General features: G+C 46.0%; 2 long non-coding RNA genes across 2 annotated transcripts; both read right to left on the minus strand.

Annotated features, from left to right (window-relative positions):
• Positions 1-10,115: 10,115 nt before the first annotated feature.
• Positions 10,116-12,858, minus strand: LOC130855969 (uncharacterized). The gene is made up of 3 exons (XR_009054403.1): positions 12,741-12,858; positions 12,298-12,450; positions 10,116-11,291 (listed from the first exon to the last, which is right to left on the minus strand). It is a non-coding gene; the product is annotated as an uncharacterized LOC130855969 (long non-coding RNA).
• An 8,510-nt stretch (positions 12,859-21,368) lies between these two features.
• Positions 21,369-32,859, minus strand: LOC130855868 (uncharacterized). Its single transcript, XR_009054384.1, has 3 exons — positions 32,749-32,859; positions 32,073-32,170; positions 21,369-21,670 (listed from the first exon to the last, which is right to left on the minus strand). It is a non-coding gene; the product is annotated as an uncharacterized LOC130855868 (long non-coding RNA).
• Between the last annotated feature and the right edge of the window lie 39,230 nt (positions 32,860-72,089).

Raw genomic sequence — 72,089 nt, forward strand, 5'->3', positions numbered from 1 at the left:
CTGCTCAGAGAAAATCTTCCCACTCACCCTAGGTAACAGGCTTCCTCCAACCACTGTCCGACCCCTTGAGATGATTCTGCCCCTCGTGGCTCTTCTCACTCTGTGGCTTGACTGGTCGTTTCTCTTCCTCACGGGAATGTGAACCCCATGGGGGCGGGGGTGGGGGTAGGACTGGGTTTGGGTTTGTCCTCTACTACATCCCAGCGCTTCTGGAATAGTGCCTGATACTTCATCGGCACTCAGTAAATCCACTTGGAAATAATAAATGAATGGATTGAATGAATGAATAACTGTGCATCAGGGTTGCCTGCAGGTCAGAACATGGGGCTGGCAAAGGGTGGCGCGGCGGTGAAGGCAATTAGCCTCTCGGCAAGCAGGGAACGTCGGCAGCTCGGGGCCTCGCCCCTCCTGGGCCCCCAGAGTTCCCAGGACCCACGGAGAGGTTTTTAAATCCAGCTGACTTCCTCAGTGCCGTGCTTTGGGATTTCATTGCACTCACATTTTCCAGGTGCTTACTTTTAGGGAGGATGGTGATAAACTTTTCAGCCGTTGCTTTAGTTGCTTTATGGACGGGTGGGGAAGTATTCACAGTCTCCAGTACAGGACAATATATACCAACAGACATGACGTCACTTGGTTTTAAAAAGGTGTTTGAGCTGGAAAATGCTTCCAAAAGTATTTTAGGGAGGGTTCATAAATGACTTATAACATTTATGTATGTGGGCTATTATCTAAAAAATACAGTCATATATGAAATACTATTGAAGGTAAGACTTTATGGGCTAGCATTATACTTCCAGATTTCTAGGGCTTTAAAAAATAAATATGCTGATATAAGTCTATCAGCTTTAAAGGAAAAGTCCCTTTTTCTATGACACCTCGTTTGCATATTTAGGAGGTGTAATTCAAACACACAGTTTCCTGGAGAGGTTTAAGTTATCTATTCAATTGCTGGCTCTACCAAAAATGTACAGGTTAAATACCATATCAGCCTTGATTTTAACTGATTTGCCAAACCCAAAAGCTCTTGTTTTCCCTTCTGAATAGTATTTCTCCAAAACTTTAGAAAAAATAGGTAAGAAGTCAGATAATCCATGACCCTAACAAGCACGTGTTTCCGATGCCAATGAATATTCCATGAAGAAGTTCCACTAATCAATTAAGTTTGGGAAACACTGAGTTACTGAAAATTTTCAATAGGACTTGCAAGAGTCTTTAAAATGTTAATATATGCGTGACTCTCCTGGGACAAAAATCAGACATCATGTTTCCCCAAAAGTATTTGATCAGAGAATCCTTCATTCACAGATTGCCATTTAACTCCTTATGGAGCCAACATTCCTCAGAACACAGTTTGAGAAATGCTGGCCTGCAAAGGGCTACTAAGGACTCGTTGGATTTTTAGCAACTGTGATGTGTTTGTTTGTCTGTTGAGAATAGTGGAAGACAAGTGTAAGAGTCACCCAGTGATTTTTCTGAACTCATCAAAGACTTCTGCCCTTTGCTGAGCACATGAGAAATGAAGGAGATGGCATAGGGATGGTCTTGGTTTGGAGGATAGTTTGACAAATGTATGTATAGACGAAACTCCATTTTTGGCCATGATGGAGTAAACGGGTATTGGACAAGCCTTCCCACCATAAGTAATGATTCAACAGGATGAAATATATGAAGCAACTTTTTTCAGGTATTGAGCAATAGATAGCAGGACTGGGATCCTTGAGAGAAAAGAAACACATGAAGTGAACCCTACATGCAACCTGACCTTCCGCGTAGGGACAGTTAACAGGTCATAGTGCAAGGGGGTAGGGCACAAGCAGAGGAAGGAGAGCATGCTTAGCTGCCAGGCAGAGGCTGGAGTTGGGGGATGCTGAAACAGCTGGAATTTGCAGGTCACAGTACCAGTGAAGAGGTAGCTGTGCAGGAAGGGTGACAGCAATTTATATTGGGAATTCCCTCTGGCTTCTTGGTGGAGAGCAGGGCTATAAATGCACAGGACAAAACCCCACTAGGCCTATCAGAGACCATAGTCTTTGGGGATGAAATCTGAGTAGAGACACCAGAGGTCTTTAATGCTGAAAAACTTTGGCATTCCAGCCAAGCAGAGTGAAGAGATATCTTGGTGAGCACCTCACCACTCATGTGAAATTCCAGAAATCCCACACCTTCAGAGAAAGGACCATGTCAAAGAATAAGGATCATACTCAAAACACAAAACTGAACTAGACCCACCCTAACAAATCCTTAACACCAGCTTCCACAAGATTGAGATTTTATATATACATATGTTTTGATAGAGATTTATTTTAAGGAATTGGCTCTTGGCCCATGCAATTGTGGGGCTTGGCAAGTCCAAAATAAATAGAGCAGGCCAGCAGCCTGGAAATTCTGGTAGGAATTAATGCTGCAGTCCTGAAGTGGAATAGCTTCTTAAAGCCTTCAATTGATTGGATAAGGCCCACCCACATTATCAAGGGTGATCTCCTTTACTTAAAGTCAACACGTTGCAGATGTTAGCCACATCCACAAAATACCTTCACAGCAACACCTAGATTAATTTTAGATAAAATAACTGGGTACTGTAGTCTAGCCAAGTGGACAAATAAAACCAACCATCACACCATCACAACGCTGACAAAAATATTACAAGAAAGTGAAACTACAGATCAATATTCCTCGTAAATGTAGTGGCAAAAATGCTTAACAGGTATTGTCAAATCAAATCCAGCATTGTATATAAAAGGATAACACATTTTAACTAAGTGAGGCTTAACATTCAAAAAGCAATCAATTTAATTCACCACATCAGCAGAATCATAGAAAAAATACCATATGATCATCTCCAAAATGAAGAAAAGGCATTTGACTAAGTTTAATATCCATTTATGATTTTTAAAAAGTCTCAGCAAGCTAGGAATAAAATGTCTGATAAAGGACAGCCATGAGAAATGCACTTTAACGTCAACTTAATGGTAAATTACTGAACATGTTCTAAGATCAGGAGCGAGGCAAGGATGTCAGCTCTCACCTCTTCTGACCCGTGCAATAAGGTGGAATAAAAAGTATAAAGATTGGAAAGAAAGAAGTAAAACAATTTTTTTTTGTAAAGACATGGATATGTATATTAAAAAAACCCTAAAGGATCTGCAAAGCCACTAATAGAACTAATTATGGAATTGAGCAACATAATAAGCTACAAGATCAAATATATAGATATCAATTCCATTTTTGCATACTAACAACAATTAGAAGACAAATTTTTAAAACACTATTTACAATAGCATCAAAATACTTGAAACATTTAGGAATAAGTTTGACTAAATATGTACAAGACCTCTATATTAAAAATTACACAATGTTACTGAAAAAAAGGAAAAAAAAGTAGGAAGATATACCATGTTCATTAATTGAAAGGCTCAATGTTAAGCCTTTTCTCCCTCTTCCAAATTTGATCTACAGATTCAGCATAATCCCAATCAAATTCTTGGTGAACTTTTTTTGAATAAATTGACAAGTTGATTCTAAAATTTATATAAAAATGTAAAGGACTAGAGTGGCCAAAATCATCTTTAAAAAGAAGAGAAAGTTTAGAAAACCCACAATGTCTGATTTCAAGATGTATTAAAAATCTATAACAATCAAAGCAAAGTAGTGTTGGCATGAAGAAAAACAAAACACAGAGAATCCAGAAATAGAGCCACACATACAGTGAACTGATCTATGACAAATGCATTACAGCAATTGAATGGAGAATGGAAAGTCTTCATCAAATGGTGCTGGAACTACTGGATAAATGCCTGGAAAAAATAAACCTCAGCCCTTACCTCACACCATACACAAAAAAACTAATTTGAGATTAATTGTAGAGTTACATAATCACAAAAGCTAAAATTGTAGAGCTGCCACAAGAAAGCATAGAGAAAAGTCTTCACAGCCTTGGGTTAGGCAAAGATGTCTTAGATGGGACAGCAAAAGCACTAGTCATAAAGAAAAAAATTGAAAAATTGAATTCCATCAAAATAATAAAATTTTGTTCATCAACAAGATGCCATTAAGAAAATGAAAAATCCTTGGGGCGTCCTAGGTGGTGCAGTGGTTGAGAATCCACCTGCCAGTGCAGGGGACACAGGTTTGATCCCTGCTCCAGGAAGATCCCACATGCCGTGGAGCAACAAAGCCCGTGCGCCACAACCACTGAGCCTGTGCTTTAGAGCCTGTGAGCCACAACTATTGAGCCCATGTGTTGCAACTACTGAAACCCACATGCCTAGAGCCCGTGCTCTGCAACAAGGGAAGCCATGGCAATGAGGAGCCCGCGCACCACAACGAAGAGTAGCCCCCACTCACCACAACTAAAGAAAGCCTGTGCACAGCAAAAAAAGACCCAACACAGCCCCAAAAATAAATTAATGAATTTTTAAAAAAAGGAAGAAAAAAATGAAAAGTTCTAGACCAAGAGAAAATATTTGCTATACCTATATATTAGAAGAGGACTTTATTACAGAATATATAAAGAAATTAATAAAGAGAAAAGCCAATAAATAATGGGCAAAACACTTAAGCAGAAACATCAAGAAAGAAGATATGCAAATGATAATAATCATATGAAAAGGTGCTTGACATCACTAGTCCTTAGAAATACAAATTAAAACTGCAATGAGATTACCACTTTGTATCCGTTAGAACAGCTACTGGTAAAAAGACTGACAACACCGAATGTTGGTAAGGAGACTACTGAAACTTTCATACCTTGCTTCTGGAAGCATAAGATGGTACAACCACTTTAGAAAACTGGCAGTTTCTTAGTTTCCTATAAAGTTAAACATACACCTAACCTATGATTCAGCAATTCCACTCCTAGGTAATTGCCCAAGAGAAATAGGAACACATACCTACAAAAGATCTTATGCAAGAATGTTTACAGTAGCTTATTTTGTAACAGTTCATGAAACTGGAAACAACCCAAATGTCCATAAAGAGAAGAATAGGTCCACTGTGGTATCGTCATACCACGGAATACTACTTATACATGAAAGAGAATAAACTGATACACTCCATCAGCATCACAGGTGAATCTCAGAAACACTATTTTGAGTGAAGGATGTCATATAAAAAGAATTCCTACCATATGATATCATCTATATGGAATTCAAGAACAGGCAAAACTAATATACAGTAATAAAAATTAAAACAGTGATTCCCTGGGGGGTGGTTATTGACTAGAAGGGAGAAGGAAACTTCTGAGGTCTTGGACATATTGTACATCTTGATTGTTATGTGCTTAACAAGACGTGATACATCCAGTGGGACACTTAAGATCTGGGCAACTCCCTGCGTGTCCATTATAGCTCAATAAAGTGGGAAGCGGAAGTGAAAGAGAAGGAGAGAAAGAGATGGTGGAGGAAAACAAAACAAAATTAAATGATCCTTTACCTGAAAGCAAGCATGCACACAGAGACAAGGTAAACACATGTGAGGGCATGTTCATGGTGAACTGGGCCAGTGTTGCAGAGAGTATTATGTCGTATACTTTAGATCCATTTCAATAGATGTCTTCAAATCTCATTATGAGAAAGGGCTTTCCTCGACTCGTTTTCTTCTCTCTTGGGCTTTATTACCAAAATACCCACATGTGTTTGAAAAGAAAGGGAACAGAAACACTAATTCTGAATTTCACACTTATCAGAATCCAAGACAAATTGTTCATTGTTGACATTTTCAGATTTCATTTCCTGCTACTATTCTCTTTGGGAGAGGAAACTAGAAAGGAAATAGCTCTCCACTCCTCCCTGGCCTCCTGAGTCTGGCCACTTGATTTGAATCTAGTGTTTGACTGACAGCAGAAAAAAATTCTTTTCAAGAATAAAAAAGTTATTGTTTATATTCTTAGATCGCTCTTAAGTTGACTTGATATCACCTTCCATTATGACTGGCTAAGTGATATTCTCAACCATAGCATCTCACTCCCTTGAGAAAGTGCACTGGTCACATCAAAATGTAACCATATGGAAATGAATTTCCCCTTTTCACATCTCTGTTCATGGTTTCCATGGAAGACAGCTAATTACCTTTTTAATAGCCCTAATTGATGGGCTTACAGATCATATCCTTCAGTCCCCACTTGTGTGTGTGGTGGCGGTGGGGGTGGGGCGGCACTCCTTTTCTCTTGACCCCTGAGCTCCAGCTCTTCTCTATTGGAAGGAGGGTCGCTGGCTCCTGAAAGGACCGTGCCTTGTGTGTTTCTCTATTTGCAGGACTACCTGCAGCCCATTGTGGGCTGACCAGGAAGCCTCGCTTTGTCTTGGCCAATTGACACAGCTGCACACTCAGTAAATAGACTCAGATGTTGAGCTTTTGTTTGAAGGATCTTTTCAGATTAATGCAGAGAGAATTAGTTTTTAAAACTTAAGCCGGAGCCAGGATGAGTAGAATGGAGCTGGGAGCCATTGAATTCGCGTCCACAAAATGAGACCAACTGTCTTACGAGGGTGTTTATGCCCTGTTCCTTTGGGAGGAAACATGGAGGGGAGAGGGTCCCACTGAGACCCCTGTGAGCAGAAGATCTGACCAGTGATTATACCTGCTCCAGCCCATTCTCCAAGGGCAGGGAGCCCCACCCTTGTTAAGTAAATGCAATTGCTGCAAAATATGTGTCTACAATTGATTTGGGTTTTCTTATTTCCAGATCACAAGAGCTTCTGATAAATGGTATAAGCAGATCTGTGGCCCATGGCAAAGACAATTTTAACAGACTGGCAGACAGGACAACCGTCTGGACTCACATCCAGCACCCCAAATCCTTCAGTCCTCCCCTTTTAGACCACTCAATCTGTCCCTCACCCATGGGCTCATTCTGAGCCATTCCCCATTGGGACACAAGGATCAGGCATGGCTCCCAACTGATGGCCTCTTGAGATGGGACCATATCTTGGAGAACACCATTTCACTTAGCACAGCTTGTGTGATTAGAAACTGTTGTATTTCTTGCCTCTCTGAGACTTAAAGATTCATTTTTCTCAAACTACAAATTGGGTTGGTTGTTCCTCTTTGCTAGTAGTTCTAGATACTTGGGGAGGCAGATTGAGGTTGTGGAAAGAAATGTGGCTTTGACTCCCAGAGATCTGAATTCGAATCCCGCCTCTGCCACTTACTAGCTGCGGGCTCCTCGGTAAGTCACTGCTCTGAGCACAGGTGTCCTCGCCATGACAATTACAACATGACTACTTGTCTCATGGCGTGGTCAGGGATGGAAAGAGTTTTCTCCTGTATATGTGAATATTAGAAGCACTCTTCCTGAAGCATTACAGACTCCCCAACATGTTAGCTCTTCCTATCCAGGTCTCTGCTTTCCAAAGATTTTTTTAAAGGAATTTAAAAAGACAGCAAACGGAAGAAGCACCGAGTGAATTATGAAGCATGCACATATGAAGCAGTGTTCCTTCATTATACTAAGCATGCAATAAATACTATAGAGTGGCCGTTGGCGGCCACACCCAACTTTAACCTTGTCAAACATTTCCTTTACCTCCTCCAGCTCCAGTGGGTGGGTGACTGTCACCCCACTCATACCACTGCCTCCCTGCTCCCCACATGCACACTCACTAAGCTAAGAAAGAACTGCTGACAAAGCAGAGAGATTAATCAGAAGGATGCAGGCAGCCATCCCAGAGGAAAATAGGCATCAGCAACCCAAAAGGTGACAATTAGAGCTCGTGTGCTGCAACGACTGAGCCCATGCACTGCAACTACTGAGACTGTGCGCCACAACTACTGAAGCCCATGCACTTCAGCTACTGAAGCCTGCGTACTCTAGGGCCCGTGCTCTGCAACAAGAGAAGCCACCACAATGAGAAGCCTACCCACCTCAATGAAGAGTAGCCCCTACGCCCTACAAGTAGAGAAAGCCTACACACCACAACGAAGACCCAATGCAGCCAAAAAATTAAAAATAAATTAAAAAATAAGATAAAATTTAAAAAATGACTGTATTTTAAGAAAAGAAAGAAAAGGAAGGACGGAAGGAAGAAATAAAGGCTTCACAGAAAGTGTTAGCTAAACTGGGTCTTAGTGGAAAGCAGATGCCCACAAGAACCTACGTCTTAATAAAGAGATCCATGTCAGTTTCTAATGTACTCATAAGTTATAATAAAGATGACTTTATACATTAAAAAAAAGAAAAAACAAACCAAAGCAAACCAAAAAGGTGACAGTTTCACAAATGAATTATAGACAGGATGGTAAGTAACATATCTCCCAAAGGAAAATGGACTCTTCCTTGCTCCGGGCTATAGGGTTGAAAGAAAATGCTGTTTCTTCTTTACTTTATGGCGACACTAACCAATCTGGGTTCCCCATCACATGTTCTCCATAAAACACTTTAATGCTGAAGAGTCAAGATACCAGGCCAGCCCTGCCACCAGCTTGCTATGGGCTTATGGTCCCCCCCAAAATACCACAAGAGGATTGGACTACATAACCTTAAGGGCCCTTCCTGAACCAAGCACCTAGGACTCTAATTCCCCTGCAGCTTCCTGAAAGGAAGGATGTGAGGGCACAGCGTGGGTTTTGAACTAGTTCCAACAACCAGAAGAGTGCTTACAGGATGGGACTGCATTGTGGAAACCTACATCAACCCCTAGGTTAAGTCACATGTCAGGTTTTGACCAATAGGTCCCTTAGGCTCTAAGAAATGAATGCTGGAAAATAAGTCTGTGCTTTTGGGAAATCATAAGAGACTTTGTGGTTGATTGAGTTTTAAACTCAAAAATATACCCCATACTATACCCTAGTGGTACTTTCTTTTATGACTTAGAAAGTGAAAAAGAGAAACTTCTCACTCTGACAGAGGACTCTGCTGGGGGAATCAGAGGAAAATCATCTAGCTGAAGGCAAAACCCCCCACAGTTCATAGTGCTTTATGAACTGTCTCAGACTGTATAGCAAATTCCCTGCTGTAACAAATAGTCCCCAAAGTGTACAGTGGTTTCCACCCCGTGGGCACTGATTTCATTCTCATACGTAGGAGAGGTGGGACAGCTACCCTCCACCTATCATGTGAGTTTTTAAGCCGACTGAAGCTCTGCCACTTTTAACATTGGGTTTCAAAAGGTGCCCAGAGGGTCATCTTCACTCCAGGCAGCCAGACAGGGCAAAGAGCACGGAGCCGGCCCTCGTCACTCCCCACTCCCCACACTGTGTCCACCGCAAGGAGAGCTGGAAAAGGCAGATGCATGGCCAGGAAATACACAGCAACGTGGATTCTGGGGAATGCCAGCCTCTGCCACAGCCTGGTCCACTCCCGAGGGATGGATGAGGAAGAAAAGTAGCCAGAGGCCCAGGCAAGGCGAGGAGGGGAGGAAGGACGTGTCGGGCGCCTGGGAGCTGCACGCTGGGGGCAGTCAGACATGCGGCTGACTCAAAGCAGTTTCATTTTTGGTGAGCCGATTTCCCTCCCACGGCACAGAGCGGCCGGGAGCCCCCCCGGGGAAGGGGCTGCCCATCACTCCCTCTGCTTACGGGAAGGAGAGCGAAGGGATGCGACAAGACAAGACTGACTTTCCAGAGGCAGCCAGCCTGGCCTCCGAGGAGAAAGTCTGCGAGACCCCTGGCTTCCCCTGGCATTGCCCTTGGCCCCTGGCCCCTCCTCCTGTCCTGCTCTCAGCCCCTCTTTCGGGGCGGGCTCCAGTGGCCAGGCCCTCGGCTCGGTGCCCAGCCCGTGGGCCACTTGGGGCTCGAGTTACCGGTGGGAGCTAATTCAGGAGCCTGGCCCAGCCCTGTGGCTTTGATGGGATTTCATCACCCCGCCTGCGCGGCTTGGCTGGGGGCCTGGGAGAGCGGCAGTGCTGCCCCAGGCTATCTGCCTGTACCGAGCAGAGGCCCTCCTCGCTGAAGAGAGGAGGAGCTGGAGGTGAGGAGGTGAGGTTAGGGTCCACCCAGCCTGAGAATGGATCCTGTACCAATGGCATCTGCCTTCACCCAACTTTCCCAAGGGGCCGAGACACGATAAAGGACGGAGAGAATTAACACGGAACAACTTGTTAATGATTTTATTGCAGGTTAAATAAAATGCCTCAAATAAAACGACAGGAGACCTTCTTTAACCTTACCAGGCTGTAAATATGTATTAACTCAATTACTATCAGCAATTAAGGCCTAGTTTGGGAACAGTGGCCTGAGACAAAAAAGACATTATCATCCTGGGAATTGAATCCAGAATAAAAGGAATTTCTTCCACCTTAGCTAATGAGCAGCTGTATAGGGATGGAAATGAAGGCCTTTGCCTCGAATTGCTTTTGACCGGTTCATACCGTGCATACGGGGAGAGGAGAGAAGGTCCCCTTCACGGAAAGCTCTTGGAAGCACATTAGGGACGTTGTTACAATGCAAATGAGGAAGACCGTTGTGTTTGGGTGGTTTAGCGGTTTAGCAAAAGGAGTAACATTTCAATTAGTGGGGGAAGGAATGAGAACCTGCCTCAAAGAGGCTTCACTGGCAACTTGGCTTTCCCAGGGGGCTTTGAAGTTAGCATCGGAGGGGATGGTTTTCAGAGATGGTGGGGAACAGAGCTACTGCAGGGCCCCGGGCGGTGGGAGTGAGAGCACAGGTGGAGATGCTCAGGAGGCCCATCCCCAGTCCCAGGGCCAGCTCCTGTCTCCAAGGCGCCTGGACCCCTTCCCCAGCACTGCACCCAGCTCCCCTCTGGGAGCATCAGGACCCGTCCCTTTCTAAAGCAGTGCGTCTCCATGAAACCACCTCACTGCAGCCATAATCTCACCAGTGTGGAATTCCTTTTTTCTTCTCAAGAGTCCCTTTTGCTAGTTCTCTAAGTCCAGCTCAGCAGACTGGGGAATTCAGCTCCTAATTGCTGTGAGTTTAGGGGAGAGGATGCATAACATCTCATACAAGTGTGTGTTTTCTGTGTGTGCGTGCGTGCGTGTATGCGTGGGCATGTGTGCGCACGTGTGTGTGTGTGTGTGTGTGTGTTGAAGGACCACAGGGTCTGATGATTCAAGTATGATCTGACCTGAAGGCAAGGGATTGAACAGCTGACTGTTCAAGGAAGACGGCTCAGATTTCACAGGGGTCCAGACTTGCATCCTTCCAGGGTCTTCCTTTGCTGTTGCTGGAAGCTGCAGTCAGAGGAGTTCAGGAGTCACTCAAGTCTTCACACATCTTGACTGACTTGAGGTTATATTTCTCAATCCACTCATTTGCAGGATATGAAGAATTTTTTTTTAACATGGAATAACCCTCCAAAGGAGATATTACAGATAACATGCCAAGACAATTGTCTGAAATGAAATTTGGAAGAAAATTCAACTAACCCTGTGTTTTAGTTGAAAGATGGCCATCTGACCAGCGGTTTGGAGAGCCATCCAAACCAAGTCTCCTAAGTAATAGGCTGGTCTTTCTGAGCTTAAAAAAAAAAAAAACAGAAACAGAATGAAGAACTTCCTAGTGACCCTATGACTCCCTTGGTTCTCTGGATGCTGACTTTGGGGAGGGCAAACTCAACTCCCCACCACATAGGCATCCGTGGATGTGGACTGGACTGTGCTGGAGGTCTGAGCAACAAACCCTGAGCTGGAGGGTGCAATCACCCTCCATTTGAAGCAATCAGCCCCAAACACGCAGGCCCTTGCGCCAGGCTCTCTCCCGCTGTCCTTCCTTCTCCCGTGGGTGGGCTTTTCCGGGAACGCTGGCTCCTATCTCTGGAGCCTGTGGTTTGGGGAGCACCATCAGCCAACTACAGCAGGGCCTGCAGAGTTTACTTCGGCGCTAAAATAGGAACTGGACCCACCCTCTGAGTAACGCTCACCCCTCAGCAGGCCTCAGCGGTGGCCTGCTACTTTACAAGTGACCCTCTTCCCAACCCCTCGCCTTGGGTGCCTGTAGAGTGACCACTCCCCTCCGCAACCTCTTCCCTTGCTGCCCCTCCCAGAATCAGAACTGAAGCAAAATAAGGTATCTGTCTGCACCCTGCACGTTCTTGCATCCCTGGGCCAGCCGGGCCAGCCAGCGGCGCTGCGGCATGTCCAACCCTCGCCCCGCTATGAGGAGTCAGAACCAGGGACTCAGCACAGTGGTATCAGCTCCTGATAACTGCCATGAGTGGACAGCAGGTCCTACACCAGGAATGACCCGGCCACTCAGCAACACTAGGCTCTCCAGCCCCTGGAAGATATGACTGACTCCATGCTGGGACAATACAGAGTCCACGTGCAGGAAAGGACCCTAATAAAATCCTAACCAGTCTATGCACAAGAAACTCAGGTCAGGAGAGGCCAAGAGACCTACCCGGGTACCTGCAGGGAGTGAAGGGCAGAGTCAAGATCCAAACCCAGGTGGTGGGTCTGCGGCCAGTGCCCTCCTGCTCATAATGTTAAATCCCAGCTTCCACTTGCCAGCGGCTGTCCGCCTTGGCTGGTGTGGAAATCAGTTTGTAAAACCCTGCAAAGGAAGAGAGAGGGAGAGAAGTAGGCTGCAAGGCAAAAGGAAGCCAGCAAGCATCTGCCGTAGGTCTTCCTGTGACGGATTATCAAGACATCATTATACACTCCCGCCCAACTGAAGAAGCATTTTGCATACTTCCTCTTTATTTCTTCAAGCCCTTTTATTACAGTCAAAGCTGCTTCAGTGGAGCCTTGTTTAATGTTTAGGAGAAAATTCTCATGCTAGACCATTATTTCCAAAATGCACTTCTCAGTATCCAAAATATTTCTACACCCGACGTCACAAACCTGTAAGGGCGAAACGACAGGGTCCAGCATCCCTTGTATTATCTATGAAGTGGAAATGGGTCTCCCAGAGGTGAAGTACCTCATCCAACCCACACTCCTCACAAGCGGCTCGTTCAGACCCAGATCCCAAGTGTTCGGAGACTTGACAGCCAGCCCAGCCTCCAGCAGGAAACACCCCAGCTCCTGACAAGATCTTGTTCTGTGTTCATCCCCTTTAGGGAACAATGGAATCCACATTCCTCTGAAGCGGGAGTGTTTGGATCGACAACAGCCTCTACTGGTCGCCACCTCCCCTCCCACCCCCGCAGCTGGTATGCAGGCGGCAGAGACTATGAGAGGCCACAGCCCCAAGCCTACCCTCCCCCTAGAGTCCAGGGCACCAGCAGTGCCCCTCTGAGCTGCTCTCCTGGAACGACTCAGCAGACCTTTCAGTCTCCTATTTTAAAGGAACAGGACATGAGGAAACACAACAGTTGGGGGGGTGGGGGGGGGGTGGGCGTCGTATGGAGAGGAGGTAAAATCTTTTCATCAATTTTGCTGCTTGAGAGTTTCTTCCAGACAATATGAGGAAAGGAGTGAAGAACTAAAGGTGGAAAATATGAGCTCATACGGGGTGTTCACTCCCTAGACTAGAGCCTCGCCAGTAAAGTAGATAACAGAAAATATTTCAGAGAAGAGGCAGGCAGCAAACAAACCCCCAAAAGGATAAGGAAGGAGTACTTCCTCACAAATGTCTCCAAAAGCAAAAAAGGCAAAGGACATGAAATACGTGTTGCCTAGAGCTGACATAGGAGCAGGGAACTCACAGTCAAAATCTCCCGACACTAAAAAAAAAGCAAAAACAGTTTAAGAGAGAAATGAGTTCCTCTTGAACAATTCCACCTTTGTGTCTACCAAGCTCAAGCAGACTTTTCTGTAGAATACATGAAAATCTTCAGTTGGAAAATTGTGTGTGTGTGTGCTTGTGTGTGTGTCTACACGATGTGTAACAGCTTGTATCTTAGTTTGAACTCTTACCCATCTCTCATCTGGAAAATGGCAATGGCCTCAAAACTTGCCTCCCTGACCCTGGTCTTTTTTTTTTTTTTTTTTTAACTTTTTGTTTTTTTATTTTTTACAATAAATGCATATATTTAGAGTGTACAATTTGGTATCCCCATCTGCCAATTCATTCCCCACCACCCCCCCCCCGGCAACCCTCCCCGCTTTTCCCACTTGGTGTCCATATGTTTGTTCTCTACATCTGTGTCTCTATTTCTGCCTTGGAAACCGGTTGATTTGTACCATTTTTCTATAGTCCACATATATGTGTTAATATACGATATTTGTTTTTCTCTTTCTGACTCACTTCACTCTGTATAACAGTCTCTAGGTCCATCCATGTCTCTACAAATGTCCTAGTTTCATTGCTTTTTATAGCTGAGTAATATTCCATTGTATGTATGTACCACATCTTCTTTATCCATTCATCTGTTGATGGACATTTAGGTTGCTTCCATGTCCTGGCTGTTGTAAATAGTGCTGCAATGAACATTGGAGTGAATGTGTCTTTTTGAATTATGGTGTTCTCTGGGTATATGCCCAGGAGTGGGATTGCTGGGTCATATGGTAGTTCTATTTTTAGTTTTGCAAGGAACCTCCATACTGTTCTCCATAGTGGCTGTATCAATTTACATTCCCACCAGCAATGCAAGAGCGTTCCCTTTTCTCCACACCCTCTCCAGCATTTACTGTTTGTAGATTTTCTGATGATGCCCATTCTGACCGGTGTGAGGTGATACCTCATTGTAGTTTTGACTTGCATTTCTCTAATAATTAGTGATGTTGAGCAGCTTTTCATGTGCCTCTTGGCCATGCGTATGTCTTCCTTGGAGAAATGCCTATTTAGGTCTTCTGCCCATTTTTTTATTGGGTTGTTTGTTTTTTTGATATTGAGCTGGATAAACTGTTTATATATTTTGGAGATTAGTCCTTTGTCTGTTGATTCATTTGCAAATATTTTCTCCCATTCTAAGGGTTGTGTTTTCATCTTGCTTATAGTTTCCTTGGCTGTGCAGAAGCTTTGAAGTTTCATTAGGTCCCACTTATTTATTTTTGTTTTTATTTCCATTATTCTAGGGGGTGGATCAGAAAAGATCTTGCTGTTATTTACGTCAAAGAGTGTTCTTCCTATGTTTTCCTCTAGGAGTTTTATAGTGTTTGGCCTTACCTTTAGATCTTTAATCCATTTTGAGTTTATTTTTGTCTATGGTGTTAGGGAGTGTTCTAATCTCATTCTTTTACATGTAGCCGTCCAGTTTTCCCAACACCACTTATTGAAGAGGCTGCCTTTTCTCCATTGTATATCCTGGCCTCCTTTGTCCTCCTCATAGACAAAGTCCTCTCCTCCCTCTCCCATCTCAAGTCTCATCGTTTCCTGCCTCCCAATTTATGCTCCGGCAACACGGAGCTCTTCAGAGTTTCCTGCATCCTGCATGGTTTCTCTCCTCCACAGCTTCACTTACACTGGAACCTCCATCAGGAATGCCACCTGCCCCTCTGAGAATACAGAACACACCCTGCCTTCTTCTTGTTCTCCCACAATGTCCTGGGCACATCTGCATCTCACACTTAGAATGACCTGCTTTTGTGTCTTTGTCTGCATTATTCTTAAAAAAACAAACAAAACCTTTCCATTGAGGAATAATGTAAATCAAGAACTACCCAGATCTTACGTTTGCAACCTGTTGAATGTTTACACATTTTAACCTGCTCCCAGGGTAAGAAGTGGCCATTACATTTTTGAGGTCAGAGGCTGCGTTTTGATCACCTTTGTAACCCCAGCACAGAGCACAATGGCTGGCAGGCAGGTACTTAGCAAACAGTGGCTGAACGGACCAAAGAATGGTTCTCTCCCTGTCTCTTCATCTCTGTTTGACTCACCTTTTCTACCAACTCCCCTTAACTTGAGTTGCTCAACGGATAATTCGGGATTTCTTGCTCAGTCGTTGGGAGCCTGAATTCCACGTGATGACAGTTGTGAAGAAGTGTGGGCAGTTGGGAGGAGAGGGAGGGGGTCAGCTTGGATGCTGAGCGCCAAACCTGGATATGCAACTCGGTAAGATCCGAGGCCTGGGCGTGCGAGAAAATAAGTCTTTTCTCTTCATAGACGTCACACTGTAATCGCACCTGTGGAAGCTTACCATCCGTTAAGAACCAATGAAGAAAGCACACCTCAGCCTTTTTGCTTTCGATCAAGAAGAAGGACAAGTGGCATTTATTTCTTCCACCCTCAGCTTTCGGTGCCAGGCATCAGCATCACCTCAAGTCAACAGCTGCTTCCACACATCGAGGAGGGAAGAGTCTAGTCTACCTACACCCATGAAAGCAATTATGGGATGTGTAACACAGAGTGGGTGCTTCCTAAACGCTAATGTCGCCATCCACACACTTGTCTGTGACGCCCACAACAGGAAACAGGAAACCTACCGTTGACTTAGCACTTACCATGTGCCAGGTACCGGGCTAAGCAACCACGTGTAGATGTATCACCGCGTTTCTTCTTCACAGGTACTCTCTCACGTGGGTGATATGATCCCCATTTTACAGAGGAGAAAACGGAGCCACGAGAGTCGGTTTTGATCCCATATTTTAGATTCCAAAGCCTGTGATGATAACCTCTATGTTTAGTGCCAGGGCTAGCTCTGGTTCCCCTGTGTCCCTGCTACTGATAAGGACATCTACAGTGCCGAGATTGAGAACCTCTGATCTAGAAGACATCCCCGCATGAGCCTGTGAACCTGGGAATACCAGACGGGCTAGATTTGCCTCCAGGCGGGCCTGGTGAGCAGAGTCCATCCCGATGGCTTACTCCACAGAATACACCTCCCTGCTGGGAACCCAGGGTCAATGAATCCTTACGGCACAGTGCTGCAGCCTGAATTCTTCTTCTTTTTTTTTTTTAATTGAAGTAGAGTTGGTGTACCATGCTATATAAGTTAGAGGGGTACGATATAGTGGTTCACAATTTTTAAAGGTTGCACGCAGTCTAGAGTTATTATAAAATACTGGCCACACCCCCCACGTTGTCCAGTACATCCTTGAGCCTATCGTACATCCAACAGTTTGTCCCTCCCCCTCCCCCACCCCTCTCCTGCCCCTCCTTGCTTCCCTCTCCCCACTGGGAACCACTAGTTTGTCCTCTATCTGCGAGTCTGCTTCTTTCCTGTCATGTTCACTAGTTGTTGCATTTTTTTAGATTCCACATATATGTGAGATCATACAGTATTTGTCTCCCTCTGTCTGACTTATTTCACTTGGCATAACGCTGCTGAATATGGCAAAGTTTCATTCTCTTCTACGCCAGCCTAAATTCTTATGGTGGATTTTCTCCTGGGGAGTTAGAGCTTTATGTTCACCCAAGGCCTTGTTCTGAAAGAGATGTTGTGGTGGGGGGTCACAGTGCACGAGGACGGCAGCGTGGAAAATAGCCACTCTTTCCGCAAGCAGCCAAGAGAGACGGCTCCTTCTGACATGCAGGAGAACCGCTCCCCCAGGAAGCACGCCTGAAACCAAATGGGACTTCCTCAGCAAAACGCTTGACAGAAGAGAAAGCCTCCCTCTACCTGGCCTGAGTGCTCCTTGCAGAGGCAGGTCGTCCTCGGAACCTGCCCGGTACCCCTAAGGAGCCCCAGGAAGGGACATTCTGGCCCTCAGACCAATGACCGAGCCAGGGAGCCCAGCTCACACTCGCCAGCACCCAGGCCCACCCCTGGGCTTGAGGACAGACACGAAGCTCCCCCGTTCCCCACCACTCAGACGTCCCCTGTTTACATTCTGCTCTCTAGCCAGCCCTAATCCCTGGGCTCCGGATCTGCACTTAATCCTGTTTCTGTATATCTTCTAGATCAATACATGTTAATAATAGTTATCACTGCGGGTAAGAACATTGTTTGAGAAATTCTGAGCCCTTCAGCTTTGGTGCCAACAGGAGAAAATATGGAATAGGAAACCCAAACATTTACAAACATTCCAGAATGTTTAGTTCAGGCTGCCCGATGTAAATAAGAGAAAGCCCAGGAGATACTCGTTTTCTTGGAACGCACTTATTTTGCCCCAAATGAAGACTGGCTTAAAAAAAAAAAATCCAAGTCACCAGTCCCTGTGTCTTTCTTGCTTCTCGGGGCCATAAGATCTTTGGCATGTGGTTTGCTTCAACACTATTGTATTTCTTCTGTACTTTGAAACTGAGCCCCTCTCTTTGATGCATATTAGTAGGACGTGATTTCATGTCTCCCTAATGAACTTTCACTTGGAAAATACCCCAAACAAGGAAGATGCTAAAAGGGTAGCGATATTTGTTTAAAGCAAAGAGAAACCCACTCTTCTGCTTTCCCCCTGTCTGGTCCACCCCAGCCAAGAATCACAGATGGGATCATTTACAGTTTTACTTTCAAGCTCCCCAGCTCTTTGAGATAGTGTTTACTCGGTCAAAGTCTTCAGACCAGCCAGCATGAGCCTCCCAACAGCCCCATGTTGCTGGCTCTCAGATACTCTGATTGGGATTAAATCCGTGCTGATCTGTCAGAAAGTGATTGATGGAGAGGCTTCTCTGTGATGTTTGAGGTAAACTTGAGAGGACGGAAGAGTTCAGACACGGAGGCAATAACTTTCGGACACATCAGCCCTTGCCGGGAGGAGCCCAGGACAGCAGTCCCGTAGTAATTACTGGCTAAACGCAAGGAAAATGCACTTAAAATGGCAGATAACTTGGTGCCACCGTCTCCTTTAGTGGCGGTGTTATTATTATTCTCATTTTTAACAACTGAAAATATTCTGTGGGGAACAGTTTTCTAAAATCCAGTCGACATTAATTTTCAAAGTAAAAGTGAGAACAGATCTCAAAGCCATCAGACATGCCCAGGTTGATTTTCTCATTTTTTTCTCTCAATGAGTGTTTCCTTAGGGAGAGATGAGTTATAATAATTAGTATTTTTGCGAACACAGTTGTGTGAAGCGGGACACTGTAGCAGAAACCAAATACAATCGTCTAGGGTACCAGTTTCTCAGGGTGGCCAGTAGAAAAAGGAGTGGATTGGACCTCTGGAAACCTGCCGTCTTCTCTTTGCTTCATCACTTGCTGGTTTTGAAGGCTTGGGCAGGTCTTTGCCTTTTGATTCTGCTTCCTCGTCTACAAAATGGGGACACCCAGGTTCTGTCCTTCACAGATTTGTTCTGGGCATCGAACAAAGCCATGAAGGTGACAGCACCGTGGGATCCCTGATACATGACTGGTTCTCACCATCCACCCTTGGTGTGTGAGCTTTAGAAGCAGAAATTCCTTCCTTGGACAATGTCACCCACAGGTTGTCATTTATAAATTCCCAGCTCTGGAATCCAAGATTTCTCACCCCTGTGCTTTTGCTTGTTTTGTTGGGTCAGCCTGGAATGCTCACCTCCCATTTCGCTCTTCTGTGTTTCCCAGATGCCCTCCTATCTCAAGGCTCAATTCAAATGTTGACTCCCCATACAACTTCTCTGATTCTCCCCACCCAAGAAAAAAGACCACGCCCCCCCTGAGTCCCTGCCACACTTTATCTCTTATAACTTTCAGCTGTCTTTGTCTTCATTCAGTCATTTCTGTAAGTCATCTGACCTCTTCCACCATTTCGCTTGAGTGTGGAGACTGTGGCAGTTGTACTTCAGGACAGAGACTAGCCTGGCGCCTTAGACCCAACAGGTACTCACTCTTTGTTTAAGAAGTGAGAACTGCCATGGTCACATTCTTTACCCAATTTTTATTTAAAAAGCAGCTACAGCTAGTCCTGCTTGGTGCTGGAACCATGTTCACATACAGAAACTCTTGTGTCTTCACTTAGCACTTACCAGGAAACTGTGCAAAGTAAGGACACATTCCAATAGGCACGTGTTTCAGTTAACTGATACTGTACAAAGCTAGAATTGCCTGCATACCCAAACAGTAACTATATAACATAAATGTGATCCACTAATCATGTGAAAAAGAATTCCAGCAAGTCGTGTACATTGAGGGCAGTCAGCCACATACGTTAAACCCAGAACTCATAGAGCATCTCGTATATCAGAGCTCTGGCAGAAAACAGCAATGTGTGTCCAGGCTCAGAGCGGGAGGGGCTTTAATGATGGAATGACCAAGTTGTTCTCATTTCAGAACCATTACAGTGGCTTCCTGAAGGCTGTTTGTAGAAGTCATTTCTGGGGACAGGAGGCAATCTGAAATGTATAGCTTAGATGGTGAGACTTGGTCATCTCTGGCATATGTTAATAGCTTCAGGAACAATGAGACAATATTTAAAATCTGGAATCTCAGGAATGCCTTAAAACCCCTTAAAACTGAATAAACATCAACCTCCCTGGTTTCCTGTGGCTTCGCACGGTGAACACTGTGCTGGCACAGAGAAACTCACGAGACAATGCGTTTTCAGCCACTCAGGACCCATGAGGCTGCATAGCAAGTCTATTTCCTAAGCGAAACACACTGGGTTTCTGTACTCTACAAAAGAAAGGGACACAGGAAAACAGCTAGAAATGATGGGAGATGACGGTTAACACAAGTTGAAGCAACTTTAAAGAGAGCTGGGCTGTCTGATAATGCCGAGCTGTGACTGGGGGACGGAGCACGAGACCCAGAGTGAGGACCTCGAAGCCGTGCTTCTGGGTCAGCTGACGAGCTCCTGCAGGCTTCTGAGAAGTGGCTTCGCTGGCCTTGGTCCCCCGCACCTTCACTAAAAGTCAAGGGGAGGGCTCAGTCACATTCGAAGTCCACCAAAGACAAGATGCAATGGAATGAACGTACCGTGTGGAACCTGCAAACCAGCTCAGTTTCCCAGCTGGTGTCCCCATCGGGCTGGACAACCTCTCTGAGGTTCATTCTTGCAGTCAAGTGAGAAGTCGTGGGGGGGCGTCAGGAGCTCCGAGTGATGCTCCCAGAGCATTTCTTCAAGGCTGCCACCCCTCTCTTCATTTCCGAACTCCTGGGCCCTGTGAACATGACCTTATTTAGAAGTAGGGTCTTTGCAGATATCATCAACTTAAGTCTCTCTTCTCAGAAAGCCCTTCCCTAGTCATCTTTTCCAGCCTCATCTTAACTTAAGGTGGACCCTAATCCAATGTGACTGGTGTCCTTATAAGAAGAGGAGAGGGCCATGTGAAGACAGGGAGAACGACAGGTGTGACAGAGACAGAGACGGGGGTGTTGCAGGGCGAGCCAAGGATAGCCGGCCACCACCAGAAGCTCGGAAGGACCAAGGAAGGCATGAACCCAGAACCTTGGGAGCATAGCCCGTGATTTCAACCTTATAGCCTCTAGAACTGGGAGAGAATGAAGTCCGCTGTGGAAGCCGCCAGCCTGTGGTACGTTGTGCGGCGGCCACAGGAGACTGATGCTCTGTGCTCCTCTTCTCTGCTCCATGTATACTTGCTAAAACACTCACCCCAAACTCCAGAACGAAACTCCCCCTGCGATAAGGTTTATACATCTATGTTTTATTTCTAAAGCGGTTTGTCATCATTTTAGCAGCTTCTCCTGAAATCTCCCAAACTGCTTACAATCCATCTTTGGGGTTGGTGCTTCCGGAACCACTGTAAGCAAGGGGTCTGTCTGGTCTTCCTGGGAAATAAACATTCTTGAATCAGAGGAAGAGGAAGCAGCATTCTGCAGAAGGGACGGGCTGTGACAGCTCCGTTCACCAACGGAAACTCAATCTACCCTGCCTGGTGTCTGTGCCAAGCGGTGAGCACCTTGAGTGCATGGCATGAGCCGGGAACAGGAGTCCAGGACTCCGGGACTGGTTCCTGCTCTCACTACTCACGAGTCCTCCCAGACGGTCTTCATCTGTAAGATGGGTGTCCCCCCAGGGTGGTCCTGGGCCACACTGACAAGACGGTGGACGTGCAGGGAAAATCGCGCAGTCCTGTGCAAAGAGAAGGCGGTGAAATCATCACTCGTGTCCTCTACCAGTTGTCAGCGCCTGGTGCAGGGGGGCGGGGGTGGGGTGAGGTGGGCAGGGATCCTCCAAGCGGACCAGGAAGACTGGATCAAAGTGTCCAGCTGGTAAAAGAAGAGTCAGCTGCAGGGCCTGATCCTCTGGTATTAGCTGCCCAGGGGGAGAGCAGTGAGATGAGCTCTCCCGGTGGGTAATAAAATGAGTCTACGGAGGGAGGAAGCAGGATGTATAAAGCCCAGGAGCCTGATCTGTTTCTGAGATCAAACAGAGCAGCATTGTACAGGGGTGTGGAGCTGATGTCAGCGTCTAGAATGCTGGTCGGAATCGCCCTGGTTACGCAGCTGGACCGGAATAAGGCAAGTCTGTATCTGAACTCATTAATTTTTACAACCAACCGAACTGTTCTGCCTTTTTTGGGGGGGTGGGGGGGTGGGAAGGCGTTGGGGGAGGTGGTGCAGGGGGAGAACAAGGGAAGGAAGGGAAAAGGGAGGGGTTAGTATGTATGGAACGAGGAGCTTCCCACCAGCAGACACTGTCTCATTATCCCCAGCAAAGCCCAGCTTCACCCCTCCTGCCCCTGGACCGTTAGGCAGAGCCTCTGCAGCAGGTCCTGCCCGCGGAGGGAGAGAAACGGCCAATGCAACGTAAGGATAATTAGAGTGGCACAAGCCGCTCCTTGGAGTTCACGTTATGTCAATGTTTCCATTATATGCCTCACTTTTGGGGGGTTTATAACGCAGCTATAAAAACTCACGCCAGCTGAGAATTTGGCAGGCCAGGTCGCAGCAAAAGAGGGACTGTTTTTTAATTCAATTCAGCTGCTCGTAACTTGGGGCGGGAGAGTACACTGTACATAACTCAAAAGGGCTGGCTGAAAGTATTGAGTACTGTACTGTTTTGCTGTCTGATCACCCCTCCTTCTCCTGTCATTCCTTCGCACTATCTCAAAAGGAACAGCATTATATAAATGCACCCCAGAAGCTTCCTGAGCCAAGAATCTACCTGCCTCTCTCCAAGTGTCAGCTAATCTGGTTTTACTCCATTCCTGAGACGCACGAGGGTCCACCCCTTCCAACAAATGTGCAAACCATTTCACCCAGACCTCTACACAGGAGATGGTCGAGCCTCTGCAAGGGAGCTGTTTGGTACCACAGCTTTTCCAGACAAATCTCAACATTTGGGGCAGTCCTTTCCCATTGTCGTAACAAGACCTGACCTGGTCGATAAGTATTACCCGCATCTCATAGGTAGGCTTTTTGCCCTCTCAGGCACAGAGTGAAGAGAGCTTTCTGTACATTTTAGCCCATAGACTCCGATTCAGTCAAAGTACCCAAATCCTGCTGGACACTTAACATTCGTAGACCCCACGACCGCCACCACCACCATGAAGCCTTCTTTGATTCTCCTGCCAGAAGTCCTCTCTCTCACCTTTGGTCTCCTATTTGCTCTTTTCCTATAATATTTGTCATTTGATTGTTGTGCTATATTTCCGTTATTTTTGCACACTTTCTCTCTTTTACTTCTTGATGAGCCTCTTCTCACAGAGTCCTGAGTTTATTCATCTCTCCCTACCAAAGTGCCAAACTTAGGTGGACTCTGCTTGCTCAGTAAGTCTGGGTGGAATTATTCCTTAAATAATTAATAAGGACACTCAGAAGCCAGGTAGCTGATAGCAGAGGTACAGGTAAATCTCAGAATAGATAGGGACTTATCAATCTCTTCTTCCTTAATAGATGAGAAGACAGCACATCTAATTGATTCTTTCCAGAGTTATTGATAATAACACTTAGAACATGATAAGTCGGGGCCAAAGTGTTATTGATAATAACACTAAGAACATGATAAGTAAGGTCAAAATCTCCAACCAGGAAATAGTAATAAGATGCAAGCAATAGCATGTATGTACATATACACACAACTGTTAACATATAATAGTAATAAAAGTAAACCATGTGTACATGTTCTCATGAATATGTTAACAAGTACTTCTATGAACAATAAGTATATTTTATCAATATGCACCGGCTTTGCTCTCCGTGGTAACGCAATCCCCAGCCCCTAATGCCATGAAAGTGCCTTTATAAACCGAGGATCAATGCCTGTATGAATGGATGGCATTGTTATTGCTGGAGCACACATAGCATCCAATAAAGATTTGCCAAGTGAACGAAGAAACTACTCAAGGTAATTTAACGGAGCCAAATAATGCTATTTCTTCAAAAACTAAGAAAACGTTGTTAGCAGCGGTAGTTAATTTAAGTTCCATCATAAATACCCAGCTCTAATCTGAGATACTAATAAATGGGATTTCAGTCTTCCCTAGGGGTTCAGAGGGCTATGGGCCCATTGTCCCAACCAGGCAATGAGGAAACAGACCTACGTGTTAGTCTGACTGGGGGACTGGTCACTTCAATACATCTGCACTAAGCTTGACAGTTTGAGGCAGCAGAGCTGGGAGCGCCCAAGCATGATGAATGGGTGGGTGGGCTAAGAAGATATATCAAAGTCAGAGATGCGGACTGGTTTACACAGTAGTCTGGGTCCAATTGTGTTTTCTGCAATATTACTAGTATTGCTCCATACTTTTCATTTGATGAGAACTTCAAGGTCTTCAAAAATTTGGCAGTAAAACTGAAGCCTATGTCTAAAAGTTAGGACACAAAGCTAATTTGAACTGCTTCTTTCTGTAAGGAACAAAATCTGGACAAATGTAAGTTTGTCCATTACAAAAAAGATCAATTAAAGTTCAAAGGTTAGATATATTACATATATATGTAACCATGGGAGGAATTAATTATTTAAATAATTACTCAGAAGAATTTGAAGAATTTAAATAAATAACAATCGGAAGTCAGATGGCTGAGAGCAGAGGCACAGCAAAGCTCAGAACAGACAGGGAGTTATCAACTTCTTCCATAATAGAAGGGAAAACAGAATTTTATTTATCTATCTATTTATTTATTTTTATTTATTTATATTAGTAGGAAGACACAATTAGAATGGCTGAGCTATAGGTTAGTGGGAAAATGCAAAGAACTTTTAATCAATAAGCTTGAGCTGGAATCTAAGCTCTACCACTGTAGACTGTCACCTTCATTTTTCTGAACCTTGGTGTCTTCATCTATAAAATGAAGTCAACATTAACCATGCCCCGCACATCAGAGAACTAGAACAGATTGTATCAGTCAGGAGTGTTTTGGGCTGCAAGTAACAAAAGAATGGACTATGGTGGCTTCAACAAATGAAAGTGTGCTTTTCTCATATAAGAACAAGTTGAGGTAGGCAGTCCAGCCCGTGCAGCCCAGTGATGCCTCTGGGATCCAGGTCCTTCCTGTATCTCTGCCCTAACACCTTTGCCATGTTGGCTCTCTTCCTCTTGCTTGTCACCTCTCAGTCCCAACAGGGCTAGTGCAGCTGTCACAGTACGTACACATTCAGGAAGAAGGTGCAAGGGGCAGAAGCCCTTCTCTTTGTGTGTTCTCGTCAGTGGATTCACCCTTGCATCTCTTGAGACACTATGTGGTACGTTCAGATCAAACAATGGCCAAGGGAACTGAGGTTACTGGGATTGGTTTGGACCCACCGACTTCATCATCATCTTCTGGCCCTAAGGTAGAAACCTAATGCTGAAATCAAAGAATCTTTCTATGCTACCAGAACAAATCAGGGCTCTGTCAGCAGGGATGAGGCGATAGCTCTTGGGTCAGCAACGAACAGGGTCTGCGCCAGGGTAAAACAAATCGGGGTTCTCAAAGCGCGCTCCCCACATCAGTACCATCTGGGAATGTGTTAGAAAAGCAAATTCTCAGGCCCCACCCAGACCTACTGAATCAGCAGTGCTGGGGTGGGACCCAGCAGTCTGCAATTTAACACAGCCTGCAGGGGATTCTGGTGACTGCTCAGCTTTAAGAACCACTGGGATAAACTGAGAAAACACTTAGCAGCCAAGCTTGAGGACTCAGTGATCTTACCGAAATGGGTTCTTCATCAAAGCCTTCCTCTGGGAAGGGGGGATGGGAAGGAGAAAGAGAAGGCAGGGAAAGACAAGACGCTAACTCTTACTGGGTACCTACTAAAGATGCGCAGATGTTCTTGGTTCCTTCCCTTATCTCTTTTGTTTTTTATTTTTTCAATAAATGTATTTATTTATTTTTATTTTTGGCCACGTTGGGTCTTCGTTGCTGAGCGCGGGCTTTCTCTAGTTGCGGCAAGCAAGGGCTACTCTTTGTTGCCGTGCTCAGACTTCTCATTGTGTGGCTCCTCTTGTTGAGGCGCACGGGCTCTAGGCACGTGGGCTTCAGTGGGTGCGGCACGCAGGCTCAGTAGTTGTGGTTCTCGGGCTCTAGAGTGCAGGCTCAGTAGTTGTGATGCACAGGATTATTGCTCCGCGGCATGTGGGATCTTCCTGGACCAGGGCTCGAACCCGTGTCCCCCGCGTTGGCAGGCAGATTCTTAGCCACTGCGCCACCTGGGAAGTCCATCTCTTTTAACTTAATCTGCATAAACCCCATGTTTCCCAGATGAGAACACTGAGCGTCAGAAAGGTTAACTGGCTTGTCCACAGTTAATCTGATGAATGACACAGCTCAAATGCAAAATGTAGTCTGATTCCCAGATAGCGCACTTCCAATTGTTACACCAAAAAGGGAGCAATCCCAGTAAACTTAGAATGACTCAATTTATAAAAACATGACTTCAGTGGAAACTTATGGTTCCTCTGCTGGGCGTTCAGAGCCCTCTGCAGTTTTACTCTGATCTATCTTCCATCCTCACCTTCACTAAGCACCCCGCTTCCCCCACTCACATATGCACATCGTGGGTTAGAGCCACTCCTGACTCCTCCCCATCTCTTGGGCAGGCCCTGTCGCCTCAAGGCCTCAAGGAAACGCCTAGTCCCTAGAATGCCCTCCCTTCCCTTTTCTGCCTGTTGAACTTTATTCTTCTGTAAATAATTAAACTAAAAGTGGCCGTCTCAAAGTGTTCATGGTATAAGGCCTGAAACCAATGTGGCATTCCGTCATCGTCTATATAAAAAATGAAGGCAAGAACGCCTCGTTTTAATTCTTCCTCTACCAAGAGGCACCTCCAAGTTTTCCTTTCTAACCCAGCAGCCTTGGCTCCCATTTCTAGTTTCTCAGTCTGTTCTGTGATGAGATGATACATCCATCCCTGTCTCCCAACAAGCACGTGAACTCCCAAAGCCAAGGCGAGGTTGCCCTCATCTCACTCCCCTCCACAGGGTCTGACACTTAGCAAGGGCTCAAAAATGACATGCATAGACTTGAACTGTATAACATGAAATGTATATCTGCACGTCAAAGGACTGGACTTTTCAATTAGCTGATGAATCCTACCATTTGTAATCCACAAAAGCCTATCTCATACTCATGCTGTTGACGTAGGAGAAAAGCTTCCCTTTGGATCACTCTGGTGGATTTTACCTTACCCAGTGCTTAGCTAATCCAATTCTGAGAATACGACGTCACTGCTGGGTGTTGAAATGGAGCCATTTTGGGAAGCTGAGCGGAAAACCTCCCAGTAGGAGTTATTTACGCACCTGCTGGATTGCCTGTAATAAACGATACCGGCCAACTCACAGCGAGATCTCCTCGCACACCCTGTACTCTGACCATGCCCTCCATGCCTGAATTTCTTGGGTGACTTCCAAGAAGGTTTGGAAATTAAACATATTTTGCAGCCTCCAGAAAGTACCAAGGGAGAACTTTAAAAGTGACACCGGGCAGTAGATAATTATATATCTTCTGAGAAGTCTTTAAAAGAACACCTTTTTACAATAAATTTTGAGTGCTGGGGGGATGGATAGCGAGGGTTAGAAGGAGGGATCGGAGAGAAAATGTGAACATGGTTAGTAAAATCTGCCACTTTCTAAGCAGATAATATCACAGGTTAAAAGCAATCTTACAAATATCAAAAAGGCAGTAACAATATATGTAATTACTCTGTCACTCCCTTTTGTCTCCTCAGGTATTCTTCAGCATTTGCTGGACATTCATTTCAAATAACGAACCAACAAAGATTTACGGAATATCTTTCATACCATGGACCCAGCCTACGGGATGCAAAAAGAGAAAGAACGGCAAGAGCATGGCTGCCATTTCTTACAATTGTTTTTTTAGCTTTTAAGAACTTAAAAATGCTGTCAAATACTGTACTTGATCTCATTCAATCCAAGGTATTACTCTTGTTTTACAGATAAGTAAACTGAAGAGCATATGACCAGGATCACCTGGTTTACAAGGGACTGATTTGGGGACTCAAGTTCTCTTACATTCTATCCCTCTGCCCACAAAGACAAAGGTTGATTTTAATAAATTTATAGCATACAGCATATCCTCTCACAATATGAAAAATGTTAAAGAATGTCTTTTACAGCCTCCTGGGTTAAAAGGCATTGGAATTAATTATTTAACTTCTTGTACACCAGATCTCCTCTGAAAGGACCCAGAGAAGAATGAAAAAAGAAAAAGCTTGTGGAGAGGGAGGACAAGTACAGGAAAGTGTGCCTTCTGCAAGGCGGAAAGCCTGGGGCCATCCTGTTCAATGTGGTGCAGGTGGGACCAGAGGTAGGCAGACACTGAAGGCCATCTCCTAACTCTGCTTCCTGAGAAACAGCAGGAAACAGCTCCAGGAATTAAGCAGCAGAGACTGAGACCCCACCAAACCTGACTGCCCTCCCCACATCCAGAAGCAAAGATGAAAAACATCCTGCTTAGAGGAGGCAGAAATTTACAAGTGAGTTAAGGACACTTAAAAAGCAATAGCTGGGGACTTCCTAGGTGGTGCAGGGGTAAAGAATCTGCCTGCCAATGCAGGGGACACAGGTTCGAGCCCTGCCCTGGGAAGATTCCACATGCCACGGAGCAACAAAGCCCGTGTGCCACAACTGCTGAGCCTGCGCTCTAGAGCCTGTGAGCCACAACTACTGAGCCCATGTGCTGCAACTATTGAAGCCTACGCGCCTAGGGCCCGTGCTCCACAACAAGAGAAGCCACTACAATGAGGAGCCTGCGCACCACAACGAAGAGTAGCCCCCGCTCGCAGCAACTAGAGGAAGCCCGTGTGCAGCAACGAAGACCCAACACAGCCAAAAAATAAAAAGAAAGAAAGAAAAAATTTAAAAAAAAGCAATAACTGGACTTCCTAGGTGGTGCAGTGGTTAAGAATCGGCCTGCCAATGCAGGGGACACGGGTTCAAGCCCTGCTCTGCGAAGATCCCACATGCCACAGAGCAACTAAGCCCGTGAGCCACAACTATTGATCCCGTGTGCCACAACTATTGAAGCCCACGCACCTAGGGCCCGTGCTCCACAACAAGAGAAGCCACTACAATGAGGAGCCTGCGCACCACAATGAAGAGTAGCCCCCGCTCGCAGCAACTAGAGAAAGCCCGTGTGCAGCAACAAAGACCCAACACAGCCAATAAATAAATAAAATAAATAAATAAATTTATTTTTAAAAAGCAATAGCTAATTAAATTTTTCATTAAAAATAATGAGTAGAATGGACACAGCAAAAAGTCACAATCAGTGGTACAGAAGGGAAAGTCTGCCATGGAATGAGCAGGAAAAAGACAAAGTGATTGAAATTACAGGAGAAAAGAGAGAAAAAATTGTTGGATTTAAAGAACAGATAATACAGAAAATATAGATGAGATGTTCCTGGGAAAAACAAAAGAGAACAGAATAAATAAAACAAAATAACCAAAAATATAAAAGAAGAAAACTTTCCTGAGCTGATGTAACCAGAGGGATCAGAGTCAGCTGCCTGCAACAGAAATGAAGTTTAGAAACACTAAACTTCAAGGGAGTCTGGGCGATATGGGTTTTATTCCAAGGAGCTATGTGCCCATATGAAATCAAGGATTAAGTTACTAAGAAGGAAAATGCGCATTTGGGGGAACTACCAACCTCTGCCATACTGAATAAAACTACATATTTGCCGATCAAAAGAGCCCACTGAGTACGGGGCAAATTACCTCTAAGATTTCAACTACAAGCTACACTCAAGTTCGGGAACAATAGAAGAACTTTACAGTTATCAGGCAGATGGCCTCAGACAGCTATAACATTAAAGATCAGATGACAATAGAGAAATAGCTATAGTTTTGTGCGCAAAAGGTTGCCAGTTAAGACTTCTAAACTCAGCCAAGCTGTCATTCATGTCGGAAGGAACTATAAGAATATTTCCAGCTACTCAGAGACTCCTAAAGTACGAGGGTGAGTCAAAAATTATCCGCGCTCTGGCTGTAGAATTTATTTTAATTAACTTTTAGAAAAGACAAATATATCATTTTTCTACAGTCTCCTTGCTTTTCAATACACTTTGTCCATCTGTCAACAAGCTTTCATATTCCCTCATTAAACAATGTTTAGGCTGAGCTGCGACCCACAAATGCACCGCTATCTTCCTGTCTTCACGTGGACAGGCGTCCAGCTCCTTCTTGATGGCTAACACTTGTGCGACCATCCTTGAACTTCTCTACCCATTCGCACACACTTCTTCACGACAAAACACTTTCTCCATACTGTGCACAAAGTCTTAGATAAATAACGGCACCAGGTACACCCTCAGGCCACAAAAAACGAGTCACAGCACACTGCTCTCCTTTCGTGCAAATCACAAGTGGGGCAACCATTTTTGCTCGCTCCGCAGTTACAAATGAACTGATGTAACACGTTCACAGCTGCACGGCAATGAATGGGGAGACAGTAGCCTTGGATGGAAAGTGCTAATAAGACAGTGTGGCCAAAAGAAGTTTTAATATAACCGGAGTGCGGATAATTTTTGACTCACCCTTGTATATCACTCACATCCCTCTTTTAAAAAGTACTTAAGTTACATTGCAGCCAACTGAGAGATGAATTGAAATAAAGAATGGAGAAGTTCTAATGAAATGGAACTCAAGGTGATTACCAAAACCACTTAAATAAATCATCTAAATAATTTTAGTGTGATCATAAGAGTTTTTAAAATACAAAACAATAATTATTGAAAGAGAAAACAATGTTAAACAATAACATCTGTTATGTATTTGTCAAAATTCAATGAAAATACATGTAAGATTTGTGCATTTCGTTGTTTATAAATTTTACCTCAAAGGGATAAAAAAACTGCAAGTAAATATTAAATTCTAGTTAATATCCATGCTGAAATATTTAGAAAGAAGTATACTGATAGCTTCAATTTACTTTGAAATACATTTTTTAAAAAAGATAGATTGATGAGTGGACAGAAGGATGGATAGATACATGACAAAGCAAGCAAAGTAAAATGGCAAGAGTGGAAAGTAGATGCTAGGTATGTGGGTGTTCTCTGTAAAATCCTTTCAACTTTTCCGTATGTTTGCAAATTTTCATTAAACAAAGCACTGGAGAAAAAAAGTACTATCTGAGGCTAAAATCCCAGATTAAATGCACAGAATAGGAAATTGAGTAAAATAGGGAAGGGAGAAAGAAAACTGTGTTCATTTCCTAACCTCACATAGGAAAGAGTTGACGGGTAGCAAATTTAAAAATTATTAATTAGGAAAATATAGGTCCATATATTTTAAAATTTTTCAATGCAATCCAAATAGAATTTTGACATGGGACCTATACATTCTATCTCACTAGCAAAAAACAAAATGAACAAACAAAAAAGAAGGAAAATATAAACACCATAGCAAAAAATAATTTTAATTGAAGAGCAAGAACGTATTCTTAAAAAAAAAGAAACAAAAACAGAAAGCATAAGCAACTTGACTTATGTGAAATAAAAACTAACAGAATAACTATGATAAGAAATGTAAATGACTTAAACTCTCATATTTGAAAAACTAGACCTATTAATATGCTCCTCCAAGGTATATATCTAAAACAAAGGAAGAAAAGTATCAGATGATTAAAGAAAGATGAACTAGCAAATACATCACACACACAAATGCACAATCTATAAAGAAATCAAGATCACAATGTTTTTTATCCAAGTAGACTTTAAAGTGGAAAAACTTAAGTGAAATTTTGATAAATATTGACAAAGTGAACTGGAACATAACTGTCATGAACCAGGATATGCCGTCTAATGTAGAATACAAATATATAAAGTGAGAATTCTCAGACATTCGGGGGAAATTAGTAGAAATGTAATAGTAATAGGAGACTAAGATAATATCTTTGCCCGCTCATACATGTGTATGTAATACACATACAACAATATAAAAATCAAGAAGCACCCAGGCGTGTTTCAGTCAGTGCAAAGTCGATCAGGACAATAACTCTGCTTATCCTAGCAGGCTGTGTTTTTCCTACCGAAAGCATACTGCACGTGAACTTCTTGACATCACGTACCGTGGATTTACACATGTACTTACGTGGCTCATGCTATCCACAAATCCCATCTGCACGTGTGCTGCTCACCAACCATTCTCCTCCACACGTGAGATCCAACGAGGCCCGTGAGCTATAAAATCTAGAGAGGTTTCATGATTGATTTGGAGGAAAAAGAAATAGTATGAGCTCTAAGAACTGGAAAAGATTTCTTGAAGCTATTAATATCGAGATATTTCAAAGCAATGGGTCCTAGTAAGATCAGATGATAGAATACGGAGTTTTCGTATCTTCCAAGCCAGCTTTCATTCCCTAATGAATCACGCTTCCACAAACAGAAATGAGAAAGACAGGAAGAGCAGCAACGTCAAGGGAAAGTTGACGAGGGTCCGTGAGGACATTTTGAACTTGCTAGAATGACAAGATAGCCCACTGCAGAGGCTTTGCAGACTGACGAAAACACAGAACAGAACCTGGATTGGAAATCTGGATTGGAGAGCGACCATCCCAAAGGTGAGTGAAAGCCACACGATGCATGTTACTTAGGAAGAGGATATAGGATCAGTAAAGCCTGCTAAAGCCAGGCAATGATATACTTAAATCCAGACAGAGAAGTCTGTGCGTGACATGGTAGGGAATGTAAAGCCAGCCAAGGTTTTGGATCGGGGAGGTTGTTCGAGTAGGAAATTCCAGTTTCTAAGCCTATTTTCATCTCCCTACCTGTCTCTCAGCTGATGCTTCTTCTGCCCTATGGGTAACACAGAATGCATCTGCTCCCACTTCCACATGACAACAGAGAGAAAAGCAGAAATAACATTTAGCTTTTGTGTGGTTCACAGGACTCTCAGGAAAAGCCTTTGGAGAAGGCACAACTCACTCTGAGAAAACCACATTAATCATCAACCCAGGAAACTGGAACACTCTACAAAACCATTGCTATAAATTCAATATTTACACAAAATCTGGAGGTTGAAGTTCTTGTTCCTGCGGGGAAGGAAAACACGAAAAGCTGCCAGAAAGAGAACCCACTTGCTACCTAGACTGCCCAAATTCATCCTCAAGGGCAACATTCTCCTTTTACAGAGAAGGAAACAGTTGCCAAAAGATGACGTGTTGTGATCAATATCACGTCCATGTGCTTTACTCTTCCCAATGACTGTGCCCATTTGGAGTTGAGGACACCATAGCCCCAAGGGCACAATGACCTGCCCAATGTCACACAGCAAGTAAAGCTAAGTGTCAAACCCAGTCTGCCCTGCTACTCAACCACACAAACCACGCTGGACAGAGAGAAAGAGAGAAAATTATCTGTGTTGTGTCTAAGCAAACAAACCCATGCAAAGCTCATTTGGTCTGTTCTTTGAAAGATGAAAACCTGCAGGGATGGAGGAACCTGCATACACTCAACTGGGTTCGGGGTGAAGTCACCGGGACCCTCTCTACAATTTCCACAAAAAAATAAATAAATAATAGCATCTGCGAGCTTCCTGCAGGGGTGCTACCCAGGGGCCTTACTACAGCCTGGTTTGGCTGGAGCCCAGCCCAGATTTCCTGGATCAGGATCTCAAGGCAGGGCCCTGAGACATGAATTCCTAACAAGCCTCCCCAGCGGATCTTATACAAACTGAAGAACAAGAGCCAGTGCGGTTTACATTCTTGACCAAACAACACTGGAAGAGTGAAACCAGATCTTGTCCCCAAGCCTGGGGTCAGACCAAACAGGGATCATTGTGCTACCTTCAGTCCCAGGTCCCCATGGACCCTTCTGGCTGCTGCTCACTGTTCAGCTCAGCCCAGCCCAGAATCAGTTCTCCTGAAGGATGTCCCTCTGCCATTTTAATTTCCAAAACCTGTCATATAAGCAGCTCTTCTCTCCTAATGAGGTAATTGGTGCCACAGTACCATCAGGAACGTGGCCCTGGTGTGCAGCTCAATTAAGAAAAGTGTATTAAATGATTTATTTACATTTCGTTATTTAGCTGCAGCTCTAGTTCCAGACTTGCTAAGTAATAAAATGCTCTTAATGAGCCAGAGTACGGGGCTCATTTAATTCTATACTGTAGCTTTCTGAGTAATTGATGCACCGTTCTTCCTTACCCCATTGTCCAATTTTTCTTCTCCTGATGCTGAATACAGAAAGAGAGACAGAGACAGAGAGACGGAGAGAGGAAACCACTCAAGTGTCTTTAGGGAGAACCTAAAGATGGATTCTCAGCCAGGTTGTGATGTCCAGAATGAAACTGCAAAGTCTTATCTTTTAACGTAGGGAGTTCTACCCTCTGGAAGCCCTGGTCTGGCTGCAGTGCCCCCATCCTGTGCGTCCTGCTGTTCCCTGGAGGTGCCGAGCGGACATCTCAGTGGGGATCATCTCGCCTTGTTATGAAAAGTGCCGTCCACGCCCCATGGACCAGCAGCAGCAGCCAGAGAGCTCTTTGGAAATGCTGACTTCCATGTTCCACCCCAAAGCTACTGACCCAGAATCTGGATTCAACAAGACCCTCAAAGGGTCCTTACGCACTTTGAAATTTGAGAAGCACTGGTCTAGATCTTTCCAGTAAAAACCAGAACTTCCCAGGCCTCCCTCAGAGAGATCCACCCACTAGAAACCAGCCCACACCCACCCTAGTGGGCAGCATCGCTCTTTTCTTAAACGTGGGACTGTACTCATGGGAGAAAAGCCTTTTTTTTTTTTTTTAAAGAAAAAACAAAACAAAGAAACCAAAAAAGACCATGAAAGAGTTCCTGGACTTGAGAAGTTCAAAGCCCATATTTCATCTTACTCCCATAACCACTGATCTGTCCGGCATCACGCCCAAGGGCTGCAGCTTCGCTCTGCCAAGCCACAGCTGAACGAAAAGCCAGAAGGAAAACACTCTCTCTGACACAGGAGAGCCAGGAACGCCAATACAGAGAAGAACCTTCTCACCTCACAGAACCACAGAGGGTGGGAGCAGGAAGGGGTCTTAGAAGTCATTTCCCACCCTTTCATCTTGGAGAACAAGAAACTGAGGCCCATGGGGGACAAGTGATTTGTTCAAGCATCCCAGGTCGGGTCCATTCTTGCAGAGCTGGGAGGGATCGGGCCGGGTTTCTTGTCTTGGGTTCTCTTTCCATGGTACCAGGGAGCCCTTGGGAAATCTGTGCAAGGATTATCTCCAGGTCAGCTTGCAAAACCCATTTCACAGATTTGCACAACATGGAACTGTATTCTTCTAAAGCAAATGTAGCACTACTCGGCTGTAACCACTGCTGTGGAGAGGTAACCCTGAGGACCAGTCTGGTTGCTGGTCTCAGGATACTAGGCAGAAAGTGAGAACTAAGTAGAGCCATTCTCAAAAACTTGAACTGAATTCAACATCAGATTAGGAAATGGAACCAACTTTCTTTCTACTTTTCCTTTTTTTTTTTTTTTTTCCACTTATTCTCCCCCCACCACCCTTCTCACACCCTAGTCTGCCTCTGGCAATCACCAAGCTGTTCTCTGTTTCTGTGCATTTGGTTTTTTAAGATTCCACACATAAGTGAGATCATGCAGTATTTGCCTTTCTCTGTCTGACTGACCTCACTTCACTCTCTTGTTCCTAACAAGCTGCTGCATTACCCCTTTGGCACTTTCACAAGTACCTGTGTGAAAAAACTGGTACCACCAGCTCGGTGGAATATCTCCACAACTGACTGATGGCTTGGTTGTTCAAAGTCGCCATTTTTTTTCTTCAAATGCACACAAAACCAACCTGAGAACCAAGACATATAATAACATAAACGTCTCTTAAAATCCAAGTCTCGGCCAGGGACCCCATAACCTAGCGGACCCCAAGAAACTCAGATCCCAACGACCAAGTCACATCAGTGCAAAAATGCACGTGAGAAAAACCTGTGGTGAGGAGGGTGCTTCCAAAAATCCAGCGGAATCAACCTCAATCCTCTAACCCCTCTTTCTCCATGACCTCCGGAGGCCAAACCACCTCCCAGTCTCAGTCTCTCCTCCTGTCCAGCGAATGCCTAAACGGTCAAACAGCCTCACGCTTACTCTGTCCCTGAAAGTGAGATTTCTAAATCCGGGGCTCCTGGAATCCAACCCCTCTTCTTTTGTGAGCTTTCTTTTTCTTTTCTTTTCTTTTTTTTTTTCTTGGTCTTTCTCTTCTTTGCATTTGGTCCTGAGCACCCTGCCATTTTCCTAACATGGAGCAAAGGGGGGACAAGGAGGAGAAGCCGAGGCCCCGTCGCCGCAGGGTTGTGAGTGACTGCTGTGTTTCCATGGCTCGCCTTCCACTGTTCTCCGTGACCCCTGCAGACTCCCCTTATGAGTGAGTGTCCCGGAATGTCTCTTTATTAGGTGTCTGGAGAAGTAAAGCTGTCCTGATGCCAGCGCCCCCACACTGAGGACTTTATTAGTTTTTTAATTTTCTGTCTGGGTGCTCCCGCGGCATCAAACTTTCCACCGCTGTTAGGAGCTATTAAGTAAGTAGCCTCGTCGGCCCCGCCCCCACCCCCACCCCGCTTCTTAATAACGGGAGATATTTCTGGACATGCTACACGGAGCCTTTAAAAGAAAGATACTTTGTCTCGCGCATGGGAAATTGTTGGGGGTCCGGGTGGGGAGAGGATGCGCTGGTGGAAGAAAAGCGCCTTGTCTTAGCCGCATCGTGGCTTAGAGCAGGGCTGTTGGGGAACTGACTCGGGAGGCGGGGAGCAGAAGTGAGAACACACTCTCAGCCCTTCTGCCCAGCGAGCGGGGGACCAGCGGGGAGCTCTGACTGCTTTTAGAGCTGACTTGGCATCCGGCCCAGAGCTTGGTGCCTGGTTCAAAGCGTCCCCTCCTGAGTGGACAGTCTAAGACCTGCAGAGAAGAATAAAACAGAACGACTTGCAAACTTTTGCCTTGTAGGCACACGGCTGCGGTCGTGGACAAGAGGCCAGGACGATTGCCCGTGTCCCCCCAGGAGGAGATCCTGATCCCCACGTATCGGCTCGCTCCCCACCCTGCCAGCGTCCCTGCGGTGCCCCCCAGCTGGCCGTCCACAGGACCCCCTGCGTGTAAATCCAGAAACAGGAGCACGTGCACTCCCACTGACTCACACACGCGCGCACACGTGCACAGTGATGCGTTCTTAGACCAAGCCAAGGGGCCCTTTCCCACCGCACCCGCGGGTCGGGAAGGTTAGGACCACTCGGTGGGCAGAGGACCGACTAAGGGGCTGGAAAGCCCAGAGAATTCTCAGCATCCCTCCCGGCTCCAGCCTGCCCGGCAATTTGCTTTCCCGTGGCCGCCTTTAAGCCTCCCTTTGAGGAGACCTTATTTGCAGGGTAAATGTGAAAGCCTAGAGAGAAGAAAACCCTTTGGTGATGCCCGCCTCAGGAACAATTTTGCCTCTGAGAGCAAGCTGGTATTTGGGGTTAATCCCTCTGTGGAAACACTGGGTTGAAAGCCCAGAGGAGGTCAGGGGTCTGATTACCGCTTCTGTTTACATATAAACTTCCTGGTCCTGAGAGACAATAGCAAGCGTGGGGGAGGGGAGAGGGGAAGAAAAGGAAGAAAAGGAGAATTTTTTTAATTAAATGGCCTTCTCTCTTAAAAATAAAGTCAACAAAATAAGGTGGAGCTTGTTGGAATCAAGGTTTGATTTTAATGTCTAGGTACAAATATTTCTTTAAATTTTTTCAGTCAGGATTTCCATAATAGGGTTGAAGTATCTTTGGAAATAAAATTTGAAATATAATACTGGTATATATACATATATTTATGGGCATAAGTATATTAAAAAAGAAAGTAAGCTTAGTCTGTTATCTCCTGAGAACCAGAGGGCCAGTTTCGTTATATTTTTGAGAGTGGCTCTGATTTGATTTTTGTTTAGTTTGGTTTGGTTTGGTTTGGTTTGGTCAAGGAAAGTCATGAAGACTCTACAACAGACAGATGAGCTGAAAACGATGGTATTTAGGGCAATTAAAAACTGCTATAAACACGCACAGACAAGAAAAGCCTAGATGACAGTATTAAAGCCAAATAACCTCATTCTTTCAAAAGAATTAAGGAGAAAAAAAATACTTCCTACACATGCTCAAAAGAAAGCAAAGCAAAACTCTGCAGTTCATAGGAGAAAGGGGGGTGGTGTGGGAAGAGGGAAAAAATGCCAAAATGGTCACCAAAAAAGAGAAGTTTATTTTTAAGATCCATAATTTGAGCAATTTTTTAAAGGATTAAATTTAAAGGCAAAATAGTTGCTTTTTTTTTTTAAAGAAGAGACAAGGGTTTAAGACTCTTTCCCAGACGACTTTAAACAAAATATCCATGAAGAAACCCTACTGCTTGGAACATTTACAACCAGATAAAAGTCAGGTATGTAGGATTTAAATCCAAAAACATCCTCTAATAAAAAAGTCCCAAATACTTGATCACTAGTTTCCTTCTGTATTTCTAACTGGTGAGATGTTTTGGAGGGTTTTGCAAATATTAAAGATGCTTCTTACTGTTTATCAAATAAAAAGGAAAGCATTTCTTCAACAAATCCTCACTTTGAGTCTCCACCTAAAGAATTTTGGAAAACCAGACTCTAACATTCTGAAAATGAATTTGTCAACAAAAATATTTTTCAAAACGTGAACAAAAGTTGAGATCAGATCTGATAGGCCAATAACTGCACCTTCAAAAGAAATGAGAAATTTTCTAATTCTTTCATTTTTCTCCATAAATTCTGTGATCTCCCTAATTCATCAGCTACTTGGTTCCTGCCTTGTGTGCTTGGCCTTTCTCCTTTTATTCCTCTCATCCCCTAAATGAGAATGCTTTCTTGATATTTTCTAATACAAATTCCCCCAGAGCATCTGACAGCAGGAAGGTGGCTGTTTCAGTAGCAGGAATAAAGAGGAGACAAGGGAAGGAGGAGGAAGAATTCCAATTCAAACAATTCAGAGACGGGCCAGCAGACGCAGAGTCCAAAAGTTCACGAGCTGAGGCGGTCCAGAAATGCCACGACTGGAGGCCCGCATTGTGAGGGGACACCTTACACAAAAGGTCTGCGTTTCTCAGGGGCCCTGCTTTTCCGTCACCCTCCCGTGCAGAACCGCTTTGGAGAAGGTGAGGCATTTCACCATGCTGAATAAAGGGGAAAGAATTCAGGACCCGCTGGCAAATATCAAAGGTTGTCAGAGAGCAAGTGGTGACTCAAAGGGTGACATCAGACTGTGTTATGGGCAGAGGCAGAAATAAGCCTAACAATAGCTGCCCTTTGGGCTCCAGAAGGCCAAGCGGCTGGGCTCTGGGCTCTGTAGTGGACGATGGCCAGGATGACCACATAATGCATCCCTCAAATGGAGAGCAAAAGTTGAGAGTCTGTCCGAATTACGCTGGGGCAATGCACGTGAAACAGACTTCTCTCGGCAAGCTGGAGCATTGCTGACCCTAATTAGAGTCCCTCCAAAATCTAGGAGGGATTTAGCTGCTAAGACCCCTCCCCATTTAGCTGCTCTCAGAATCTTCTCCACAAAGTTCAGCCCCCCGCAGAGCTCCTTTTCCCCAGAGGGAAAGCCTCTACAGTAACAAAGAAGAAGGCATGAGGAAATGCCTTGGCCAAATAAGTGCGGAAAATGGGCTGTTCATATCCTTACCCCCTCTGGGAGACTCACAATGTAAATAGTCATTCCTCGGGATTCACATGGGATCGGTTCCAGGACCCCTGTGGATACCAAATCCAGTGATGCTCAAGCCCTCCGTATAAAGTGGCACAGTACAATCCGTCCTCCACCAGCTACAGAGGGCCAATTGTATTAGCACATTAGAGATCCCGAGAAGGCCTGCCGTGCACTAAACCACTCAGCATTCTTCAACCCAGAGTCTTCCCAAAGGTTTTGGACCACCATGAGATCTTCTGTCCGCCGAACACCTAGAACATTCAGGCAAGCACTGCTCTAAACCTTGGGAGGCAGCGTGTAGAGGGAAGGGCTGGGATGCCAGGCCTCCTTCTCTGGGAGATGGAAGCTGGCAGAGTCCCTGGGAGCTGCCGGTGCTTCTGAGGATGTCAGGAGCACATGCTCAGCTGGATGAGGTCACACAAGAACGTCCCCTGGCGCAGCCAAAGGCCTGCAGAAACACGTCTGAAGGCACCCCACGCCGTAAGCAGGAAGCCTCTGAGTTCACATTAATGTAGGCAGGCCTCCCAGCCCACACAAGCCTTGTCCTCAGACAGCCACGGGGACGGCATTGGATGTTAAGGAAATGGTGAGTCCAACTCAGACTCAGCAGAGACACAGAGAACTTCTGTTCTCCCGTAAGCATCCCCTCCTGGGGAGCCCAGAGGCTACACCTCATCCATCCCGCCATGTCTCTGGCCTGTGTGTCTGGGGCGGAGTGCCGAGAGAACACGGGGGACGCAGCCCCAGTCAGGGGCTACTGTAAGCAAGAGGATGAGTTCTGGGAAGGCAGGTGATGGTGAGCACAGAGGCTGGCAAGCAAGCCAGCGGCGGCCTGAGCAGCAGGGAGGCACGGCCGCCGGACGCGGGCGAGGCGGGCAGGATGGACACGCAGCCCGGGAGGCGGAGGCTGCCGGCCCCAGGGACGTGCCACGGCTCTCACCTGGGTGATCACGCGACCCTCCGAGGCCACCTCCTTGTGGCCAGTCTCTCGCTTCGTCTGTTTGTCTTCCGTTTTGCAGCCGGACACGCACCCACTCACAGGGGCTTCTCAGAGCATCTCGCAGCGCGTTGGCGGGCAGGAAACTCCTCCAGAAAGGTCATGGTGCTTGGGGGTGGGGGGCAGAGATCAGTGACTCCCGTCACCAACATCCCAACGTCTTCCCCTGGTGCCCGAGGCCCTTCGTGAGCGGGCTCCCACGCACCTCGCCCGCCTCCCCCACACTCCGCTGCCACCTGCCTCCACGGCGTCTACTTACAGCCAGCTGCTCTTTGATCCCAAACATACCACTCTGCGCATAAGCCTTGCTTTTCCGGATGCTGCTCCTTGCCCATAAAATCCTTGTCTCCCCAGCAAAGTTTTCCTCGTGTACTTTAAGACCCACCTGAGGTTTCACCGTTTTACCTGAACAGCCTTCCCCGCTGCCCGCACGCCATCCCCATGCAAGCAGGATTCAAGCCCACATCACCTCGTTCGGCCCTCACCGTGCCCTAAGGGAGTCGCCTTGACTAGACTCTGAGTGCCCGAGGGCAGGAAGCTGCCACCCCGAGTCCTTTGTCCCTGTGCCTACCTCCACGCCTGCTGCAGAGCCAGTGCGCCGTTGATGTGGGGGCATGGGCCAGCACACGGAACTCTGTAGACTCGCCCTCAAGCCTCAGGCAGTGCTCCTCAGCCTTTAACATTGTAAACTTGAAAATAAAAAGCACCAGGGACTTCCCTGGTGGCGCCGTGGTTAAGCATCCACCTGCCAATGCAGGGGACACAGGAAGATCCCACACGCCGAGGAGCAGCTAAGTCCACATGCCACAACTACTGAAGCCTGCACGCCTAGAGCCCGTGCTCCACCACAAGAAAAGCCACGGCAATGAGGAGCCCACGCCCCACAACGAAGAGTAGCCCCCACTGGCTGCAACTAGGGAAAGCCCGTGTGCAGCAATGAAGACCCAACACAGCTGTACATACATACATACATAAATACATAAATAAATATACATAAATAAAAATTTTAAATAAATAAATAAAAGGCACCAGAAACATGCCTTTATGTTGGAATCTGAAAAGGATGATGAAAATGTGGGAATGGACCAGGACTTCACAAGTATGGCTGAGCAAAAGGATGTTTGCTGGAGAGTACCATCCTGTCAATTCCGTTCCCAAGAGAAATGGTAGTCTGAATAGCTAAAGCCCTTTTAAAGGGACATAAAACTCACCCACCTCAACCCCCACCCCAAATCCAAAGTCCTTCCAGGAGGCAGGTATAAAGGTTGGCACAGACAGTCACCGTCCGCTCCGAGTGGTTTCTGAGATGGAAGAAATAGGGGGCGAGGGAGGCAGCAAGGACGGAAGAGAGAAAAAAGAGAATCAAGGAGGAAGATGGTATCTGGCAGGTGAGAAGAGGACCAGAAGGCTTGACAAGGAAACAGAGCGTTGAGGAAGCCATAGTCCTGTCGGCGGAGAAGGAGCCTATGGCCCAGGGACCTAGAAAACAGAGGTGGGAGGTGAGGCGCGCTCACCGTCAGGAGGTAGAGCTGAACAAGCAAGCCTGCACTTCTGCAGTTCTCCGGTGCGTTTCCAGCCATAGAACTATGGCCCGAGACTTTGTAAAAATATCCCTAGAACATTCCACATGCTTCTCAAGGCAGAGGGTACTTGTTATGAACAAATCCACACAAATGCTGGCGCCAAGAGCCACAAACTGAGAATAAAGAAGGAACAGGAAACATGAAAACAGGGGCTCGGCAGAACGCAGAATGACAAACGCGGGCCATCCTCCCCTCCCAAGGGGCAGTGGAACTTTACAGCATCTCAAAGGCTTACTGTGAGGGGGAGAGTTCCAACAAAACAGTCCTAAAGGATATTCCTATCACGGAGAAAGCGCGGGAGCACTGCTGGGTGAACGTCACGCCGGTCGGGTCACAACTCCGCAAACTCGGTCCTTGAGATCACAGCCTCTAGGGCTTGCAGGGAGATCAGCTAGGTCAGCCCCACTGTGTCTCTGAGACATTTGCACGTGGGCTGCTTCACGAGGTCAGTCAGTTTCTGCTTCACCACGTTTAGGTAACTTGACTTACAGGAAGTTCTTGCTTATAATGAGCCAGGTTCTTCCCATGGAGAGCAGGGAACGAGGAGGAAACGTTGGGACCTAACAGAGTCGGCTACCCCTCCCCAGGATGGGTCCTCAGGTGCATGAATCAGGTATATGAAGGCGGGTCCTCAGGTGTACGAAGGCAAGCATTCCTTCACCAAGCGTCCCTTCACTGTCTGTGACACGAGTTTTATGTCACTCCCCTGAGGACGTGCTCTAGTTGAAACCGAGTGCAGAACCCCTGGAGGCCAGACCTCACTCCTGTCTACCATTGTGCAGCCATTAGTGAACTATTCTGGTGCAGCAGCAGCTATATCTTAATGCGCAAAGAACAAGGATGCCAGCCCCCCAAAAAATTAGCTGAAAAGTTTCTGCCGTTCCTGCCAAAAATCTGTGGTGAGGGTATCAGAGCCAACGTGGCTGCCGTTGGGCTAGCATCACCCCCCTTTCCTCCTCCCTCTCTTCCCGCCTCTCCTTTTTGGTCCTTATGTGCTGAGACTGAACCTTGTTGGGGCCTCCCCTCCCCCCTCCCAAAGACTCTTCACTCTGAGGGTGAATGTGCCCCTAAAATAAAAGAGTTCCCAAAAGTAGTGTGGAAGACTGAGAGGCACTAAGGAAACCTGCATTTCCCCCTTTGGTAAAATGAGAGCCCAACCCACTGAAGCTGGAAATGGAGGGAGGCTCCCAGACAGCACAGGGGTGGCTGATTCCACAGCCTCCAACACCCGGTTCCCAGGACTGTCCTTCTTCTTAGAGCTCCTCGCTGGCATCTCAGGTCAGGAATCTAGCCACTTCTCTTAGTAAAACCAAACCCCAGCCCTCCACGCCGGCCATGATCAGAGACTCAAAAAAGACAGGAGGATGACTCGGAGCCAGGGTGCTCAGATTCACCTGCAGGAGAAGTGGCTCCTTGCCTTCCGGCAGCACCGGCTGCTTGGTGACCATGTTCACATTCGTCACCCCCTCTGGGTCTCAGCCGAGTCCAGGGGTACAGGTAGGACAGGAGGTATTTTAATTTTCCAGGTGAGAAAACTGAGGCCTAGAGGAGAGAAAGTGATCTTCCCAAATATACAATAAATAAGAGAAAGAACTGATTCTAGAACCAAGGTCTCTAGTCTCTCTCTGATGGTCATGGATGCACTGACACACTAATAGGCTTAAAATGTCCCCGCCTTAAGCACTTCATGCATACAGCAGCAGCCCAGGGAAAAGTTCGAAAGGCTGACACTTTTGGGGGACCTAATAGGACTCAAATCAAAGAGCTTCCGTCCTGCAGCTCTAGCCCTCAACCCACGATGGTGCAGTGACATCCTTGGAGATAAACGCCATGTGTGTGGGGCCCAGGGAAACACACAGCCACACCCTGCGGCACTGCAGGCCCCGCTGACGTGGGGGAGCATTCCCATGGGTGACCACAGTCGGCTCCAGGCTGTTGCCCTGGGAGACCAGAGCATCAGCAAGCCAAGAGCTGCCCGCCCTGCCCAGCCTCTCCAGGGCAACAGCTTAGCCCCAAAGCTGGCAAGCGCCCACCACTTGGGTGTGACTCGGCTAGGCGCCTGGCCCTGCCAGCCCGTCCAGGTCTCAGTTCCTGGTAACACCCTCGTGCTTCACCCTCCTGCATATGGGAGAAGAGTCATCTGTCTGGCAGCAGCCCGGCTCAGCAGCTGATCGGAACAGGGAACAGCAGAAATCTTCACCAGACCAACCTCCTTCCATGAGGTTGTTCAAACATGAGTTTTAAAGCTACTATTTTAAAGGATTGAGCGCCAGGCTCATGTGATGTGTCTCTTTTCTAAATGAGCACATTTTCTGATTCACAACAGGAATACATGTGATGCTCTTCTAACTAGCAACCTGGAAAGACACTCCTGTAGATGTTATTCAGCGAGCATTTCCTAGGCGTGCAGTCACACAAACACACACGCAGTGAGGGGATGGCCATGCCAAGGTGCCGTGCAAAGCGGGATGTGAAAATACCAGAGTACCAACTACCTCAGTTCACCTATGTAATAGCTCTGTGACCCTGGACACGTTGCTGAACTGTGCCTCAGTTTTCTTGTCTGCAAAATGGGGATGCTAGCATCTAGCACACAGATTTATGTGAATTAAATAAGATGGTCACACCTAAAGCACTTAAAACAGTGCCCTGAATGTAATATGCCCTTGGTAAATGTTAGTCTTTATTGTAAGAATTGTTTTACTTAATCCTTTCAATAACCCAAAGAGATGGGGACTATTACTATCCTTATTAAGCAAGTCTCCCAAGGTCATACTGCTAATGAGAGGCAAACTCAGCTCCCTGAACAGGTTTATCTGGATCCAAGCCCCATGCTCTTATTTACTGCACTGAACAACACAAATGCCTCCCAAGAACTCATGGTCTAATACGGCGACACGAGGGAATTAGTATTTGTTTTGTACTATTTAAGTACCAGACACTTTGTTGGGGTTTTACATACATTAACCTAAGTAAACAAATAACCCTGGTTCAAATCAAAATGTGATTAGGGCCTCACCAAGTGCCGCTGAAAGTCAGAGGAGGGTGAGGGTCACATGGCCAGTCTCTCCAGGCCCCTCGACTCTCCTCTGCCCCATGACGTCTCTATGGCAACCTCCTGGCTCCCGGAAGTGGATCCTGCAGGCAGTCATAGCTTTTTTCCTTTGCACTCTTCTGATTTCAATAAATATCAATCTGTAAGAACAAGCTACTCATAAATCAGAGTTTATTCAGATTTCCCCAGCCACCCAGATTTCCAACAGTTTGGGATCAGCTGTGCTTTGGTTCCATCCTCAACAACCACTATGGGCTTAAAAAAAATTTTTTTTCACCTTAGGGGGACAACTCAATGGGCAAAATAAAGCATAACTCTAGGAACTGAATATAAATAATATTACTAAGGGTATTAAGTACTCAGAAGAGATAGATTTCAAGGAAAACTTTTTTCACTAAAACCTAAAAACATGGGTTTGAACAACCATATGTAATAGGAAGACTGGAGAACTCCATTTGAATGCTTCTTTATAAAAATTGGGGAAACAATAAAGTGTAAAGACGTTTGAAATGTTCTTTTTTGCATAATACAAACCTGCATGCTCAGCCTTATTCAATTTTGTTTCACATACAGGCATACACACAGGTGCTTACATACCAAAAGCAAGAAATGCAACAAAATATTAGCAGCGGTTACCTCGGGAACATGGGTCAATGGTAACTTTACTTCCTTCTTTAGACATTTCTGTATCTTGCAAGTTGTAGAGTGAGTCCCCTGCAAACAAACCTTCAAGCTGCGCACTTTCAAAGACGCGAACGTGCGTTCCATCGACGTCAGGTGTGAGTAAAACTGCACCTTGCCCTCTGTCTCCTGTTGCTGACAATCCTTCAGCTCTACCATCTCCCACCTCCTCTCCCTCCTCCAGTCAGTTTCTTCTTGCCTGTTCACTGTATGCCAGCTGTTGTACTGTACTACTGTACTTTTCAAGGCACTGGAATATTAAAAATGTTTTTCTTTATTTTTTGTGTTTGTTTTTTATGTATTATTTGTATGAAAAGTATTATAAATCTACTACAGTACAGTACTATATAGCCAGTTGTGTTAGTTGGTTACCTACGCTAACTTTGTTGGACTTGAACAAATTGGATTTACAAACTCATTTGTATGTAAGGGACTTTATATAGCGAATCTATGTTATTTTTATAATGTAGGAAGATACCAAAATGATTCTTTCAGTTTTAAATTTGTACAAGGGAAAACAGATACATTCATATTAGCAATTAGCATTTTAAACTTGTGAGACAATCTTAATCAACTATACTCGGAAAAGAACTAAGAAAAATCAAAAAATGAGTCAATGAATATAAGGAGAGAGTAGTATACAATTTATATTTATAAACTAACTCAAATTTTGCAACAAAGTACTAATGGTAAATCGACAACAGACTCTGTTTGGCTGTTTGCATGTATTACAAAAGGTATAATACATGCAAATTTATCTCTAATTTTAAGCAATAGTATTTAATCTTGAGGAAGGGGAGTCATGGATCCCATTTGAGAATCAGAGAAGAGCGGCTAACGATAAACCTTTCCCCATAATGAGGATAGAAACACACACACACACACACACACACACTCACACACCCACAAGGGTTGACACATACACTTCAAAGCTTACTGGTCCCTGAAGCTCATCTACCTCTCCCTGCCAGAGCCCATGAAACATAGGTCAAGAAACTCTGCTTCAAGAATTTTCCTTTCCCAATCTCCCCCAAGATTTTTATTAAGAATAATTTCAAGCAAAGAGAAAAGTTGAAAGAATAGAATAAGCATCCACATACCTCCCATCTAGACTTAGTAATTCTTAACATTTTTGTGATATTAGGTTTATCTATCCACATTTTCACTGGAACACTGGAAATTGTCAATATTAGTAACACACCCCCCCATAAATACTTCCGTATGTGCTCTTTAAGACTAAAGATGTTCTTCTTCATAACAAGTGTATAACACCAAGAATATTCACAATAATTCCATAGGATCTATTACCAAGAACCTTCGTAATATAACAAGCAATCACGAAGAAGGGAAAGTCCCAGGAGAGCGCAAAAACCTGGAGGTGATGACCTGTGACGACTGTGGAAATGCTGTCCCCAGAAGAGATATGAGTACCCCGTCTCTGTCTTGCTCCCCAGCAGGCCTCGAGGTCGCAGCTGCCCTCGCCCACCACACCAGGCCCAGGCAGATCACGTGGCCCCAAGCCTTGGAGAGAAGGAGGAAACCTCGGCGGAGCAGCTGCCTTGGCCGGTGGCCTCCCCCGCTGGGCCCACACGCTCTGACCCGGGCTGGGCAGCAGACACAAATGCTCCTCTTCTCCTTCTCCACCACAGAGAAAGCCAATGACCCACTTCATGGTGTCCTGCTCCTCACCTCCCAGCAGCAAAGCCACCAACAATCCCAACCAATTTGCAGGCTTCAGCTTTCCCTCATTTTCCTGCCCACTCCCCCAAACCTCCAGATAGCCAACAGGGTTGGCTGAATTCAGCCAGGCCCGAAGGATCTGGCTGGGCCAGTATTAATCCTCTCCATTCAGACTGGATTCCTAGATGCCAGAAAATTGTAGAGTTCAAAAGTTTAAAAAAAAAAAACACACACACTCCATCCCTGCTACACTCTAACCGCCACATCAACTCCCAGTACAAACTCGTGAGTTCCCCTCAGCCCTTGGAACACAGCTCTGTCTGTGGTTATTCTTCTGACGTTGTTATACAACCAGTGTCTGTCTCCCCACCCCCCGGACTGAGCGCCCTGAGAAAAACAACCTGTCCTTTTCAACTCTGTATCCTCTGTATAGTGGGTTGAATGGTGGCCCCCCAAAAGATAAGGCCATGTCCCAAGCTCATCAGTACCTATGAACACAACCTTATTTAGGAAAAAAGGGTCTTTGCAAATACAACTAAAGAGCTCCAGATGAGATCAGCCTGAATTATCCAGACAGGTGGACCCTAAGTCCAATGACACGTGTCCTTATAAGAAACACACAGAGGAGAGACCCTCCGAAGGAGGAGAAAACCACTGGAAGCAGAAGGAGAGACTGGAGTGATGCAGCCACAAGCCAAGGCATGCAAGGCCCACCAGAAGCTGGACCACACAGGAAAAATTCTCCTCCAGAGCCTTCGAAGGGAGTGCAGCTCTGACAATGCCTTGATTTCCATCTTTTGGCCTCCATAACTATGACGGAATAAATCCCTGCTGTTTGAAGCCCCCAGGTTATAGTAATTCGTTACAGCAGCCCTAGGGAACAAATATACCCTAGTAGCACTGTCCCTGATAGATAGTTTGAACAAAGCATATTTGTTGAAGAACTGAAAAAGCTGAGGGTGTGGCTTTATACCTTTTTTCACATCCTACAGACAAGGAAGCATCTCTGAAGGCCACTGCCTCCTGCTAACAAAGACCAAAGTATCGTTATCCGGGGGTCCACTGAACAATTTGTCCCTTTAATGAGATGTTTTAATCTCACTTTATATTCATTGTTCTGCCCTCCTTGATTTTACTGTAAGTGACTGAACTGACTTCTGATGTGTTGCCAGCACGCCATAAATTACGAGCCTCTTTCTTTAAGGCTGGAGAGGGGAGGAACTCTATTTCCCTGTTCAGTTATTTCAGGCAAGGGTGGGAGCAGGTTTTCTGTGCCAGCAGCATCCTGATTGTGATTCAGGATGTGCGGCCAAAGGCAAACAGTTCCTCTTCAAATTCAATCAAATCGGAAGGAGCAAAGGCCCAAACAAGAAAAGCCGGGTTCTCTTTGTGTGCACAGCCTAGGGGTCCTGGGAAGCTTGCGAGGGATGATGCCCTGTCTCAGGCTTAGTGCGACGGACCTTAAATGGTCCTCAGGAAACTTCTGCACACGTTCAGAGCAAGTTTCCCATCCCTCTGTACAGGCTCACCTTGTGGACAATCCGAAAACCCACTGCAGTGGAAGTTATCTGAAGGCTATAAGGAGGCAGGCTAACCAGAATTAAGACCTTTCTTTTTTATCTCTTTGTCTTGGAAAAAATTCTGCATGCAGCTTCCATGCTGTGGACTGCAGTTCATAAGAGCCAAAGGATGGCTGCTGTGGACATTCTGTTTGTTGATATGCGGTGCAACTCACAACGGTGGTGTTTCACTCAGTAAGTCATGACCCTTTCAAGGACTGAGAAATCCGTTTCTTGAGAGGTGAGAGCACTTTTGCTCAAATGAAACAGAAGAGAACAGGAAATATCAGCATGGGTCTTGCATAGTAAGGGTAAGCATTGTCCCACGAAACTGTGCTCCGTTTCATGGATATCTATACATCACTGGCTTGTCAGAGAAAAGGTACTCCTTGCTGTGAGTCATAAATCCAAAAAGGTATGAAAGCCACTGTCTTAAGGGATCCACTGCGCCAAACCAGAAAGCACTCTTTCCGCTCTTCCATGTCCCAGTTCTCGAGAGCACTGTTTGCAGGTATGATGGGAACTTGATTAAAGGACAACTCAGCACACACCTCATGACAGAGGAGCGTCCACTCCCCTGTTGCTGTGCCTTCCTCCTGTCCAAGTCCCACCATTCCCGAAGCCCAGCCCCCTGCTCTTGGGTCCTTATTTCTGCACCCGATAGAGCCTCAGCTGGCTCAGTTCCATCTTTGTGGGGCCAACTCTTCTTCCTCCATCATCCTAGAAACTCCACAGCTTTTCACAATTACTCTGAAACAGACTCAGACATGGAGCTCCTGAAGTCTCTGAGGAGGAAAAGAAACCACCTTGATTCCTTCTCTAACTAACCCCTTGTCTTTGTATACCAACGTGTCCAGTGTCCCCTTCTGCCACTTTGCCAGGAAGATGGTCACTCTGGCCTCCATGAAAGATTCTCTCTCATTCACGAACTCATTCATGGACTCTCCTAGCCCCATGGTCCAATACTTTGGCTGATGTTCCAACACTGTGCCCTCTTTCCTGCAGAGCCTGCCTCATGGATCTGCTACAGGCTTTCTGATCACACATAAGGACTGTAACTAGAGCTTTCTGATCACATGTAATTAAGAACTATAACTAACTAGGCTAGCCGAGTAGTGTAGACTAGAACTGGCATTTTGGCATCCGCAGGACTGGGTCCAAGTTTTGGCGTCGTTGCTTTCCTGGCCGTTGACCTTGAGCAAATTGCTTAACTTCTCTAAGGCTCATCTGTAAAATCAAGATAATACTAACACCTGTCTCAAGGGAGTTGTTGAAGCCTGGGGTTTTTTTGGTTTTTGTTTTTTGGGTTTTTTTTAAGATTGAAATTTCTGTGATGAATTCCTCTTGTGCATCTTGTGAATGGACTTCAAAAAAAGTCTTTATTCTTTCAATGCTTTCAGGAATCTACATTACCTAGGGAAAATGTAAAAAACAGACTTTCTGAAAAATATGTATCGTCTAACAAATCAAGCCATTCCTGACACCTTACAATTACAAAAAGTAAAAAGAAATGAACAAGGAAGGAAAGAAGGCAGAGAAAGAAAATTTTCCTTAGGGTCCAACTTCCTGCATCTGTACCACAGGGATCTTCTTGCACTAACACCAGACCAGGCTCATCTTTCTGCCGGCAGCATCCTCTGGTTTGCTGGGTCTGTAAATCTGTTTCAGCACAAAGGATCTACTTAATGGAAAGCAAGTGTGTTGAGGAAAAAACTGCACTCACATTTTCTTGTGCATTCTTTATGCAAAAATAAATGATTCAGTAACCCAAAGGAACCAAAGGAACTGCCCTTTGCATCTGGAATTGGTCTTTCCTCTAAGGTGGCCATGGATGACGTGGCATAAAAAAAATTCAGTTGATTTTATTTATTATTTTTTTTGAGGTACACCAAGTTCAATCATCTGTATTTATACACATATTCCCGTATTCCCTCCCTCCCTCGACTCCCCCCCACCCTCCCCATCCCAGTCCTCTAAGGCATCATCCATCCTTGAGTTGGACTCCCTTTGTTATACAGCAACTTCCCACTGGCTATCTATTTTACAGTTGGTAGTATATATATGTCTATGCTACTCTCTCACTTCGTCTCAGCTTCCCCTTCACCCCCCGCCCCCCCAAACCTCGAGTTCTCCAGTCCATTCTCTGTATCTGCGTCCTTGTTCTTGTCTTCTGACTTACTTCCCTCTGTATGACAGACTCTAGGTCTATCCACCTCATTACATATAGCTCCATCTCATTCCTTTTTATAGCTGAGTAGTATTCCATTGTATATATATGCCACATCTTCTTTATCCATTCATTTGTTGATGGGCATTTAGGTTGCTTGATTTTAAAATGGTTTTTAAAACCTTCAATAATGCATCTGTAGTGCATCAATAAGAAAAATACTTACACTCCATTTTTTAATGGCCAAAAAGATAAACAGATAATTCAGAGAAGAGATAACATTTCTCATAAATATATAAAAATGCTTAAGTTCACCAACGATCAAAGAAATGTGGAAAGGGGAAACTGAAGTTCATCTACGCTAATCAAATTTGTAAATGTTGAAAAAGACCATTAACATTAGTGTAGGACTAATAAACCAGGAATTCTTCTCTGCTAATGGGATAGAAAGGATAAATCTTTCTGACAGCAATCTGGTAATACAAACCAATAACTTCAGAAGTTCTAGGGGCTTCCCTGGTGGCACAGTGTTTGAGAATCCACCTGCCAATGCAGGGGAAATGGGTTAGAGCCCTGATCCAGGAAGACCTTCACATGCTGCAGAGCAACTAAGCCCATGCGCCACAACTACTGAGCCTGCGCTCTAGAGCCTGTGAGCCACAGCGACTGAGCCCGTGTGCCACAACTACTGAAGCTCACACGCCTAGAGCCCATGCTCCGCAGCAAGAGAAGCCACCGCAATGAGAAGCCCGCGCACCACAACAAAGAGTAGCCCCTGCTCGTTGCAACTAGAGAAAGCCCACGTGCAGCAATGAAGACCCAACACAGCCAATAAATAAATAAATAAATAAATAAATAAATAAATGTCCTGTAACCTTTGGATAGTAATTTAAATTCCATGAGTACATCGAAGGGAAATAATCAGAAATGTAGGCATGCAGATATGTAAATAGATGTACAAAAGATTCTCATCACAATACTTTTCATAACACTGAAAAACCTGACAGCAGCCTACGTGCCTAATAAGGAAACTGATAAATTAGATCATTCATCAATATAATGGGATATTATACAGTATCACTTTTTCAAAACTTGTAGTGGCATGGGAAAATGTGAAGCGTAAAACTTTGCATGTAGATGGTTCCTTATTAAATAGAGACATAGATAAAAGAAGGTTAAAATAAAACATACTCAAATATTAATAGAAGTTATCACTGGATGGTCGGATTATAAGTAAATTTATATTTTACATATTTCCAAACTTTTTAAACTGAGTATGTATAACTTTTATAATTATGTGTTTGACTCACTACTGTGTTATACCAGTGCTCTCGCGGGGGGGGAGCTGACTTAAGCAAGGACGTTTAGCTGTCAGCTCCAATGTGCTGGATGGTGGGAGGATGCACATATGGCAAGTGGTCCCACTCCTTAAGGGGTACCACACACACAGAGACGAACAATCTGGAAACGACGAATCCAGCAAAACAGGATTCGGATCAGAGCAAAATCTTCCATGTGGGCAGTACTTGGTAGACTATTTAATTCAACTTTAGTAACAGATAAACAGAACGAGCCAGTAAATGCTACTGGAATCCAATGGACAAGAATCCTGCGGCCTGCAGAAGAAGGGCTGGTGCTTGCACTGGAGCTCCAAGGAAAGGTAACTGTGCCAGCGTGGAGGGGGCAGGGGTGATCCGTGGGAGAGACTGGCATTCCTCATAGGCATCCCAGAGATAGGGCCCAGGCCCTCATTGGTCTGACAGTTTCCACCTGCTCATTACAGTCATGTCAGAGCCTCCCTAAGCATTCATCTTTTTCCTGGATCTGGAAGGAACAAATGGAGGCCCAGGGCTGCTGGGTCACCAGTCAGTGGCCGTCGCTGTACAAGGCAAGGCGATGGCCTCTGCCTGTCCACGCCTTGGTCGTGGTTTGACTGAGTGCGGGTTGGGGTGGATTCCGAGGAACCAGTCATCTGCACCGTACACTGCAGTGTGGCCAGCAACTTCCAACAGAGAGTCTTTCTTTTAATTTCCCACCAGCCTGTTTAGGGTTTATAGTTTACAGTTAAGGAAGTGCCTCACTGAAGCGAAAGAATCTGTTTAAGTTCAGAACTGGCTAGGGATAAAGCCAAGGCTTTAATGTCGTCCAGGGCTTTCCCCTTGTACTACAGGACTAAGTCGTGATAACGTTGCCGGAGAAATACTCAGAAAGCATTGACTATCTCTTCCCCTTTGCATGAAAACAAAGAAACCCTTGCAACCGTGGTCAGCATCTCCTCTGTTTCTTGAAGTCTTATGTGCATGCATCAGCACTGGGGGCCCCAGAAAGTAACACAAATAAAATGTGAAGTATGATAGTTGAAGAGTTCCAAAGGGAGTGATGGGAGTAGATTCTCTGTGTATGTTTTGTGGGCAGATAGAAATGCTTCCTGAGCGATTGCTCTTTGCTTCCATCAAATTCCCGTAGAGATCTGTGAACCCGAAAAGACTGAGAATTACTGAAAGATCATTGCAACAGAATCAGGGTGGGATTGTACGGACCCTAAATTCAGCTCTGAGCTTCCTGGTCACCAGGGGAAAATCAGCAAAGTAATAATAAGGCAAGCACTTTCTACTACAAAATAACTGTTTCACCACCAAACTATAAACACACACACACACAAACACACACACACGTTCTAAGACAAACCAAAAGCCGAAATAGAACTAGCCTCTCATGCTGTCAGTCTAGCAAGTTACAAGGCAAGGACTGGTTAGGAGTCGAAGGCAGTTCTTTTTAGTAGTGGTGCTTAATTGTTTAGGTGAAATTTAGGAATCTGTGGCAATACAAAGTCACAAAAATTCATAAGGCTGTCCAAGACATTGTAAATACTCAAAGATGGAAATCTTGAAGCCGGGGGGGGGGGGGGGGGGGGAAGAGACTTGCCCCAAGTATATTTAGAAAACTGTAGCTTAGCATCTACACCAACATGCTAGAGGTATTCATCAAGTGTTGCCCCCAAAAAGGTCCTACACGATCCCCTTTTACAAATAGAAATAGATTTCATATAAACATTCAAACAGTGCACTAGCTAGAAAGCTGAGGAAGAGTTTAATGGCTTCACCCAGGAAGGCTCTGTCTGCCAGGCTCTTTTTACTCTGTTGAGCTGCCTACTGTGCCTTCCTTCAGAACTAGTGCCGTGGGGAGGACCTGCCTCCTTCCCAGGTGTATTTTTCCACATCCAAAATTAACAGGATCCTAATAAGTAGAGTTTGTAAGTTGGGTTTTTGGTTTTTGAGGGGCTTGATGGGGTTTTTTTTGTTTGTGTGTCAGGTTTTTTGTTTTTTTTTTTTTAAACCCAGGCATTCTCTTTTCCTCATTTTGTTTAACCCTGGAGAAAAAAAAGTTAAAACACATTCCTGGAGAACCACAAAACCTCCCCTAAGGCCTACATCTCTCCTCTGCATTGGTCATTGGTCTGGCTGAATTCATTGGTTGGTTTAGAGTGAAGGGGCTCTTTCCTCTGGGCCCTTTGAAATAGCCATAAGTAACACTTCCGAGGGGTTTATGAGACAATGGTAGAGCAAAAGTCAGCAGACTATGTCCTGTGGGGGATTCGTTGCTGCAACAGAGACCATACGTCCCGCAAAGCCAAAAATAGGTACCAAGGGCCCCTTCCGGAGAGGGTTTGCCAGCCCCTCCACACCCTCTCACCTCCATCCCCAGCGCCCCCCGCCAAGAGGCAGCCTTGAGTTTTGACGGTCACGTGGGGCTTTGTGCAAACAAGGGTTTGCGGTTTCTTCTGGAATACTGCCCGTGAAGGACACCAACTTACCGAAGCTGGGGGGCGGGAGGAGGAGAACTGCAGGGACAAGGGTTTAGAAAGGGGACCAAAAAGAAAAAATGAGGCAAACAGAGAAACACTCCCCATGTCAGAGCACTCCCAACACATGAGACGCTGTGCCGGCCAGTCCTCCTGCCCTCCCCTCTCCTTCCCTGAACGCCCGGGGCAATTTCTGTGTCTGGTCCCAGGTCCCTCTGCAGTGACATCACATTGGTCGTTTGAGATCAGCCATGATCGGAGTACTTGCACCACAAGAATCAGCAGAGGCTACGAATCAGAACCCCCCCCCCCCCCCCCACCCCCGGCACCTGTGTCCCCTAGAGCTGAAGACTGAACGTTCCCCAGCATAAGCACGCATGCATCATTTCACATGAATGGCACTGGCCGTGCACTGTGGGGGATGCTGGGGGCTACGCCCAGCCCAGCCCCCACCCCGGCCCCCAGCGGAAGGAGCGTTGGCTGCTGACAGCTCGCAGCTAGGTCTCTCCGGGGACTGCCCAAGCCCAGGTCTGCGCCCTTCCCTGGGGCGCCCTCTGTGCAGCTACTGGGGTGAGAGAGCCAGATCCATCTCAACTCACAAAATTCCCAGCTCCAACATTCCCCCTGGGTTGAGCAGAGGCCTCTGTGGCAAGTGCCTCGGAAAGAGAGAAAGAGACAGAGACAGAGACAGAGAGACAGAGAGACAGAGACAGAGAGATGGCGAGGCCCGCCTACCCACCACCACATTCTCCCTCCTTCATCCTCTCCTGTCTTGGGTTACCTGCTTCAGCCCATTTTTTCATTTGCTTAAGGTTCTTTCTAGAGTATTTTTCTCAGATCATTGCCTGGATATCTGGGTGATACTTTTTTTTTTTTCTTACCCCGACCAGCAAGAAGTATTCTGGCTGGCTCTAGTGTTTTTTAGATGTCTTCAAGTTCCATCACTGTAAGTGAGAAACATGACACCCACCTCTTTTCTTTTCTTTTGTAATTAATGTTTTCCTCTTTGTATTGAAGGGGGCAAGAGGGTCTCTTTACACCTGCTGTTCAACAATTTTATCTGGATGGGCTTAGGTGTGTGGCTTTCAGTCCCAGTGACCCCATGAGTTCTTTTTAAACCAAAGACTCAGACCCACGTCTTTTTCACTCGGGGAACTTATCGTCTGTCATTTGTCTAATTATTCCCTCTTCTTCATCAGTTTATTTTTCTCCTCCCTCCGGAATTCCTCTTATTGACATCTTAGGTCTCCTGGGTCCAGCCTCCAAGTCTCTGATTTTGCCCGCATGATTTCCATCTCTGTATTTCTGCTCTAAGTTTAAGATGCTCTTGCATTTGATCTGTCGAGTCCATCTTCTGATTTAATTCACCCAGTTAGGAGTTTCATTAAAAATATATGCAGTTGCAGGAAGTCTTTGTTTTGTTTCCCTTTTGTACTGTGTTTGAAGGTCCTTGATACTTCTGCTCAGGCTGACAGTCTACCTGTTCGGTGGGTTCGTCTCCCTCTCTGCGTGCGGAGCCCTCCTAGGTGCAGTTATTTTATTTATTTTTTCTATCTGTTCTTTGAAGCTCAGGGCCAGCTCGGTGGATTCCTTAGATGACACTAGTCCTGTGAGTAGTTGCACACAGGGAGTCGGTCTCGATCACAGCTCCAGGAGAGAGTAAGCCTCTCAGTTCTGCTATCTCTCCAGGTTCAGCTTATCCTCAGCAGCCTGGGGGGGGGGGGGGGGGCATCATAAGTGCTAATATAGCCCAGGACCCACCTCAGTTAGAACCTCATCCCCAAGCTCTCCATCCACTGGCTCAAAGGAGAAAGCCCTGCCCTGGCTCCTTCCCCAAGTCTCTAACAGAGCCTCACCTGCCCTTGCTCCTCCAGGCCCCGCCCCCGTCATTCCCAGTGGTTGCCTCATCAGGAGAACATCAGGTTGGAGCTGAGAGTCAAGGGCAGCCAGGGCACCATCATGTGAAATCCTCCATCCCATGTCTTCGTATAAATGAAAGAGAAATTTGATCTGCTATCCCTGGCAAGTGCCTCATGTACTTCTAAGGCGATTGAACTCTTTGCTCTCCGTGGATTTCTTTGGGGAGGCCCTTCAAAGTTGTGTGCATTAATTAAATATTTTTGAATAGTTGGGTTTACTTTAAAATTGCACTCATTGGGAAAGTAACAATGAAAAATGCAGATTACAAAGTACGTATATATGTGTATGTGTGTATACATCTCCCTCGTCTACAGAAATATGAAATACATCCAGAAGAAAAGTTTGCATGGACAAACACTGTTATTGTCTCTAGGTGATGAATTTATAAATAATTTTCATTATCTTCTTTTTTCTTATTCCTATTGTCTAATATTTCTCGCTTAGGAAAGGTCAAAGAATTATTCTGTTCAGTTGTTAATTCAGCAAAATACATTATAAAATGTTGCTTGATGCTTACAGGCACTTTTAGAGAGCGTAAGCAGGGAGATGGCAAACAGTCCTCGGCCTCTCCACCTCCATGTCTGTCCAATGAGAGCCCGTTTTGAGAACTCCGTGCTCTCAGCAGACCCAGGCTATTAGTAACCTGCAGGGGCAAAGGAGAACCATATACACAAGCTTCTCATCCAGAGTCACCCAGGGTGGTCCCCACCTAGGATGCACTCAGGCCAGGAATGGGGTTCAGAAGCAAAGCTCAGCGACCCGATTCCCCTGGTCTTCCTGGCTGCCTGGTTCTGGCCCCAGTGGACTGGACAGTCTCTCAGAGCAGAACCATTTCCAGATAACTGTTGCAAGTCCAGTACCAGGACATTGCCTGGCACTTACTGACCACTCAGTAAACATTAGTTGAGTGAATGAGTCAATGATTGCCTGGTCTCTCAGCTCACTTGATGATACAGACAAGTTATTAGATGGCATTGCTTGCTTTGGGGCCATCTTTGGACTCACAACTCCATCTGAGCAAGGGACCAAAATTTGACATGTATAGGAAGATTTCAGCTCAACAAAAGGAGCTCACACTCCACTTTGTTTAGAGAGATTTCAGTTCCTGTTGGTTCATGCAGGAGACTTCTTTCAACGAGCTGAATTCCCTGTTGATGGACAAGACCTAAAAGGGGCTGGTCATCTCCTGTGAGGGGTGCTATAGAAGGATTCTGTGCTGGCTGTGAAGAGAGATCAGATGTCCTCTAAGTATCCTTCTAATTCAAACTCTACGACAAAATGCATTTCCTGGTTGGGAAACCTTATGCAAATTTGCCTCTTTCTTTCCCAAATATTCTTCAATCCTGAAGTCATGCCTGTGACTATTAAAACTCTCCTTTGAAGCAGCCAAATATGATTCAAGGGAAAGGTCTGGTGTGTCCTCATAGCCACCAGGAGACAGGCAGCTCTTAAGAAAGCCTCCTTTGAGCATCCTGGACTGGCCTGGGATCAGTGAAGGACAGTCTTATGGATTTGTCCCTGGTCCTTTCCACAGGTTTCTGATAGAACCAATCACCAGAAAGACAGTGCTGCTAAAATATCACAGGAGAGGTGATATTTTAAGTATTTAACAACAGATACAGCCTGGGCACCAGTCACTTAGGAATGATGTATCGCTGGAGACCGGGGCATGGAACAGGATCTGCAGGCTCTCTGCATTTAGTTTGCTGGATCTTGGGGAGGTCCTGGCGTGGGGGCTGGGCAGCCAGTGTGGCAGGGGAGCTCTTAGGAAGCCAAGAGTAGTAGCTACTTAGTAACTGGTACAGAGGCTTTCAATAGTGTAAGAAGCAGAATGGCCATGCCAGCTAGACATCAGCCCTGCTGACCCTCTGGTAAAGGCTGCAACCCCATTGCTCCAAGCCACATTTTATGGAGTTCTTTTATTAGTCTCTCATGTAACCCACAGCCGCATCGTAAAACCAAACACCCCTTTCTGTACATCAAGTCCACTGACTTCTTGAGCCCTGATTAGCACTGGGCTTTTCCCTCTGAGGGTTGTATTACAGTAACATTATAACCGACAGAAACGGAACCTTTGCTGGGAGTAGCCAAATCCTGCAGACTAACGAGCTTATGCTGTAGTCACAGTCTCACGACATGTCACCCTTTCTCTTTGCCAGCTTCCTATCAACCTCCCTCTGCATCTTTCCTCTCTACCCTTCCCCCTGCCTCCCCAGGGGTCCCCTCCCCTTCCCAAGCGCCTTTCATCTCTTTCAATGACATGCAGCCGTGAGGGCTTAAATGTTTGCCTGGAGTCACTGGACAGGGTAGCCCCAACTCACCTCTAAGAGTAAATTTAGCCTGCGGGTGAGGTCCCAGATGCAGAGGTTATCTTTAGCCTGGCAGAGCACGGGAGCCAGTCTGGGCCATGATGGGAAACAGCAGAGGCGGGGGGGCGGGGAGGAACGGAAACTAATCCTCACGAGTGGACGATAGCCAAGCTCAGGTGCACTCAGGTGGCGGAGGACAAAAAGGTGAAAAGTCACGGGATGCTTCCTGAAACATGAGGCTTTTCCGGGAACACCCTGGAATAACGGTCTCTTTCAGTCCACCCATGAACTAGGAACCGTTTTAATAGCAGAAAATATGGCCACATTACGGGCAGGCAGTATAAAACCACCAGCACACGTGTTCTTTAGAAAGAGCAACAAACTCAGCAGGATCGGCGGTTTTCAAGCTTTCCTATTCATATCTGTTTACTGCTTGTTCATTAATTTTGTTGCCTGCAGGTGCTAAAGGTTTAAGACATAAGAAAAATGTATGGAAAAAAATTTACACGAAGAAATCACATTACCTGAATTAGGGAAAAAGCCACTATTATTCGATTTTAAAGGTAGGACATCTCGGTCCACCTCAGGAATAAATACCAAGGGCTCGGCTTGGAAAGAGCTACGACTCTTGTCCCTGAACGATTCAAGAAAGACTGCAGACTTTCCCCTAGGGAGACTGAAATAACTTTCCTTCCTGTCATCCTGATGCAAGAAATCCTCCCTTTCCACTCTCTGACATCTTTCCTGCCGTCGTTCACATCCACAGCCTCCTGTTTGGTCTTCCTTTCAGGACAATTAGCAGAACCTTTCATCAAAACAGCTGAGCACTTGCTGGTTACTATTAGGGGAAATCCAGTCCCAGTTTGCACCTGAGCTGGAGTCTGACATGTCCGAGCACGTCTGACAACTGCATGAGGGACCGAGGGGCCTCCTGGGAGGGAGGGCGTTCTGGGACAAACAAAGGAGGCCTGAGGGGCCTCGGGTCGACCCCGAAGGACAGTCTTGTTCGCTGGAGGCCCTGCCTCCCGAGGATTCCTTGGCTAAACATGCTTTCGACTCAGATCTGAGTGTCATGAAGAGCCGCAGAACCATAAGGGAAAATGGAAAGACCATTTTGTTGGAGTTTCGCGGGACCAGAGTGCAGACAGTAGAGCCGTGGGGCCCCCTGACTGGAACATCACACGGAGGGGAGAGGGGCGAAGAACCTGCTTCCTCAGTCCCCAGGACTTTGGCGGCAGAGTGCCTAGGGACGGCCAGCAGGAGCAGGCCCCAGGGCTCCTAGGACAACTCAGAGGGGTTCCTTCCTTAGGGTATAATGCCACTAAGAAGTCACACTCAGGCAGTGAGGCCTGGGGCACTCAGCTTCCTTTACCAGGTACTTACATAATTGTCACCTTCTGTCCTTTTCTTCTCTAGATTAAAGGATGCCAGTTCTGTCAACCAGTCTATTGAGAGCATCTTTATTTTAACGTCATAAAGTGCAATCTGGTTCTCCTTATTTAACTAGAAGTTACCTTTTCACTTCTGTGACTCTCCCTCCTACCAGTGTATAACAGAATACAAATAGCAGGAGATTTATAAATACTTTATTTTTTTCTCTTTTTTAGGCTGCGTTGGGTCTTTGTTGCTGTGCGCGGGCTTTCTCTAGCTGTGGTGAGCTGGGGCTACTCTTCCTTGCGGTGCACCGGCTTCTCAGTGCCGTGGCTTCTCTTGTTGCAGAGCATGGGCTCTAGACGCGCGGCTTCAGTAGTTGTGGTGCACAGGCTTAGTTGCTCCTCGGCATCTGGGATCTTCCCAGACCAGGGATTGAACCCATGTCCCCTGCATTAGCAGGCGGATTCTTAACCACTGTGCCACCAGGGAAGTCCCAATTTATAAATACTTTAATAAGAATCTACCCAATAAATAATTTGCTGGTCTCCATCACTTACACTCCTCACGATCCCCCTTGATTGACAGCATACTGGCACTTGCTAAAGTGGCCTAACATTTCCAGCCCTGTGGCCAACCACGCCTCCTTGGATTCTTTTCCGCTACCCATGGACCAGGTCCGTCTTCTTCCACATAGCATTTGAGATATCCATGTTTCACTACTACACAGTTGTTATTACTAAACATCACTCAGAATGTGCAAGACTAGTTCTCCAGTTCTCAAGATCAATGAACGTTAACCTCCTTCTCCAGAGTATCAACAACCATAACAACATCACCATCACCTGCAAATGCATTGAGTATGTCCACAAGAACCTCATTCAGTCATCATAAAAAAAATACAAAAATATCGCTTATATGTGCACACAGCATCTCTGGGAAAAGAAACTCTTAATGACGGCTGCCCCTGGGGAGGGAGATGAGTTAAGGCATCTATGTTGGAGGCAGGATTTTCATTGTATACCCTTTCGAATCACTTCAATTTTAAACCATGTGAACGTTTTACTTTTCCAGTTAAATTCTCTAAAAGCTGGTTCTAAACAAAAATACAACAAAGAGCAAGACACAGCCCTGATCCCCTTAGCAGTGGTGCTGACAGGTGTCCATAGTTGATGCCTTACCCTTTGGAGTCAAATGTCCACCACCATGCCATTGGCCCCATGGAAAGCCTCACTGAAATCAAGATGGATTACGCAATGAAGCGCCTGGCTCCGGTCCCTCCCAGCCCTTTCCCCATAACTGGGGCAACAAGACTTCCTGCTATGCCCAGGCCCCAGGACTAATCCTACTACCAGTCTGGAGGGATTTTAAGGGACTCCGGGCTTGGGTGACTCTGCCTTTGTGTTCTCTTGGCAGAGTAGGTCCAGTCCTTCTCTGGTGGGGATACATACCTCCATTTTTAGCTTGCTTGATTATGAAATCCATCAAGGGGTAAATGAGACACCTATGAGATCAGACGCTTTCTCTCTCCCCCTCATTTATTCACCAAATGCAGTTATTAAGAACCTCCTATGTGCAGGATATTAAACCAGGCCGGGGGGCAGAAGCAGGTGAGAAGGGAAGGAATCTCCCAATGCCCTCCAGGAGCTCACAGTCTTGTGAGAAAGACAGATGGAGCCCTAACCCAGGAGCTTTACTGCATACAGGCAAGTGTGAGAGAGAGGAGGAGGAAGAAGGATTGCTTTCAGTCACTGGCAGGAAAATAAGGAGCAGTCCAGGAAAGCTTTCAGGAGGGGATGACACTGTTAAGATTTGAAAACTGGCAGGATTTCAGCAGCTGCAGATAGAGCCTTCCAGATCCAGGAAGTGGCCTGGGAAGGTGACCTTCTTTTCATGCAACGTGAAGGTTCTGCACTACTGCTTTCCCATTCCTTGGAGAAAGAATACAAAGTGGAAGGTTAAAGGAGCTGGGCCTGGAGAACCCAGGATTGCAGAGGAAGTTCTTTCTGTTTAAAACTGCCTTCCTCTAGTCATCATGTCTGTCTTGTGAAAACCTACTCTTCAAGCCCCAACCCTCATGACACCACCCCCGCCTGCAGACAGTCCATTCTGTCTTTCCCAGGCAGGATGCCCGGCCTGGCTGCTGCCCTCGCCCTGCTCCCTGCACGGTCTAGAGTGTCAGGGAAATGCAGAGGTTAGGTGCTCAGGCTCTGGCGCCTTTCTGCCTGGGCTCAAATCCCGACTCAGCCATTGACTCCTGAGTCTTCTCAAGCAGCCACTGGCCCTCTCTGGGCCTTAGTTTTACCACGTGTAAAATAGCATAATAACGGCACCCCCTCCTAAAGCCGCCCAGACCCGTAAACAAGCCAATGCCCCCAAGGCATCTGCGCAGCGCCTGCCTTAGTGCCGGCCTCCGTGTCTGCTACTTACAGTCTCCGGGCTGCTGTTACTCTCTACCGGAGTCTGTCCCTGTGAACACGAGAACTTTGAGGCACGGGACCACCCTCTTCCTCTGTGAACCTCTCTGTCTCCCCCCACCCCACCCCGCCTTGCTTAGACATGCTTAGAGATGTCCTTGCAAAGTAGGTGCTCAATTACTATCTTCTAAGGGGACAAACAAAATACGGTCTTGAAAGAGGGGGAAAAAGTTCAAGTCCACATGCAAAGACCAAACTATGTAGGTGAAATGATGGAGAGGGACCGAAAAAAGTAAACGTAGAGGATGAGAAGTGGCCGCACTTTCAGCGGAGAAACAGCCCTATCACCCTCTTCCGCCTCTGAACACGCGGACTGCGCATTTTTGTTCGAATGGTATTTTTCTCTGCCTCGCCAGCATCCCCGGCCCGGGCGCTCCCCTTCCGCCTCCCCCGCCCGGGAGCGGCCGCGACCGCGGCCCTGACCTCGGCTCCCACGCGGGGCAGCAGCCGGGCAGCCGGCGCGCGGGCGGCGGGCGGGGCAGGAAGGGGGGGCGCGGCCCGGGGCCCCCGCGATCCTTCACGGCAGCTTCCAAAGCCCTGCTCGATCCTAATCAGTGTGGGAAAGGAGCGCGGGCCGGGCCGCCGCCCCTTTGCATGAACTTGATCGCGGCGCGCGGCTGCTGATAAAGCGCCTGGATGCGGAGCGCGGGGCGTGCGGCCCCGCTGCCTGCGCCCGCCCGCCGGCCCCGCGGCCCCGGGGATTGGGGGGGGATGGAGGGGGATGGAGGGGGATGGGGGGGTGGGGGGATGAGTCACACCCGCCCGCAGAGCTGGACGGCCGGCCCTGCTCGCCTCCTCTGCAGCCCAGCGCCGTCCATCATTGGGCGTGCCTCCCCTCCCCAGAACCCCCTCACCTTTTGTTTCATGGACTCAGTAAAAAAAAATCCAGGAGTTTGCTTTGCAGCTGCCGGGCCGCCGCTCCTCGCCCAGGGGTCGGGGGGGAGCGTGTTGTCCTGGCTGTCCGCTCGCTTCAGGTCCGGCTCCTCGGGCCTGGGTTGGGCTTGGGCCTGCGCGCGTTTGCACAAATCCCCTTTGGCTCCTGCACGACCTGAGAGGGGCTGGGGCAGGGCAAGGAGAGAGTGGGGAGGCGTCATCTGAAGTCTCCCGAGGACGGTGATGGGAACGGGTTCCCACAAGAGCGGCCTTGGACGCGCGTGTCCCTGTGCTGGCAGGAGCCCTGGGCTCTGGGCTTGGCTTGCACCCAACGAATCTAGAGGCAGAAGGACTAGGTCCCGACAGCAAGGGCCGGGAGGGAGCCCTCTCCACTTCAGTGACCGTGTGTTCAGATGCTACTCGGCGAATCTTTTGATCTGCATTCTTTAGTTCTTGACACTTGACTTGGGGGCCCACAAATCAACCCTCGGTACAATTTGGAGATTGACGTTTGAGGAAGACTCCCTGAGCAGGAAGGAAGATGGAAAGTTGTGGTGTGGAGAGCAGCCAGACATACCGGCTCAGTCACAAGACCCAGGCCTCCTGCCCAGCTCTGCTACCTCCTGGCTCTGGGCCTTCAGGCAGCTGCCCCTTTCTGGTTTCCTCCTCTGTCTGTCTAATGAGTGAATAAGATCTTAAAGGAGCCTCCAACTTTCCTGTAGTCTGTAGGAAATACCGTCTTTCTTATGAATGACTACATTTCTGAGGTGTCTTATCACAGGCCTCCCTGAAGAAACACTGTTACGTCCCCTTGGAGGACACAGGGGCGTGGCCAGTTTCTGTGACTGATGGCGCGTTGGTGAGATTAACCCCAGACTTTACCCCTCTAGGAGGTTAGAGAGGTCCAGGGTCCCTGCAGCCAGAACAAAGTCTGCCTGTGGAAACAGAAAAACATTTAAATGTCTTTAAAGATCGCACCCAGCACACTTTACCAGCATCAGCTCACGGCTGCTCTGGTCCCTAAGTCCCAGCTGCCTCGTGACCCTGGTTCTGCTTCTCACGGGAGGGACTATTTGACTCGGAACATTTAATCCAGAAAAAAATCAACGTTTCCCTCAGTGGGAAGCAAGCCTAGGGAGGAAGGGAGTTTCTGATGGCAGCTCTGGGAGAGCAGAACCTGAGGAGATGCACTTTGGTTTCACACGCTCCCTCCCGAGGGAAGTGGGTTGGGAGACACACCGCCAGCAGTGGCCGAGAGGAGGGGCTCACTCAGAGGCAGAAATGGACAAAGGCCTGCTTCTTCCAGAACTCCTTTCTGACACTACGACCTATCCCAAGGGAACGTGTGGCCCCAGACAGGCTTCACTTCCTGCTCTCTGGACAGAAGACCACTCAGTCTCCTTTCCCTCATTTGCATGATGTCAAGAAAAATGAGTCTTACTGAATTGGCATTTGTTTAAAAATATTGGCAAGAGATTCCCAGCTGAGATGGGAGTTGATTTCTCTGAAAGGAATGGACACTCACTCTATCACTGATTTATTACGTGAGTGTGATCAAGCCTCAGTTCTAAGCTTCAATTTTCCCATCCATGAATCCTGCTGATTTTTAAGATTTCTTTCCACTCTGTCAGATTGAGACTCTAACATGTGGGATGATCGTGGGTAGAGGTAAGATTTTAAACTTTCCAGAAGAGAGATAGGTGAGGGAAACTTATTTAAATTGACTTCTCCACGATTGTTCTTGCTGTCTAGTTTGGTTGCTGTTGTGGAGGTCAACAACCAAGCCGGGGGGGGGGGGGGGGGGGCAAAAAACAAAAACTCACAAAGAGAGAGCTGAACGTCAAGATTGGGCTAATCTGTTCATTATTTTACAAGAACAGAAGCCCTAGAAGAGTGATTTTGAACTTTTTACAGTCACGCAACTTTGTAGAACTTGATGAAAATCTCATGCTCCTCCCTCTCTCTTCCCCTCCCTAATGCACATGCAAATTTTTTTAAATAAATTGATTGATTGATTGGCTGTATTGGGTCTCCGTTGCTGCACGTGGGCTTTTTCTATTTGCAGAGAGCAGGGGCTGCTCTTCGTTGTGTTGCACAAGCTTCTCATTGCGGTGGTTTCTCTTGTTGCAGAGCGTGGGCTCTAGGCTCGGGGGCTTCAGTGGTGGTGGCACATGGGCTCAATAGTTGTGGCTCACAGGCTCTAGAGTGCTGGCTCAATGGTTGTGGTGCACGGGCTTAGTTGCTCCATGGCATGTGGGATCTTCCCGGACCAGGGCTCGAACCTGTATCCCCTGCATTGGCAGGTGGATTCTTAAACACTGTGCCACCGGGGAGGCCCCCATATTTATTCTTGTCTTTGAAGATCATTTCAGAGGTTCACAGACCCCTGAAGTCCCATCCAAAGACCCTGTTAAGAATCTCTGCTCCAAGAGGCTAATAAAATATTGACCCTATGTTTCCTTATCTGTAAAAAGGAAATACTATTCACCTCCAACTAACTTCATAAAGGAGAATAAATAACCTGTGCTATTAAAACATGTTGGTTCTTTGGCTGGCAGTCATGTCATATCGATGGAATCCTATTATCATCACCTGCCACAGTCATTCCCTATTCATTTTCATGGCATGTAAATTTCCTTATGAGACAGAAGCCGCCCTGTCTGTGAAGTTCCCGAAACAAGGCCTTCTGGTAAGCCAGTGCTGTACGTCTTCTTACCTGTCTATTACAAACCTAATGAGTCCCCATGGAGACTAAAGGGAAGGCTGGAGGTAGCTCTGCAGGCATTCAGAGGGTGATAAATGCTGGGGTAGGAATGCACCAGAAGATACCCTCCTGGCTTTGAAAGGCAATGGAACTTTCCAAAGAGTCTTCCTTTCTCCCAGAGCAGTTTGTAATATTGGAGAAATTAACTCATTGAAACAAAACCAAGGTTTAGGGAAAAGGCTTTTGAGGAAGCTAGCTACTACATTAGAGCCAGTCCATTCAGTGCATGGATGAGATTCCATGGTCCTGAATCTTCCTGGATTCACAGATTCTTTGAGAATCAGATGTTAGCTATAATTCCTGGCCCCAGAAAATACACATGCCCTGGACATACACTCTCACACAGTTATACTTACAATTTAGGGAACTTACAGACCCCTACACTAGATTCATGGAAGCCGCACTCCACCTCTGTAAGACCTCTTCTGCCTTAATTGTTGAAGACTTTTGGGATCCATAGATGATTCCGTCTGTGACTTCAGAGCCAAGCCTTTGACCATCTTCTCAGAGCAGCGTGTTCTTCCCACAGCTGCTGTGAAAATAACTAGGTTTGTGACACACAATGTAGGTTATGTCTGGAAAGCATAGTCCCAACAGCAGCTCTTCCAGAAAATGTCATGAAACCATAACCCAATGTTTTTTTTCCAGGGAGATGGGGAACGAGCAGGGATGGGAGGCTTGGATAGCACAGGATAACGAGTAGGGTGTAGTTAAAAGACAGCACAATCCTGGGAGAATCGAATGCTAAGGGTTTGAAGAAAGCCTGGATGAGCAGCAGCCTTCCCTGGGTGGGAAGTGGTAGAGGAAGCTATGCAGCTTTTCAGCATACAGAGGGGCTGTTCCTACAGCATGTGTGGCTCGCCTCATTGTGGGTCATAAACATTCATGGCCCCTCCCTGGGAAAAGCTGATCTTTCTCCTCCTCCTCACCATCGACCTTGGCCATGTGATTTGCCCTGGCCAGTGAAATGAGCAAGAATGGCACCCCTCACTTCCAGGCGGGAGATTCCAGAGCCAGCTCGAGGTTTATCATGCACTGTTCTCCCTCTGCCACAGGACTGGCCCTATTCCCAATCTGCCACTCCGTCATCCTGGTCCCAGTGTGAAGGTGACCTGGAGCGGTCCTGCTGGCAGCCTATCAGAGACCTAAGGCAAGTGCATGAAAAATGTTTGCTGTGTGAGCCATTGGGATTTTGGTGTTGTTTGTGACTGCAGCAGAGCCAAGCCTAACTTATGGATACAGCACCCTCCTTTGGAAAGGAAGAGAGGTGGGTGCTCAGAATGGCCCTCACTGACCTGCAGGGCTGCTGCTGATAGCACCAGCCAAGGTCAACAGGGCTCACGTGCACACTCCTCCCTCCTTGCATCCTTCCCTCTCCCTGACGCTGTTCACAGCTCTCTCTCTACCCACCATCACCGACCCTCTAGAGGTCCGCTGCGAGCCCAACAATCATGCCACCTGCAGTGGGTTGAATGGGGGCCCCCAGAAGGTATGTCTGTATTCGAGCTCTCAGGACTGGTGAATGCAACCTCATTTGGAAAAATGAAACTTGCAGATGTGATTCAGTAAGGATCTCTAGATGAGGTCATCCTGGATTACCCAAGTGCTCTCTGAATCCAGTGACAGGTGCCCTTATCAAGACGAGAAGGAGAAAACCGAGGCAGAAATGGGAGTGATGTAGCCACAACCTAGAGAACGTCAGGAGTCGCCAGAAGCTAAAAGAGGCAAGCGGGCCTCTCCCCTAGAGCTTCTGGAGGGAGCCTGGAGCCTGCTGACATCTTGAGTTCAGACTTCTGGCCTCCAGAACCGTGAGACAATAAGTCACAGTTGTTTTAAGCCACCCAGTTTGTGGTAATTTGTTATGGCAACCATAGAAAACTAATACTCCACCTTAGCAAAATATCTTTTTTCATGAGGTCCTCTTTTTGATGTAATTCTCAAGGTCAAGAACTACAAACCAGTATACTAATGGGTTAGGAAGAAAGCCTCTCCTTCTCTCAGCCCAGTCCCTAGGGCGAGGACGCAACTCTGTTTAAAGAAGGGAGAACGCCAGCTCACAAAGGCCGACTGGTCTACTTCCTCTCTGAAGGAGACACCAGCAGTGAGAGAAGTTGAATCCTTGATTATGGGCTATGCAGGAACTGATGCTCAAAATAAATAGCTCCTGGAATCAGAGCTCAGGGGACGGTACATAGAATTTGAGAGCCTCAAGGGTGGAGAGTGATCACGGAGTCCAGCATCTTCAGACAGAGGGCTTTTTTTTTGTTTGGTTGGTTTTTGTTTGTTTGCTTCTTTGTTTTTATTGAGCTATAGTTAACGTACAATATTGTGTTAGTTTCAAATGTATGCAAAGTGATTAAGTTATACGTATATATAGTTATACATATATATGTATTCTTTTTCAGGTTCTTTTCCACTATAGGTCATTACAAGATATTGAGTAGAGTTCCCTGTGCTGTACAGTAGGTCCTTGTTGTTTACCTAGTTTATATATAGGAGGGTGTATATGTTAATCCCAAACTCCTAATTTAGTTCTCCCCACACCCCTGCACCGACCCCCCAGCTATCCTCTTTGGTAACCATAAGTTTGTTTTCCATGTCTGCGACAGACAGAGTTTTTAGAGGTAGAAGAGAGCTGAAAGGATTTTTGTATATTTGCTTGGATTTTGGCTTTATTGAGGAGGACCCTGAGCCCCAGAGAGGGGTGCAGCCTGCTCAGGGTCACAGACTAATTAAGGATTAATTCCCACTCCACCATCTAGCACAGGAAGGCGTTTACTTCTCCACAAAACTCCAGCTGTCCAGCCTCTGCAGTATTGCCCACCCCCACCAGGAACAAGGGGCTCAGTCCCTAACTGGTCTGCCTGGCTTAGGTCCTTCAAAGCCCTCAACTCTCCTAGTTTGGGGGTCCCATTCCACATCATTTTAAACGTCTTAAAATGTATGTTTATCCCACACCACATATCATTTTTATTTAAAAACTTTTTTGTGTTTTTTTTATAATGTTTGCTTTTGAAAATAATTGCCTATAAGTAACTTGTTTGATTTTCTACAATGTTCTCAGCAATCCTCATACAGACCCAGGAAAATCTAACCCTAGATGGTTTTCAAACACAATGAAATTTTTATGAATACCAAATTTCACGATTAATAAGATCAATATCATGCTTCCTTTTATACAGATTTAATTCAATCAATATAGATGTTACAGGTAATACAGGTATTGGTTACCCCCACTTACAGCCTTAAAGCAGAAGGGCCACTCTCCCAAGGATGCCCAACTAGGAATGAAAGAAGCCAAGGAGACTGCAACCCAGGTCTTGACGCCCTTAAGAACAGGCCCCTTTTGGTTGAGCCCAGCAGAGCTACCATTCAGAAGACTCACAGCCTTTCAAAGGATGATGAGGATATGTAAAAATGACACAGAAGTCAGTCTGAAAGCACTCTCACTGGTCCAATCTGGGGCAATTTATTTATCAAAATCAATAATGATAGTAATATGTCATAATCATTAAGATAAAAAGCTATAAGTCCATACCGATACAAGTAAAAAAAGAAAGGAGAGCAAACTTTTTCTTACAATAACATGCCAACTAATAAACGGAGAAATGATGGAATTAGAAAAGTCGCCAATTAGCAACCATCAGAGTAATAAGTAAATCATCCAAGAAACATCAGTAGATGCTAAAACTAGTAGGTGAAAGTGTAAGAAAGGGGAGATTTGCCTAGTTTCATAGCACGGCTACACAAAATTCTTACTAATTACAAAGAGGCAAAGAGCAATTTTACAATGAAAACTCAGGAAGAAATGTCCGATGGCAAATGCACACTGAGGGACATTCGACAAAATAATCAGAACGTGATATTCAATCGTATCAAAGCGGTAAAGGTCATGGAAGGGTTGAGGAACTATTCTAAGTGAAGGAACTACAGAGATATGACAATCAAATGCAACAGGTGAGCTTGAATTGGGTCCGTCTATTATAACAAACATTCTTTGATTGTCAAAACTTGAATGGCATCTGAGGATCAGACGGTAGTAATGTATCAATGTTAATTTCCTTATTGTAATGATTGCGTTATAATTATGTAAGGGAATTTGTAAGAATTACACACTAAAGTATTCAAGCTCAGAAAAAAAGGGCTTTTTTTTGCAACTTTCGTGTAAGTGTGAAATTATTCTAAAACTAAAAATTTAAAGAAGAAATTCAGGTACAAACAAATAACAGTCGTGAATAGTAAACATATTTTTGTCACTTCTTCCAAGAAATAGCCTCCCTCCCTCAAGGACAGGGTAGTAACCTATCCGTTGAGGCAGCCTAGTGTAATGTCTATAAACCAGTCCTGTCTCCTCACTAGTTTTGTTTTTTAATTTTATTGAAGTAGAGTTGATTTACAATGTTGTGTTACTTTCTGCTGTACAGCAAAGTGATTCAGTTTTATGCGTGTGTGTGTGTGTGTGTGTGTATTTTCATATTCTTTTCCATTGCGGTTTATCACAGGATACTGAACATAGTTCCCAGTGCTACACAACAGGACCTTGTTTATCCGCCCTATAGATACTAATTTGCATGCGCTAATCCCAGTCTTCCCAAACCTTCCCTCCCCTCACTAGTTTAAATTTAAATTCATGATGCCTGGTCGTCATTTACAGTCAACTTTTAGTTAGCACGGGTTTTTTCACTTTACCTTTAAATTTGACCTATTCAGTGAAAAAAAAAAAATGTTCTGAAAAACAAAACATGTAAGGGTATTGAGATGGTTCCCATCTAAAAGCACCCTTTAAGGTTTTAGTGTTTTTCTCTAATTATGTAATGTGAATGCTGGTTTTCTTCAAAAGGAAGACCACCAGAAATGAATGAGCTCTCATCAGAGTGTAAGATGAATAAAAGCCACGCCAGCTCACCACCTCACAGAGCAATAGCTTCCTGTGTTGGGTTCTCCTGTGCTCTCTCCTGCGTTCCCACTAAAGGATGAGTTCCCAAAACAGCATACAGCGTATGTCTCTTCTTGTCTACTGATGACTGGCTTGTCCTTCCTTCCTTCCTTCCTTGTCTTAATGCACTCAGTATTGTCTGGGTTGATCCGTGAGTCTATTTTCCTTGCAGACTTTAGGAAATCTACAACACCTAGCAAACCTATCATTTAGCTTAATATAACATGGGGAAGGCAGAAAAGAAAGAAAATGATGGCC

Source organism: Hippopotamus amphibius, chromosome 6 (genome assembly GCF_030028045.1).
Source record: "Hippopotamus amphibius kiboko isolate mHipAmp2 chromosome 6, mHipAmp2.hap2, whole genome shotgun sequence".
Classification (NCBI taxonomy): Eukaryota; Metazoa; Chordata; class Mammalia; order Artiodactyla; family Hippopotamidae; genus Hippopotamus; species Hippopotamus amphibius.